This window comes from Carassius gibelio, chromosome A22 (assembly GCF_023724105.1).
Source record: "Carassius gibelio isolate Cgi1373 ecotype wild population from Czech Republic chromosome A22, carGib1.2-hapl.c, whole genome shotgun sequence".
In the NCBI taxonomy this organism is placed as follows: domain Eukaryota; kingdom Metazoa; phylum Chordata; class Actinopteri; order Cypriniformes; family Cyprinidae; genus Carassius; species Carassius gibelio.
The window spans coordinates 22,715,378-22,787,466 of record NC_068392.1 but is presented as its reverse complement, the minus strand read 5'-3'; the positions used below and the strand labels follow the sequence as shown (position 1 = coordinate 22,787,466).

General features: G+C 39.2%; 1 protein-coding gene across 1 annotated transcript; it reads right to left on the bottom strand.

The window, feature by feature from the left end:
- Nucleotides 1-13,140: 13,140 nt before the first annotated feature.
- LOC127943010 (NLR family CARD domain-containing protein 3-like) lies at nucleotides 13,141-42,434 on the bottom strand. Its single transcript, XM_052539097.1, has 4 exons — nucleotides 42,381-42,434; nucleotides 18,912-19,034; nucleotides 15,985-16,032; nucleotides 13,141-14,972 (listed from the first exon to the last, which is right to left on the bottom strand). The coding sequence occupies exons 1-4, from the start codon at nucleotides 42,415-42,417 to the stop codon at nucleotides 13,141-13,143; spliced, it is 2,040 nt and encodes a 679-aa protein (XP_052395057.1). The 5' UTR covers nucleotides 42,418-42,434.
- Between the last annotated feature and the right edge of the window lie 29,655 nt (nucleotides 42,435-72,089).

Genomic DNA, 72,089 nt, shown 5'->3' with positions numbered 1-72,089 from the left:
ACATGTCCACACAAAGCCCGGAAAAACACCAAGATAACTACACGGGTGAGTGTTGAACAATTTTCTCTCCTTCCTACCAAATCATTGACTTTTCCAGTTCGACTATCTACTGAAAGTACTTCCATTGATTTAACAGCGCTAATCGATTCTGGAGCTGCCCTAAATCTCATCCACAAGGACATCATTAGCAAGTTCAACCTTCCCACGCAACCCTGTGTGCCATCCATCAAGATTAGTGCTGTTAACAACACCCTCATAGGAGATGGCATCAACCACCAAACACAACCACTACAACTCCGTGTTGGACTTTTCCATCAAGAGGCCATCTCATTCTATGTCATTGACTCCCCGCTTAGCCAGGAGCCCATGCAACTGGGTTTTTCAAGACTCACGGAAGAGGAGAGAAATCGACGACGTCAACTCAATCTGTGCTACTACTGTGGTGAAACAGGCCACCACAGCATAACATGTCCACACAAAGCCCGGAAAAACACCAAGATAACTACACGGGTGAGTGTTGAACAATTTTCTCTCCTTCCTACCAAATCATTGACTTTTCCAGTTCGACTATCTACTGAAAGTACTTCCATTGATTTAACAGCGCTAATCGATTCTGGAGCTGCCCTAAATCTCATCCACAAGGACATCATTAGCAAGTTCAACCTTCCCACGCAACCCTGTGTGCCATCCATCAAGATTAGTGCTGTTAACAACACCCTCATAGGAGATGGCATCAACCACCAAACACAACCACTACAACTCTGTGTTGGACTTTTCCATCAAGAGGCCATCTCATTCTATGTCATTGACTCCCCAAGATATGATATTATCCTTGGATACCCCTGGTTAGCTGTTCATGACCCAGTTTTTTCCTGGCATCATGGTGAGTTAACCCATTGGTCTGAATTCTGCCAAAACCAGTGTATGCACTCCACCATAATCAAGCCCTGTTTAACGACCACTATTGAAAGCCCAAACACCACTCAAAATACAAAAATTCCATCCTGTTACAAAGAATTCTCTGAAGTTTTCAGTAAAATCAAAGCCACACAGTTACCACCTCACCGACCATGGGACTGTGCTATTGATTTGTTGCCCAATGCCATGCCTCCTAAGAGCAAGGTTTACCCTTTGTCACGTAACGAGACTCAAGCCATGGAAGAATACATTGAAGAAGCCATGAACTCTGGATTTATCCGTCCCTCCACCTCTCCAGCGGCTGCAGGGTTTTTCTTTGTAGAAAAGAAAGATGGAGGCTTACGGCCATGCATAGACTACAGAGGGCTAAATAATGTAACTATCAAGTTCCGTTACCCCCTTCCACTGGTTCCATCTGCACTGGAACAACTACGTGAAGCAAGGGTTTACACGAAGCTGGACCTCAGAAGTGCGTACAACTTGATCCGCATTCGTGAAGGTGATGAATGGAAAACTGCCTTCCTCACCACTAGGGGGCACTATGAGTATTTGGTCATGCCGTATGGACTTGCTAATGCCCCAGCAGTCTTCCAATCTTTTATCAATGAAATATTCAGAGATCTCTTGAACCAATATGTGATAGCATACATAGATGACATACTGATTTACTCCAAGACAGAATCTGAACACATCCAACATGTCAAGACAGTACTCTCCCGCCTGCTGGATAATCAACTATACATCAAGGCAGAGAAATGTGAGTTTCATGTCAAGCAAACGTCCTTTCTTGGGTACAACATCAGTTACCAGGGTGTGGAGATGGATAACTCCAAGGTCAGAGCAGTCACCGACTGGCCACAACCCACTACAGTCAAGGAACTACAACGTTTCCTTGGTTTTGCAAACTTTTACCGGCGGTTCATTCGTAATTACAGTCTGATTGCATCCCCCCTAACATCACTGTTAAAAGGCAAACCATCCAAACTTAAATGGACTCAGGAAGCTATCCAGGCATTCACCAAACTCAAGTATAGTTTCACAACGGCCCCAATCCTCAAGCACCCTGATCCTAATCTACCTTTTGTGTTAGAAGTGGATGCATCTGATTGTGGAATTGGAGCCGTCCTTTCTCAACGTCATGGTCAGCCTGGCAAGCTCTACCCCTGTGCATTCTTCTCAAGGAAATTGACTTCTGCTGAGTGCAACTATGATGTAGGCAATAAAGAACTGTTGTCCATGAAAGCAGCTATTGAAGAATGGAGACACTGGCTTGAGGGAGCAGTCCACCCATTCCAAGTAATCACCGACCACAAAAACCTGGAATATATCAAGAGTGCCAAACGCCTGAATCCACGTCAAGCCCGTTGGTCTTTATTCTTCACCCGTTTCCAGTTTACAGTCACCTACAGACCTGGCAGCAAAAACAGTAAGGCTGATGCTCTATCTAGATGTCACGATCCTCCCGTAGACAATATCACACCTGAATCTATCCTCCCACCATCTGTTATCATTGCTCCAGTAACCTGGGACATTATGGAAGAGATCCAGCGGGCCCATCAACAAGAACCACCACCCGCAAATTGTCCCCTGAATAAGTGCTTTGTGCCTCAAGGTTTGCGTCTCCGAGTTATGCAATGGGTTCACACCACTTTGAGCTCAGGACATCCTGGAATTTCACGCACTCTCCATCTGCTACAGAACTCTTTCTGGTGGCCTTCAATGACCAAGGATGTGGTAACCTATGTCAAGTCCTGTCAAATCTGCGCTCAATCCAAGACACCCAAAGAACTACCCTCTGGCCTCCTTCAACCGTTACCCATTCCACAGCGTCCTTGGTCCCACTTGTCCATAGACTTTGTAACAGACCTGCCTCTCTCCACTGGTTTCACCACCATACTAGTAATCATTGATCGCTTCTCTAAAGCCTGCCGTCTGATCCCTCTCAAAAGTCTTCCCACTGCCATGGAAACGGCTCAAGCCCTATTTCACCATGTCTTCAGAGTTTATGGCTTACCTGAGGATATTGTGTCGGATAGAGGACCTCAGTTTACCTCTCAGGTTTGGAAAGCTTTTTGTAAACAACTTGACATCAACATAAGCCTTACATCAGGATACCATCCACAATCAAACGGCCAAGTGGAGAGGTTGAACCAGGAAATTGGCAGGTATCTCAGAACATATTGCAGCCGTGAACAGAACCGATGGGCAGAATTTCTTCCATGGGCTGAGTATGCCCAAAACTCCCTGACCCACTCCTCCACTGGCTTGACCCCTTTCCAATGCGTCTTGGGATACCAACCCCCCTTGTTTCCGTGGTCTGGTGAACCCTCAACAGTACCTGCAGTTGATGACTGGATCAGACGTAGTGAGAGGGTGTGGGACAGTGCTCATGTTCGTCTACAGAGAGCCGTCAGAACCCAAGAATTCCAGGCTAACAGACGACGTCGCCCACACCCTCCCTACCAACCAGGACAACGGGTCTGGCTTTCTACGAGAGACCTCAAACTGCGGCTACCTAGCAGAAAACTCAGCCCAAGGTATGTTGGACCTTTCAAAATAATAAAACAGATTAATGAGGTCACATACCAGCTTGAACTTCCCGTTAACTACCGTATCTCCCCATCCTTCCATGTCTCGCTCCTCAAACCGGTCCATCCGGATGCTGACTCCAATGCTGAGAACCAAGAGCCACCGCCACCACTGGACATAAATGGATCACCTGCATACAAGGTGAAGGAATTGCTGGACTCAAGACGCAGAGGGGGTCAGCTCCAATACCAAGCATTTTTCCATTGTCTGATTTGATTACACTGTGTTTGACTTTTTGCCTGTTTCTCTGGATTTTTGCCTTTGGATTGCCCCTTTTGCTTGTTTGCTGGTTGGATTGTTTTCTATGATTTTGACCCCTTTGCCTGTGACCTCGACTCTGATTTCTGCTTCACGATTTGGATGGTTGAACTGTTTTTTAAATAAACTTCTGCAAATGGATTCTAACACATCTTCGGCTTCACCGTCATTACATTTCCCCAGTGTAGTGTGTTCTATGAAGAGTCTTATACAGTATGAGCTGAAGGTTGGCGTTTTTACTCATGGAATAAATATTTTTACAAATTTGAGTCCAGAAGTCGGTATCAGGAGCAATCGAAAGGTCTTCTTTCAATTTGATTGTTGGTAAAGTTATGATTTTATTTGAATTAGCTATAATTTTGTATATTTTGGAAAGTAATTTTTTCGGGGAGGATATATTAATTAAATCTGCTAATGCGGTAGGAAGGTGAGTGTTGATAGTTCTGTTGTTGATTTTGGATAATACAGCTGATTTGAGTTGCAGATAATTCAAGAATTGATTACTCCCGATACCGTACTCCTGGACTAAGTAAGAAAATGAAACAAAGTTGTTAGACTGAAAAATGTGCTTTAAATGTGAGATACCCTTTTGTGCCCATTTATGAAAATTGAGTGTTTTTTTGTTGCTTGTGAAATCAGGGTTATTCCAGAGTGGGGTGAGTTCAGATGGGGCCTGATTGGAATTTGTGATGTGATGATATTTCCACCAGGCTGTCAGAGCAGAGGCTATTGTCAATGATTTGAAACATGGGTGGTGTTTAATGGACTGACTAAGAAATGGGATGTCTTATATGTGCAAATTTTCGCAGTGTGCTTGTTCTATGTCTAGCCATGTAGCCATGTCTGACTGAGTGGGGTGAGTCCATTTATATATGTATTGAAGTTGGTTTGCTAGTGAGTAATGGTATAAATGCGGTGCTTCTAATCCTCCTAAATATTTGGGTTTTTGTAAAGTGCTTAATTTTATCCGGGGTGGTTTATTTTTCCAGTAGAATTGGGTAATGATGGAGTCTAAAGATTTGAACCAATTGAGAGAAGGTTGGGTTGGGATCATTGAGAAAAAATAGTTTATTTTTGGAAGTACTGTCATTTTGAATATAGCTATTCTGCCCTGGATGGAGAGTGGTAAGTTGTGCCAGCGGTGAAGGTCGTCTTCTAATGTTTTCAGTAGCGGAGTAAAGTTGAGTCCAGTCAGCTCTGACAGCCTGAAGGAAACCTTAACGCCTAAATAAGCGATGTGGCCTGTGCATAGATGAATGGGTGATACCTGGGCTACAACATCCCATTTAGTTTGATGTAGTGGAAGAATTGAAGATTTATTCCAATTTATTGCATAATCTGATATTGTAGAGTATAGATCAATGGTTTTAGTTATTTCTTGCAGAGATGATTGAGGATTTTGCAAAAAGAGTAAAATGTCATCAGCATATAAACTAATCTTGTGTTGTGTTTGGGGTGTGTGGATTCCTCTGATGAGTGGGTTCTGACGGATGGCTGCTGCTAAGGGTTCAATGAAGATGGTGAATAAAGAAGGAGAGAGTGGGCATCCTTGCCTAGTCCCCCTGTGCAGTGTGAAGCTTTGTGATGTTAGTCCATTGGTTGTGACTGTGGCAGAAGGTGATGTGTATAGAATTTTAATCCAATTAATAAACGACTCACCAAAGCCAAATTTTGGTAATGTGGTGAATAAAAAGTTCCAATTGACTCTGTCAAAAGCTTTTTCTGCATCTAAAGTGACTATAATGGTATTTTCCTGTTGTAATGATGAACAATGGATTAAATCGTATAATCTGCGTGTGTTGTTGGATGCCTGCCTACCTTTTACAAAACCAGTCTGATCCGGGTGGATTATGAGCGGGATAATTTTTTCAATTCTATGTGCAAGAACTTTACTGATTATTTTAATGTCTACATTGATGAGAGATATAGGACGGTAGTTTGATGGAAGGGTTGGATCTTTATTTGGTTTAGGAATAAGTTAAATAGTGGTTCAAAGATTTTCATAATGTCTTCTCAATGATTAAAATCCAGACAGTTTTCTTCTAGAAAGACAAAAATGTGTGTGAGAGCATGTAGGCTCCCTCATCCCGGTTGATGGTATCCTTGGCCCGCTTCCTGATTTCAATTGCCTCCTTTATCCATCTTCTGTATCTGTTTGGTTCTGATCTGATGATGTGTCTGTTGTCCCAGTCCATAATGTGGTTATTTCGTTTGCAATGATCTGATATAGCTGATTTTAGTTGTTCCTGTTGCGCTTTTTCCTTTTGAGTTCTAGTTAGTCGTCCTGTTGTTTCTTTTTCACATTCTTTCTGATGTTCTTTCTTTCTTGTGTTGAATGACCTGCCTGTTTCTCCTACGTATGTTTTATTGCATGATTTGCATGGTATCTTGTATATGACATTACATTTTTTGTCTTGCTCTATTTTGTCCTTGGGGTGTACCAGTAACTGCCTTAACTTTGTGTATGGTTTTACTACTGTGTTTATGTTGTATTTTCTCATTGCCTGCTGTAATGGTTCTGTTATGCCTCTGATATATGGTAGGGTTACTATGTCCTTGTTTCCGGTTTCTGGTTTCGATTTGGGTTTTGTTTTTGATTTGGTTTGCTTGTTTGCAACTTGTTCTTTTCCTTTGTTTATGGCCCATATCGGATAATGGCAGCGTGCAAGTGCATGTCTGATATGTTTTTCCTCTTTCTGTCTGTCTTTTTCTTCCGTGATGAAACTAGTCCGTTCATAAAGTGTTCTCACTACTGATAATTTATGCGCCGTGGGATGTTCAGATGTCCAGAGTAGATATTGGTCAGTGTGTGTTGGTTTCCTGTAGACTGTTATTTTGATGCTGTCATCATCTCTGTGGTGGATCTTTAAATCTAAAAAAGCTATGGTCTTGTTGCATTCTTCCTCATGTGTGAATTTTATGTTTCCGGTGGGGTCAATACTGTTTAGGTGGTCAGTGAGTTCCTGTGTATGTCCGTTTTTTATTTTTTCCAGTATGTCGTCTACATAACGTTTCCAGAGGGTTGGTCTGCAGTGCGATGGTGCTGTGGCTATGGCAGTGGTTTCCAAGTCCTCCATGAAAAAACTACTCATTATGGCTGATAGTGGGTCCCCCATGGCGAATCCCTCTTTTTGTCTGAATATTGTCCCTCTATATTGGAAATATGTGGATTTTGTGACGAAGCTCAGTAGTTCAGTTATATCATCAACTGTGAGGTTTGTGCGTCTTTTAAGTGTCCTGTCTTTTCAGAGTCGTTCTTGTACGATGTGAAGTGTTACATCCACGGGGGTCTTTGTGAAAAGTGATATGACATCGTGTGAAATTAAAATTTCATCTGATTCTATTTTCATGTTGTTGAGTTCTTTCACTAGTTGTTTTGAGTTTTGACAGTGATGCTCTGTTAGGCCGAGGAGGGGTTTTATAATTTCCACTAATGCTTTTGATAGGTTGTAAGTGACCGAGCCGATACTGTCTACTATTGGGCGTAATGGGATGCCATTTTTGTGTATTTTTGGTGTTCCATAGATTCGTTTCATAATGTTTGCGGTGGGAATTAGATTGTCATATGCTTCCTTTGTTATTTTTTTGTTTTGTAGTAATGGTTTGAGAAGTGATTTTAATGTTCTTTTCTTTCCTTCAGTAGGGTCCTTCTTTAGTATTTCATATGTATTGTTGTCTTTTAGCATTGCTTCCATCTGTTTTTCATATTTGTCCGTGTCCATGACAACTGTTGTACATCCTTTGTCCGCTGGTATGATGGTGATAGTTTTATCCTTTTTGAGTGAGGTTATTGCTTTTCTTTCATCAATAGTGGCTGTGTTCATGTGCACTGGTAATCTTGAATTTTCTTTTATTTCCGTTATTGCTCTGATAAATAATGGAGATAAAATGGACCAGAAATGTTTATAGAACTCAGCAGTGAAGCCATCAGGTCCTGGTGCTTTATTGTTAGGTATTTGACTCAGGGCGATATGGAGTTCTTTTTCTATGATTGGATTATCCAGTGCGCAGATTTGTTCGGTGTTAAGTTTTGGGAGTTGAATATTATTGAAAAATAAATTAATATCATCTTGTCTTGTGTTATTATCCGATGAATAAAGTTTGGCATAGAAATTTCGAAATATTGTATTTATTTCTTGTGGAGAGTTGGTAGGCTTCCCTGCTGAGTCCTTAATAGTTGCAATTGTTACTTTTTCTCTGTTTCTTTTGATCTGATTGTCCAAATATTTACTAGATTTGTTGCTATGATGGTAGGTTTCTTGACGGAGTCTATGAATTAGAAATTGAGTTTTTTTATTTATGATTTCGTTTAGTAGGAATTTTTGTTTTCTAAATTCATTATAAACTACTTCTGTTTGGTTATTTGCATGTAATATTTCAAGTTCTTTTATTTTATTTTCTAGTCTGATTTCTTCTTGTTTTTCTATTTTATTTTTATGGACAGAGAATGAAATGATTTTACCTCGTAATACTGCTTTGCCTGTTTCCCAAAGTAATGAAGCTGATAACTTTGGTGAGTCATTTATTTCTAGGAAGGATGTCCACTCTCTTTTAAGATAACTATCGAACTCTGGGTCTTTAAGAATTGATATGTTAAAACGCCATCTACTGATGTATTTATGTAAATTAGCTGGATTCCATATGAATGTTACTGGAGCATGGTCACTGATGCTGATGGAGTGGATTTTGTGCTCAGAGATATTTGGTATAATTGAATTGCTAGTTAAGAAAAAGTCTATGCGGGAGTAGCTATGATGGACTGACGAGTAAAATGTATATTCATTGTCAGTTGGATGCTGTAGCCTCCAACCATCACCAAGGCCAAAATCTCTCATGGACTGTATTATTGTGTCAGTGGATTGCCAGTGTCTTTTATTACTTGCGGATCTGTCAAGTGATGGATCAATTACTGTTACAAACACGCCAGGTTCCACCTCCACACAATCACGGCGCACACCCTCACCTGAGCTCTAACCATCACCACCTGATCCTCATCACCTGTCATCCACCACAGCCCTACATAAACCACACACACACGCACCCAATCATTGTCCGGTCACGTTCGCGACAAGATCATTCATCTGCGCTAACTATAAGGACTAACTCCTCTTTACCTTCTCTCCAAGGATATACTCCGAAGACTACTCCTCCTTCATCTTCTCTCTAAGGATTGTTCCCGAAGACTCCTCCAAGCCCCTACAGTGCGTGTGTGTGTGTTCACCTCCATCCCGGCACGGATCCCAACACCCATCCATTCCTCACTACCTGCTCCTCTGCTTGTGTCTTTAAATAAACATCTACTTCATCTGTTATTCCTCTGTCTCAGAGTGATCCATAACAATTACGGTGTTAAAATTGCCTCCTATAATTACAGGGCCGTTTGAAAAATTTGAAATGGAAAAAAAAAAAGTGTGGAAAAAGGCAGGGTTATCTAAATTTGGGCCGTAGATGCTGGCGATTGTTTCCGGGTTATTGTTAATTGTTATGTTTATAATAATAAAGCAAAATAGTATGATGAACAAATTGAATTTTGTTGCTTATCAGGATGCATACTCCTCTTTGTTTTGAATTGTAAGTGGCTGAAAATGAGTGGGTGAATTGTGCTGATCTTAGGGTGTTTCGTTTTGAATCTGCAAGATGTGTTTCTTGTAGTAAACATATATCTGCCTGTAGATTATCCAAATAGTTGAGAACTGTATTTTTTTTTTTTGTTTGAGAGCTAACGCCAAGGATGTTCCAGGTTATGAATTTGAGTTGCATATTGAGCTAATATTACTATACTGACATACGTATATATGTAAATGAATAGTGCTGAACATAAAAACAGAACAGTAGGACATGATAGCACTAAAACATAAGCATTTACAGCAAATCACATAAAACAAAAAACGCAAAGGTTGAAAAAAAAAAATAGTAGATTTTAAAGCTTTGATTTTACTTTACATAAAGGGGGAATGGGAAAAACACAATCTCTAAGTCGATCCCTTGCTGAAGACACTATACTACACTACAAGTGACGCCGCTGATGTTTTGCTTATGGGCATTTGTTTCTTTTGTAGTTTGGGTTTCTTTTACAAACTGTGTTAATTTGTTGCTTTTTATCTATTTATTTTGCAGCTTTCTTGTTCACGTATATTGTCTGGTCTGTGCAATGCATTGTACTGGGTCAATGTAAAGTTTATAATCCTTCATTTACTGTCTTGATTTTTCTGGTGCCCTTCAGACACTGCTTCTTGTGCCAGCTGTATCTCGTGCCATTAGGAGGTCTGACATTAGAGTCACTATGTCCAGTGTTTATCAATCTTGTTTTTTTTATTCACTTATTTTTTTATTCATTTGTATTTCTTTTGTAATTTTTGGTTAATGTGTTTCTTATTCTTTTTTCCAGGAGCCATCGAGGACTCGGTGTGGATCAGGGGAGGCTAGCCACTTTCCTTTGGTGTGTGTGCTTCACAAGGTTCTATGTATGTTTTGTACAATCCCTTTACATGGTGTGAGCGTGGCGTTTTAATTTGGTGTGAATTTAGGTGGGTTCAGAAGATCTCCCAAGTTGCAGCCAGCCTGCCCTGCCCTGCTCACTGACTGGTTATGAGAGAGAGGTTTCAATGTACTGTATACTTAAATTCAGTACATTGAAACTTCTCTCTCTCTGCACATATTAAATGTGTGAGTCAATCAAGTTGTTTATTATACTGAGATGATTTATCTCTGATGGAATCTGCAGACTTTTTGGCACTGTATGCACATTTTCTTCTAGAAAAATCTGCAGAATTCTGTGGAAGGAATGTAAACCTTGTAAAGTGTGTAAAGCTTAGAATACTGTTATTGGTAGCTGTAAGTATCATAAAATAAGTATAAATATTTTATAGTTGCGTAGTGCATTGTGTGCAGTGAGTCATGCATTGAACTTCTGTAAGCAATATAATATTCTGCAAAATTGTGTGCATACTATACTGCCCGGGCCTGATACACTGATGGCAACTTACGCCTGTGTCACACTTACTCTGTCTGCAGTGTGTATGTGGTCAGTGTGTGTTACGTATGCAATACAGAAGCAGCACGGACTCATTGTGCTTTCACACAGGACGCATTTCTAGTCCGCTACTGATCGGCAGCTGTTTAGGCAACACAAACAACATTTGTCCATTCATTTTCTTTATTTAAAATCATGTAAAAAAATAAATAAATAAAAACCTTTTTCAGCATTGTGATAATCTTATCACGGTAGAGTAACAATCTTTCATAGACCTTTAGTTTAAACTCAATAAATATAAACGATTTGACCTCTAGGTTTGTATAAGTTGTTCAAGCAAGAGGCAACACATTTAAACATAACATTAAGGATACTTTTCTTGTTAGGCTATCACAAACATTTTAAATTAAAACTCACTGTGTACTTTCAGAAATGGTCGACTCTCTTGCCTTTTGCATTTAAATCTTTATTACAAGTAATCCTGTAATCACTGAATAATACCTGCACTGCATTTGTTAATTTTCATTATGTCATGGGCTCTGTATACAGAAATAAATTACGTAAAAAAGGCCAAATAATGATTAAGTATGTGTGACTTGCTGAAATAGACCTACATCAGAGAATTAATGAATGTAAGTTTTAAGCCTTTCCTAATTTGTGACATTAATGTGACTATAGTGCCAAAATGTATTAGAACAATGGTTTTTAATTCCAGTCTTTGCATCCCCCTGCTCTGCATATTTTGCTTGTCTCTCTTAATTAACACACCTGATTCAGATAATCAGCTCGTTAGAAGTAAGCTCTGTGATTAAACTGTGTTCCCATTGACATGCTCCCTACAGTGTTAATTGCTCCCTACTCCCTGAGCAGGGGAAATCTGTTGAAGTTTACTTCACTTCCGAACATTCACGGATTTGCGTTGCGAAACATCTCCACACACGGATAAGTGTGACATTATATATTATATGTGTTCCTGTAGCTCAATTGGTAGAGCTCTGCGTGATAAAGTGCAAGTTGGGGGTTTGTTTCCCCGGGAACACATGATTGGTTAAATATGTATATTCTGAATGCACTGTAAGTCACTTTGGATAAGTGTCTGATAAATGCATAAATTTAATTTAATATTAAATTTTTAATTTGTAATTAATTTTTTTTTTATTTAATTTTAATTTAATATACCTCTGTAAATAATATACAATTAAAATTCACGTGCTGCACTCTTCAATGGTTTTTGAATGGAACATATTGCTACGTTCACTTCAGAATCATGGCGGAAAATCCTGTGATGACTTGCGTTCAAATAGAACAAACATCTGAAGTTATAAGAGAGACATACAAAATGTGCAGAGCAGGGGGCACAAGGACTGAAATTGAGAACCTCTGAGTTAGAACTAGGCCTAGAACAATAAGCCACCTTTTCAATTGTTCTATTTTTTATGGCATAATGCACACCTCCTTAAATGTAATCTAAACATTCAAAGTTAATATCTTACTTTTTGGATGATTTGTAGTTTTTCAGGTAGCAGTATTAGCCTATACACGCAGTGGTAATAGGCATTTTGGTCATCCACCTACTGTAAATGATACAATCTAATCCTGTTTATGTGAAATAAACCACTCCTGAGCAGGTTTGACCTAATGGACCTGTTGCTATGACAGCAACATCAGGATGAGCTTTAAATAACTTAATCCTGGATCTTGTCAAAACTTCTTGTCAAAAAACAGCTTGTTGCTTCAACATATTCATAATTCTCATTACAGATTTGGGAAGATGTTTGGTGCATTTTAAAATCCATGTTTAACCATGTTGAGCCAAACTCGCAGTGTTTGCATGAGATGGAGTTTAATGAATACAGTGTCATGCTTCACTCGCATACTAAATGTGGCAGCATGTTGTTAATTATTTTATGGAAAACAATTTACCTCAGTATCTCCAGCTGACAGTTTGACTTCAGTCCATCAGAAAGCAGCTTCACTCCAGAATCCTGCAGGTCATTGTTACTCAGGTCCAGCTCTCTCAGATGTGAGTCTGAAGATTGGAGAGCTAAAGATATACTGTCACAGCATGTTTCATCAAGACCACAGCCATTAAATCTGCCAAAACAGAAGTGTGGCGAGTGGGGCGGGGCCGAGGGACGTGGGAACGAGGAGTGAGGCCGGTGGAATGATTGGGAAATCAGCGACACCTGCGACCCACCACTGGTCTCGAGTCCCATGTCCCTCTGCCCCGCCCCACTCGCCACAAGAAGGTTATGCTGATTTTCTGATGTTCAGTGTTTCTGCTATAACTCACTCTACCATTCATAATCAGGACAACAAGATATTTGACATAATATTATGACATTTGATTGTTTAGTAATGTAGAATAAAATATTTGATGAAACAGTGGTCAGTGAAATTACTCACAGGGCTTTTCTGCAGCATCTCATAGCTGGAATGAGTCTCTTGTAGTTTTCTTGTGATGATGTGAACCTCCTTGGGTTGAACTCATCCAGCTCCTTCTCTGACATCAGCAGTATATAGGTCAGCACTGAACACATTGAAGATGAGAGGTCTCTTCCTGGATGTGCATCTGAACTGAGGTATTTCTGGATTTCATCATACAATGAATGATCTTTGAGCTCAAGTAAGCAGTAGAACAGGTTGACTGAAGCTTCATCTGAGATATTTTTGTTTTGCACTTGTTTAATGTATTGAGTTGTTTGTGTGATGCTCTCTGTGGGGTCTTCAGTGTGTGTGATCAGACCTTGGAGCAGGTTTTGACTGGATTCCAGTGTAATACCCATCAGAAACCGCAGGAACAAGTCCAGATGTCCTCTCCGACTCTTCATGGCTTTATCAACAGCCTTCTGCATTAGCTCTTGCAATGTGACATTTTCCTTGGGCTTATCAAAGAAAAACCGAAGCTTCTGCAATGTGATATTTTTCTTGGGCTTATCAAAGAAAAACTGGAGCTCCTGCATGTTCTTCTCCAGGTAACAGATGAACACATGCACTGCAGCGAGGAACTCTTGAACACTCAGATGCACAAAGGAGAAGACTTTCTTGTAATGAAGTACATTTTCCTTCCTAAAGATCTCAGCGATCATTCCTGTGAACTCAGTGTCTTTACTCACAATAATACCACATGCTGTCAGATCTTTCTCATAAAACACAATGTTTTCCTCCTTCAGCTGTTCAAACGCTAGTTTGGCTAATTTTCTAATCACTTCTCTATTTGAACCTAAGTTCTTTGTAGATTCTCTTTCTTCTTGTTCATCATATTTCTGGCTCTTGGTGTTCATCTGTATCAGCAGGAAGTGGATGTACATTTCAGTGAGTGTTGTGCTGATGTTCTCTGTACTGTTCTTGATGAGAATGTCCTGAAGTACTGTGGCTGTGATCCAGCAGAACACAGGGATGTGGCACATGATGTAGAGACTACGAGATGTCTTAATGTGTGAGATGATTCTTTCAGCCAGACTCTTATTTGTGATTGTCTTTCTGAAGTACTCTTCCTTCTGTCTGTCAGTGAATCCTCGCACCTCTGTGAACAAACCCACATACTGAGGAGGAATCTGATTGGCTGCTGCTGGTCGTGATGTCACCCAGACCAGAGCTGATGGAAGCAGATTTCCTTTGACCAGACCTGTGAACAGCATATCTACTGATGATCTTTCCTCAACAATGGCTCTTGGTGATGTTCTAGTATTAAAATTCAAAGCCAGGCGACTCTCATCCAGTCCATCAAATATAAACACTAGTTTGCATTTCTCATATAAGTTGGTTTTCTCCAGGCCCTCCAGTTCAGGATAAAATTCCAGCAGAAGTTTGTGGAGACTGAAATCTTTATTGGTCATAAAGTTAATCTCTCTGAATGGAAGCAGGAACACACAGTGTATATCCTGATTGGCTTCTCCTTCTGCCCAGTCCAGGATGAACTTGTGCACAGAGACAGTTTTTCCAATGCCAGCGACTCCCTTGGTCAGCACAATCTTCTCCTTGTCTCTTAATAATGTAAATATATCATTGCATTGGATTGGTTTGTCCTGTGTTTGTTTGTTCTTGTTGAAAGCATCATCAATCTTCAGAATCTCATGTTCCTGATGAACCTCTTTCATATCTCCCTCTGTGATGAAGAGCTCTGTGTAAACAACCTGGAAATCTGCTTCTTCTTTGCCCTCAAAAATACGTTCTGCTTTCTTCTTTAGGTTGGATTTGTGAGTTTGCAAGAAGTTTTTCAGAATCAAATCTGCTGTTATAAAAAATGACTCAGTTAATAAAGCATGGGGAAATGTAAAAACTGATTTCTTTTTTAAGAAACATGACAAAGCTTTTTCATCTGCATGATCTTTTCAGAAGTCATTCAACATCCTTTAATTATAGTTTAAATATACAAAGATGACGTACAGCACATTGAATGGGAGAAAGTGCAATACACAATATGGTGGAAAAATAAAAAGATGTGGATAAAAGAGCAGAGGAAAGTCATTGTGTCACTGCAGTAAGAAGCTCAGGTTAGTATAGAAACAGTCAGCATCCTGAGACACTCTTAAGACTGTGTATGTGCAGTGACTGATCTAACCTGAGAAATAAGCTTCTTTAACACTATTTGAGCATAAGAAACAAATCTTATTAGACAGTTGTCAGATGTCATTTTTGATTTCAAATTGAATCATAAGCATGGTGAATAGCTTTTTAGAATTAGATATTCCTCTTTCAGAAAGATAAGCGTTGCACTCGCATGACTGGAATAGCTGAACGAGAAGCATTTAAAAGAAGACCGCAGAGTGAAATGACTTAACTTAAAGAGAATCCTTAATACAGTCCTGAGGTGGTCAATTTAATTCACAAAATGTTACATAAATATATTATTCTCATAGATTTAAGCTATCAAATCAAGTTATCCAGGCATGTGTTCTTTTTTCTATGCCTAATTTGTAAACTCAGTCCAGAGTAGAGGGCTTCAGTTTCTGTCTATATAAGGTTTACTGGTGTGGTCATTACTGGTCAGATGGTGGTTGGCTGATGTTTTTGGCTGTTGAGGAGGTCAATCTGGTGAGATCTGGTGACACTGTACATCAGCTCTCACATTTCACCTCTGTTCTACTATTAACAATGCTCCCAACTCTGATCTGTCCAGCATCATGGGCATCACCATTCCATGGCAGTGATTAGGTCATTGCCACTGATATTCTTACAATAACTATGATTTATTCATTGAAAATCGTGAAGAAAAATTTTTTTTTGAATATGACTGATAAGACCTTGTTTTTCGGTGTCTTTTTCTGCCGTCTCTGGGACTTTTTGTGGCTCTGTGAGAAGAGAGAAAAGTAACAGTGAGTAGAAAAGTTAAAAAGAACTAAATAAATGTGTGACAAAATATGAAGATACATGAAAGGAAATACTGTAAAGCATATCTGCCTATGAACTAGGGCTGTCGCAATATACCGGTATTGATGATAACCTTGATATTCAAATACACAATTATCGTTATTGTGTTAATTTAGTGTATGAGGATATACCGGTATTAGTGATAACCGCAATATTTAAAATGAACAGTTCTCTTATGATGACACCACATGTAAATACTTGGTAACAGTACCTGGTTGAGTGGCCAGGTGGCAGTATCGTGCCTTAACTCTGACACCTGTCACACAAGAAGACAACGCAGCACTCGCAGCTACTCTGAGGAGAGCTGTGTTCATCAGAGTAAGTTGTTATTATTTTACTAGTCATAGACTGGGAAATATTATATAACCTATTAACAGCGGTTTTCTGTGTTCATATACTTAAGTAAAGGGTGATTATTTTTATAAGTACCGCGTTTTCTTTACTCGTCTTATTTTTGTATTTGCAATCAATACAGCCTGTGCGTAGTAACACTTAATTTCTTTATTTGTACAAATCTATGAACAGTTACACGATTAAAACGGATCTTGAAAAACTGAGCGACCACATTGCTACATTAAACTCTGAAAAATGTTACGTTGGTCACAGTGCCATGCACTAAATACCTCATCTGTGGTCATTCTTCAATAAGGTTCATTAGTTAACATTAGTTGATTACATTAGTTAACATATATAAATAATAATAAACAATATTTCCACAGCATTTAAGAATCTTAGTTCATGTTAATTTCAGCAATTACTAATGCATTGTTAAAATCACAAGTTGAACGTGAACATTGAATAACTCTATTTTTATTAACATTAACAAAGATTAATAAATTGTGTAATAAATGTATTGTTCATTGTTCATTCATGTTCGTTAATACATTAATGTTAACAAATGGCATCTTATTGTAAAGTGTCACCATTAATATTTATTCATCATACTGTTGAACTTGACAGTATTTTCTCTCGTTATTTCATAAGAGCTTCAAAGAAGACGGAGAAAGCCAGAGTCTTGTGCCCTGCGTTTATCAGAATCAATATTATGCTCGTGGGAGAAAAAGAAAAACTCAATAAACAAAGTAAAAAATTATTTGACTTGATATCTTCTCCACCCCAAGGTTTCTATAGATATCACAATATATCAACATCGTGAATTCTTATGGCCACAATAACCGTGATATGAAAAATCGGATATCGTGACAGCCCTACTATGAACAATATTACATAAATTAACTGTATAAACTCTGGTCGCCCCTTGGATGATTTGCAGTGGGTACTAGTAATTTAAATGCAGAATGTAAATTCACAATAGTTTAAGAAGTAAAAAAAAAAAAAAGGATTGCAGATTGGCACCACCAGAAAAGCTACAGTTCCCCTCGCCCGTCCAAACAAAACAGGCATACGTCACGTGATGCTCTAGACTGGTTTGCATACGCATTTATAGTGTGTTCTTTCACATTTAGAATTATCACATTTTTCAAGATATGGGACAGAAAATCATATAGTTACGATCATAAAAAATGACGTTTTTCTCCAAAAGTCAGCATGATTACAAATGTGATATTGATTTTATACAACAGTTCAATAAACAAGAAGTTAATATCAAGAGACTTATGTTTTAGACAACATATTCCCTGTTTTTGGTCCATTTCTAAAACAAAAATCATTCCAAACAAAGCACTCTTTTGTGTCTCTGAGCAACATGATGGTGTTTTGTTCCTGAATTAATCAACTGTTTAAATGATTCGGTTCAATTGCAATGTCTCACTTATTAACAGTGACTCGCTGCCACCTATTGATGGTTTTAATTTCACATTTTAGGTACCTTTTCATTTTTTTAATTAATTCAAACACCACTTTTCAATGTTTTATCTTTAAAATATCAAAACATTACTTATTAATTTGTAACTGCAGGTTAAAGTACTCCATGTCTCTCAGAGCTGAATTAAACAGTGTGTAAAAACATCTAAATGGCTCTTCAGATGCAGCTTCTGTTTTCTCTGCATTGCAAACATCAATTTTGTTGATACTGATTGCATTTGCTTGGTAACAGCCCAAATGCAAGTATTTGACCTAAAAGATGGTGCATACTTAAAATAGTAAAAATAGCCGAAAGGTAAAAAAAAGCAAAAAAAAAAAATTAGAAGTCAGCTCTCAGCACAATTAGAAATAAGATATGAGCATAATAACACATTGAATTGTGCTCGGCTAAATATTGTTATCGATAAAATCCCAGAAATCACAGATATATATATATATATATATAGTTTTTTTTTACAATATTGCAAACCCTTATTTTATTATTCTTTATTTTTATGTGCCACCCCAAGATTTACTGTTGCCTCATCTGGCCACCCCTAATTAAATGTTCTGGGGGCACCACTGGTCACAGCTCTGTTATTCTCCTGAGTATATCATGAGTCACCATTCACTTCCATTATGTTCAGTCACCATACAGAATGCGTGTAAAGATTTGCACATAGCCTCCTGTGTATTTTTATAAGGAGTTATTTTTCAAGTGACGCATGTTTCTCGTCCTTTTTTTACTACCTGCTGCGTTATCATTTTTCTTTGTCCAAAGTTATATTGAAGGACTATTTGTCCTCATCTTTGTGAGTTGTCTTTAGTTTCAAGACAATAACAAGTAAGAGAAATCTAATTATTTATGATCTTTAATAGGAATAGTGTTCACAAAAGGATCTTTAATAGGAATAGTGTTCGGGGTTATTCCAAGTATGATCCTACTTTTCTGCTAGTAAGCAGTGTGTATCAGTGAGCACAAATATATTGACAGTACCGTGTCCTGCAGTGCTGCCGATGACGGTCACTGAGCCTGTAAAGATGTTTCCAGTGAGTACAGGAGCATTTACAGTTCCTCCTGTCTGAGCACTGACTCCAGTGTGAACACTGCTCTTCTGGACTGGAATACAAACAGAGATTCATTACATTTCCTAAATCAAAAGTCCCAGGTGAAAAAAAAAAGTATACTTGAATGCACAAAAAAAAAAAAACTTAAATACCAGCAAGTACATTTGTAGTTAACTCTGGGTTAATTTATTATTAATTTATTATTAATTTTCATTTATTTATTTACTTTTTTTTCTTGTGACAGAAGTTTTATTTTATTTTATTTTATTTTAAGTGAAATGTACCGGTTTAGACATGTCTGTTTCAAAAATTTGTTTTTGATTTATTGTTATTGGTTGAAAAAGTGACTTCAAGTAGGGCAACTGTGATTGGCCAGTGAGGATGTCAGTCAAAGGGGTGAGAGACGAGTTATGCGTAGGTGATGTTGTCGACATGATAACAGAAAATGCGTTACTTTATTTTGTGGGAAAGTGTTAACCAGCATATTATTCTATTGTGAAGTCGAAAGAAGTGAACGCAGCGCTATTCGAAAGAAATGCGTATTTTATGCTTGTTCGCCATTAAGAGAGAGAGCACACATACGTCTGCAAGATGTCTGTTAAAGATCTATTGATCTGGAAAGCATCTGCTATCTACAAACAGATGCTATCACGCAAACATCTGCTATCTACAGACGTCTTTCAGATGTCAGTTTTATATACATTCTAAATCATAAACATCTTAAAGACATCTAATAGACATCTATTTGACATCCAAAAGGAGAAGTCCAATAGACGTATTGCAGATGAGCAAACAGCATAAAAATGACATCTTGCAGATGTAAATGCACATATGAATAACATCTCCAGAACTGCTCTGAGAGTCACTTCATGAGCATTTGACTGTTTGATTTGAGTAAAACTAGCCTCATATCACATACACAGAACTGTGAAGGTATCCACAGCAACTCGTCAAAATAAAAGTCCGGTTTAATTTAATTTAAAGACAAGTATTTGCCAGAAATGTATAACTATTGTTCAGCAGAATGTACATACCCTACTACTGCTAAAAAGAAACAAACATAATTTTTTAAGGAATAATCACACAACATTTCTGTCATGTTTTGTTTTTTATAGTAAATCCCGTATATCAAAAAATACAGTTCGCTTAATTTTTTAATAATTAAAAGATAAATTAAATGAATAATTTATACCTTCATTTGATAACCAGAAAAATGTAAATACACAACAGAATTTCTGAGAGAGAAAAAAAAAACATTTCATAAGGCTTATTAAAAAATTAATAAATTAAGTTGTTTTATGCAATAAATAATTAGACATTCTAAAACACAGAATTAGGTAACAATTCCTAAGAAAAAATAAAACATTTCATAGGTCCCTAAACATGTAATTTTTGTTAAACTTGGAATAAATTGTTGTGAAAATGTATGTGTTATGATTTTAATTAATTAGACATGCTTTTTGATTAATACAATTAAATTTAACAATTAAAAAGAAGTTGAGATTAAAACACAAAAAAATGGAATCCAGAAAAATTTAAATGGAAAAAATGGAATTTGGGAAAAAATAAAACAGATTTCATAGGGCCCTACATATGTGTGTCGTTTATGTGCATGTATGTGCACTTAATATGTGTTTAGAACTTCACATGTTATTACTCAGCTAGCAACAGAGATACAGTAGTCAGCATTTGAAGTGGATCAAATTTGTCCTAAGACAAGAACAGGTATTGTTTTGGTTTGCGGACAACTTTGATGAATGGTTTTGATCCACTTCAAATGTTGACTGTATGTGTGTGTGTGTGTGTGTGTGTGTTTGTCTGTGTGTGAGAGAGAGATAGAGAGTGTGTGAGAGATGAGTGTAAGACTTCAGGGTAAGACTAAAAGCAGCCAAATGTATTAACAGGGTGGTCACCATTAACAAATGTGTGGCCACTCCTTTGGCCACCCCACTCAAAACGGCAGTTTTGTCAATTTTCTTCTTGACAAGAAATGCATTTATTTAGATGTGGATGCGGCGTATCTCTTTAGGCTATGACCACATCAAACGGGAGAATTTCAGACGCACTCTTGAACTTCACCTCAGCGCCAGGCACGAATCAGACGAACGCGGAAAAGCTACAGCAGCCAAAATGAGCTTCAGTAGAACAACTGTGAACTGCGGGTCTGATGAGATGTTGTTAGACTATTTGTCAGTAAAACACCCTTCCCTGTCCCATCAGCCGTTTTACTGTGCTCACACTCTTCAACAGTACGCAGATGTGGTGCACGCTCTGTATCACTTCAACATAAATAACCTGCACAAGAAACTTTGAGCATAGGCTACATACCTCGTTCTGTCGTTATGAACCACGTGGCCCAGTGGTTAGAGAGTATGACTCCTAATCCTAGGGTTGTAGGGTTGTGGGGTTGTGGGTTTGTGTGGGTGTGTGTGTGGGAGTGGGTGTGTGTGTGTGTGTGTGTGTGTGTGTGCATACACTTTGGATGGGTTAAATGCAGAGCACGAATTCTGAGTATGGGTCACCATACTTGGCCACATGTCACTTCACTTTAATGCGTGTAGTAAAATATATTCTGCAATTTGAGATTACCATATGTGACCCGTCACGGAAACCTGTGACACAAGTCGGCAGCACAACTTTCGAGCAAAATGAGAAAGAAGTGTTTTTTGTCAAAATTGGTGACTTTCGTTTTTTTGCAGAATCTGTTAGTTGAGATCACAAAGATGCCTCTCCGTGTTTGAGATAGCAGTATTGGTATATTTTAAAGTGTACATTTTGAGGTTGAAATCAGGTTGTTTGTCAGAGATTCTAGCACGCAGTAGGGGTGTGTCATTGTCTGTGTGTATTTCCATACTGGATAAGCCGGCTTTTGTTTCTTTTGTTATTGCCCCCGCCCTCCGAGGGAAGCGTGGCTACTTAGCATGCAGTGCTCTGGCCGGCTCTAGCTGATATCAAAATTCAATGAAGATGGACGGTGCAAAGATGATCGCAGACGAGCTGAACCGTGGCCATTACACCGAAATTGCTTTGAAGTACTTCTTCGACAATCCGAATGCTTATGAACAAGCGCTCACTGAAAGCGGCATAATAAGACTGTATAATATCCCTAATCTACAACTGAGCGAAGATGAAGACGAGGAAGAATGTATTGGACTGGCGTCAGATGAGTTGGACCATAAGATATCAGAGGCTATATCGATAGCAACATTTGATGGGGATAAAGACAGAGAAATGGGGAAAATCTGTAACATTTAGAGGCAAACATACACACAGTGCAAACTTCGCAGATGGTTACATCCACAAAGAAGACCTCGACAAAGAGAAAGTGTGCCCGAACAACTTATTTCATTGGAGGCATCGAGATCTGCAATAATACAATATCTACTTTTTGTTTACATAAACATTAAAATAATAACATTAAAAATGATGGCCACATTTTAAAGATTAAATATTTTTTTTATAAAGAGATAAAACTCACATATTTCAGCCTCTAAATCCTTTTTATAAAAGTCAAAAAATATAAATTACTGACATTTACAATGCACATTATCCTTTATTATTAATAGTATGCTGTCCGATTTTTCCCGTTGTGTCTGTCGTTGCTATGCATGCCTCATCCAGGAGTATGCAATGCTGGAGAGCAAGCATTTGGGAGTTTCTAGAAGCTGAATAAACAGTAAAGCTATGGTGCGCCCCTTTATTAAAATACCTGGAGGTGAGGAATAATACAAAAATTGTCATATTCACCCAGTATAACTTGATCTAATTTACAAATATCTTAATTACAGTTAAGTAGAAATGAATTGTACTCAGTTGTGTTTTAGACACTAAAACAGTCCAGTACATTAAAATCTTAGACATTTTTGATATATATTAATAATGAAGATTTCTGTACCACCCCAGACTGGTTGCTGGCCCCTCCCTGGACATCATGGCTCCGCCACTGTGTATTAAACATCATAAACACCTCTTTTTAGGCAAGAACCAGACATGGGTGTCATGTAGGGTAAATTATTTTTGTATTTTTTTAATGGGACATAATTTATGTTTAATGATATTAAAATTTAATAGTAAGGTCAGAAATTTATAATTATATAATGTTTCCTTTCGATGATTATTCAAACAGCTAATAAATTATATATAGAGAGTGACATTATCAATAACATCGATCTATCGTGAGTTTAAGCACTCTCAAGATTCAAGTTATTCTTATAGTTATTGTTTCGGCTGATTTTCTCAAAAAACAAATTACAATTATTGTTATAATTACTAAAGCTGTATAAACTGTGAAATCAATCTCACTTCAATCTCACAATCAATCACTTTGTACATACATCTGCTCTTTGTTGTTTATGATGAGGGAATTCAGTCAGCGAACACGCACACGCTCAACAAAACTGACGAGTTTCAGCAAGGACTCATCTGAATGCTTCTGTTTTGCCATTGCATTCCTAAACTCAACAGAATTGTGTGTGATTGATTAAAATGCGCAAAACTGTAAAAACGCCTAAAATAAAATTTGTCGCAACATGAGCAGATCCTAATTTAATGCCGCATTCAACAGTCTATTCACATTAATTTTGTTAGCAACAGATTAGATTATATTTGTTTGTGCAGAGGCATTTTTGGCCCAAGTCCCCATACGTGATCAGGGGAAGGCTAAGCCTTACACACGCTTCGCCTATGACTGAGATGTCTTCTAGAGATTATAAATGTAGCACTCTTTGCTCACATCCTGCCAAACCATGCACGAGCAGCCACTTGCTTTAGTTAGCGATCAGGGGTGGAATTTGGTCGTTTACTCTTGTAAAAAAATGTAATTTCTAGCCTTTTTCATCGCTGCACAAGTTAGCATTTCTGATGTACATTTTCGATTTTTTTAATAAAAACGCCCCAGATCTCAAGAAATTCTCATACCAAGCTTTACTATCGTAATCGCGGGTTTATTATTCGGATATTTTGTGTGTACAGAGGTGTTTCAGTGTTGTTTTGGCCAGATAACTACCAGGAAGTGTGCAGGAAGCATGTGACACGATGGGGCGGTGTCCAGATATGACACTCTAAGATTGACACTGGGAAGGCCCAATCAGAGTCTGAGTGACACACAGCACGAGCTGACAACATAGCAAACACATACACAGATCGCTGGGAGAGGCTGTTTATCATCAGATCGCGGAAATCCGTGGAAAATGAATAGAAATGACGATTCTGTCTGAAGAAATAAGAAGTAAACATCAGTAAATATATCCATATATCTCCGCAGATATGCATCTTTTGTCTATAAATCCTTATTGACGCTGTTCAGTGAGTCTATGTGAACACAAATAAACCGCTGCTGACGTGACTGAATATGAGTGAGTGGTGAATTTCTATTCAAAATGTGGCATAATACGGATTTATTATTTTGCACTCCTGACATAAATCACTAAATATCTGTCACTGCAAAAATGTTTTATCAAAATATTGGTCAAATATCGAAGCTAGAGTCTTTAAACTTTCAATTGATGCACAGTTTGTCCAGATGAAGTAAGACAGTGATGTTTAATGTGCTGTGAAAGTGAAACAATAATAAACTGGGGCCGTCGGCGATGTTTGCACATAAAGGGGTTAACCTGGCATACAGATAACATACTAATATGCTTTTAATATCCAAATCCGTTAAAGGATTTTTAGGCTGCATTAATTAGGTAAACTGGAACCGGAAACACTTCACATAACACCGTACTTTCTACATCATAAGAAGAATGGCATCTACGCTAATATTTGTCTGTTTCTGTCTTATTCCGAGGTCACCGTAGCCACCAGATCCAGTCTGTATCCAGATCAGAGGGTCACTGCAGTCACCCGGATCCAGTACGTATCCAGACCAGATGGTGGATCAGCACCTAGAAAGGACCTCTACTGCCCTGAAAGACAGCAGAGACCAGGACAACTAGAGCCCCAGATACAGATCCCCTGTAAAGACCTTGTCTCAGAGGACCACCAGGACAAGACCACAGGAAACAGATGATTCTTCTGCACAATCTGACTTTGCTGCAGCCTGGAATTTAACTACTGGTTTCGTCTGGTCAGAGGAGAACTGACCCCCAACTGAGCCTGGTTTCTCCCAAGGTTTTTTTTCTCCATTCTGTCACCGATGGAGTTTCGGTTCCTTGCCGCTGTCGCCTCTGGCTTGCTTAGTTGGGGTCACTTCATCTACAGCGATATCGTTGACTTGATTGCAAATAAATACACAGACACTATTTAAACTGAACAGAGATGACATAGCTGAATTCAATGATGAAATCGAGCGCAGCGTCAGTTCAGTCAGGCCACGGAGGCAAGGCTGTGAACAGCTGATGCGGTCAGCTGTCAAATCGCTCCAATCACCACATCTCTCCTATTAGACACGGGACATATATATACGTGCCACTACTGCTCGGTAAGTTTGCTCAACAACTCGCAAGGCTCAAACTGCTCACGAGAGCCTTTGCTCGCTCAGGAACTATCAGACGGCGAATCTATCTCCACATGAAGCGTCAAATCAGGTTTGGCAGGATTCCCACAGAGTATCTCACCAGATTTCAGTCGCAAACTTAAGCGAATTCGCCGTGTTGTTTGTCAAGCAACAGACTGAATTGATACAAGTAAGCTTGATATAGACTTATCGCACGCGATTCATCATCAGTGTGTACTAATACGACCGAATCACAACCTACACGAGATCTACTCCTCGCTGGAAGAAGCATATTCAACAAACCAAAGCATCCACGAACAACTGACCATTTCAACTTTAATTAATCTTTGGACGTCTTCACGAAGCTAAGCAAAGTTTTCTTATTTACAAACTAGTGCTATTTGGCGAACATGCTTCAGACATGGTTATTGAAAAGCTGTTGTTCAGTTTCGTTGTGAGGCATGCTATCACCACACCGGTAACACAGTTAAATATACCCACGAGCCTCGTTAATCTGTGGTCAATGCTGTCGATATTAACGGCTGCTGCTTCAGGGATGCTTCATCAAACTTCTCTGACAACTACAACACACTGGGTTTAATCCGCGATTTGCTGTTGCTCAACACAACGAAGTGCTCTATACTACATGTACAGATAGTAATTCTGCTCATATAAATGCTAAAACGTATCCGACAGGGTTTATGCTGTTGCCTAAATTAAAGTCTGATATAAAAAAAAATAAAATAAAAAAAGGGCTTCCTGCTTTACAGGTGCACGCTGATTTTCAGCTGTTTAAAGAGCACCCTTCACTAGTCCTATTTTCCGACTGCGGGCGATCCCGCCCCACTCCACACACTAAGAAGATATTTGTTTAAAGCTATCAAGATATGGGACTGCTTGCTCGTGAGGTTTTTATATTGTCCAAAATCACGTGCTAGTCCCGCCGTGCATCGGAGGGATTAATGCTTTTGCCGGCTCAACTGCGAGCCTCCGCTGACTGAGCGCGCACCTGATCAAACGCTTGGCTAACTCTTTGGCTCATACGCATCACATTCGCCGTCGTACAGGGTCATAGTACGGGTGTCGAATCCTCGAAAATGCTGAAAATTAATGCAGTGTTTTCAGGGTTAATTGTATAAGCGCTTGGATTCAATAATTGCCTGGAAATGCGCATATTTTAGTTAATATTTGCTCTTATGGGTAACCATGGTTCATTTTATAAGCAGCTCCGCTCGAGTCTGCACCTGTGGCTGTGGAGTGCTCTATTACGCAAAAAAAAAAAAAAAATATTCCCTGCTCAGTTAAACTACATTCTAAGGCCGGGTTCACACCGCAAGTTTCAGCAGAGCAGAAGCAGCGCGTTAGCAGCAAGTAGACAGAGCAGAAGCAGCGCGCGCCTATTTTGCTTTCACACCGGCAGCGGAGGCAGCGCGCAACTGAACAGCAGATTTTGGTCAGAGTGCTCTATAATGGGTACGTTCGCATTGCTTTATTTCCCATTTAAAATACATTTAAATAAAAAGACTAGGCAAGAAGCTTTTTTAATTAATAATTTAATTGTTACCTACTTTTGTTGGATCTTTGTTTTGCTGTCTTTGTTTTCCGTGCAGTAGTTGTTGAAAGAAGAAAGGCCATCGCGCTATATTTGTTATTAAGGAGACTAAAAAGACCCAGACTTTGGGTTCATCCCATTAACCGACGTAGGAGAGAACATGGTGCATATTACCATCTTGTCACTGGGTTTGTTTGCAATCAAATTTACCAAAAAACACCCTGAAAACCAATTTAATAAACGGTTTTAAATTATGTGTATTGTAAATGGTTCACAGCCTTGACTTCCTGCTCATCTTGAAATCAGAATTTAGTTGTTTATTATATATGCATGTATCACCTGCTTTTGTTATTTGTGTGCTTATGTGTAATTTAGAAATTGTAAATAAATGGTTCCAATTGAATCAATTTTGAATCAAATATTGAGTTTTTTGCTCGTGTGCCAGCGAAAGCTTCAAAAACACTATAAAATTAATTACCATCTGCAATAAGATGCAATAATCCCATGCTTTTTCCTTCTCCTGCAAGTCTTTATAAAGTACATTGTGTGGATCATAAAGAACTTGATATTTCTCAACTTCCACAATGAGACGAGTGTCGTCCATTATTGTCTTTCCAGGTGCACTCTGAAGACCACCGCCTGAGACACCACGTGCTGTTGTTTATGATTGTCAGCACGAAAGAATAGGACAACTACTAATAATAAATAAATCTCCAAGGCTAAGCTAGCAATATAAATTATTTAAAGTTGTTTTTGTATTTCGGCAAAAAAGTCTATTTTTGGATAGAACTGTAAGTACTTTAACAGATTTTGTAAAAATATATATATATATATATATATATATAAAAAATAAAATTATAATATAAAATAGAAAAATAGGTGGTTTTAAATATCATACATTTTTTATGTAATTTGCTAAGAACACAGTAGATATCATTAATGCAAATTTTGGGCAAATTTTCGTTTAAGTACATGTGTATTTTGGCCATGATCATGATCATTTTGGCCATGGTCACTTTATCTTCTATACATATTTTTTTATATTAATTTCCTTTTCGTAACATACTCTAGTTCTTGTTAAAACACCCTAGATGTGCTTTTGTGTGCAGTTAGAGCACTTTTTGTGTGAAATCATATTTATTTTGTCCATCAAATGTGTACTTTCACTTTAACTGAGCGTCAGCAGCGCTGCAAAAATAGACCCAGCGCCGAAACGATCGCGGCACTGCTGCTTCTGCTCTGCTTCTGCAACGCTCTGCCGCGCAGCTTCTGCGTGCGGTGTGAACGCTCTCATCTGTTAACATAGGCACCGAAAAAAATACGCGCTGCTTCTGCTCTGCTGCAGCTTGCGGTGTGAACCCGGCCTAAGACTGCAATGCATACAATCATATGCAGGGTTCCCCAGCATCAGGGAGGTATTATTGCCATTTAATAATCACACACGGTGTTGAATGCTACAGTCGTGTCAGATCATGTCACTGGACTGGACTCTCTCGAACATCGTCATCACAACAGCGGAATAATGTAAACAAGAATTAATTTGTGGCTAGTCCGCGAAATGCAGTGGAATCGTCAGTCATCAATTAGGGAAATGTGCAAGTCTGTAAATTAAATCCCGAATGGATTAACCATCTGTCATGCTACAAATCACATATCGAAGGACGTATGAACATGATGTGTCATTCTCCCACAAACATTAATCGTTATTGGGACAAGATCTAAGGGCATCATTATTGGAAGGACATCTATACAAACCGCGACAATGACCATCCTCCGAAACTGTCACGGATACGAACCCCGTGAGTCCCTCCAGTGGCCAGCAGAGGGCACCATCACCCGAATACTGACACTTACAGGCATCCAAACACTCACGTACACTGATACTGACTACATTACCCAATAGCCCAGTACCTTGGACTGATCACCGGCCAGGTGTTCCTATCAGAGACTGCCATATAAGCCAGACCTTTGCATCACCTCATTGCGAGGTCTTGTTACTGCCACGGCTAACTTTTCTGATCGTTTTACCCTGTCTTGTTTTCCCAGTTGCCAACCTTTGTTGTTTATCGATCTATGAACCTTTGCTGCCTACCTTTGAACCCTGATTGTTATACGGACTGTGATACTTGCTTGTTACCCTGACCCACTGCTTGGTATTGACTACGATTCTGATATTCCTGTTACACTGTGTTTGCTGATCCTGACCCTTCGCCTGTACTACTACGAGTATTCTAATAAAAGCTTGCAAATGGATCCCAAGTCGAGTCATTCACCGTTACAGAAGACCTCGCCAGGACAAGATCCAGCAGCATATGAACATCTCTGCACCAACCTGGCAGCTCAGGCAAGTCAGATCGCTGCTAATCAGCAACAGTTAAATCGTCTTACCGCCGTCACGGAGGAATTGGTGAAAGCTATTTAGAATCTCCAAAGTCCTGTTGTCACAACACCCGCGCCACCAGCGGCCGCCATTACACATGCGGTTCCCACGCCCTCTCAGATTAACCCACGACTGGCGTTTCCTGAGAAATTCGACGGTGACCCTAATAAATGTAAAGGCTTCTTACTTCAATGTTCGCTGTTTGTGGAACAACAACCCATGCTCTATTCCACTGACAACGGTAAGATTGCCTTTGCTTGCTCTTTGTTAACCGGAAGGGCTCTTGACTGGATTACCGCTGTATGGCGCACGGATGGGTCATCTTTCTCCTCCTTCAACGATTTCCTCACACGCTTCCGTGAGGTTTTCGATCATCCCAAGGAGGGAAAGAGCGCTGGTGAACGCTTGCTAGAGCTCTCTCAAGGGAAATCTTCAGCTGCTGAATATGCTATGAACTTCTGCACACTGGCAGCACAAACGACCTGGGTGAGTGACACCTTAAAAGTTCTGTTTCGGAAAGGTTTAAGTCATGAATTACAAGCTGAACTGGCATGTCGAGTTGAAGGGAAAAGTTTGAACGATTTCATCGAACTGACAATAGCAATTGACAATCTGCAACGTTCACGTAATCCCCGTTCTCGTGTCAGCACTGCCATTAAAGCAGCTCAGTCTGTTGAAGACCCTGAACCTATGCAAGTTAATTCCTATCATCTCTCATCTGAAGAAAAGAATCGTCGCTTGGCAAATCGTCTATGTCTGTATTGTGGATCCCCAGGTCATCAACGAGCCAGCTGTCCTTCACGTCCCTCATCTGTCTCGTCCAAATTGGTGAGTGAATCCTTACACTCTCTCCATCCTGTAAACTGTGTGATTGTACCCCTGAAACTAACCATTAACAATGTTCAAGTGACCACATTTGCTTTACTGGATTCTGGAGCGGCTGGGAACTTCATGTCAGCTGAGTTTGCAAGAACAAACAAAGTATCATTAATACCCTGTGCTAACTCTCTGTCTGTAGCTACCATAGATGGTCGTCCCCTGGGAACTGGTATCATCACTCATCTTACTCAAAGTCTATCCATGACAACCGGTTTACTGCAACAGGAGGTCATTCAGTTCTACGTTCTGCCCACGTCTAATACACCCATAATTCTGGGACTACCATGGCTGAGACTGCACGACTGCACGATCCACTAGTATCAGCCAAACAAAATGTCTATCTACCATTTCTCCTCTCCCAGTGCACTCGTTGGTGATTAATGAGGAGTCATCCGAGGTTCCCAATCTACCAGCGGAATATCACGATCTCAAGGCAGCATTCAGCAAAACCCAAGCAAACACATTACCACCTCATCGACCCCATGACTGTGCTGTTGATCTCCTACCAGGTCACAATCCACCCAAAGGTCGTGTGTTTCCACTGTCACTCCCAGAATCCGAAGCCATGACTAAATACATCAAGAAAGAGTTGGAAAAAGGCTTCATACATCCTTCCACTTCCCCTGCATCCGCTGGTTTCTTCTTCGTCAAGAAGAAAGATGGCAGTCTGAGAACCTGCATTGATTACCGTGGTCTCAACGAGATCACGGTGAAGTACCGTTATCCCCTTCCCCTGGTTCCAGCTGCATTAGAACAACTTTGCACTGCCCAATACTACACCAAACTTGACTTACGCTGTGCTTACAACCTGATTCGCATCAGAGAGGGTGACGAATGGAAGATGGCCTTTTCTACAACCAACGGGCACTATGAATACTGGGTTATGCCGTTTGGACTGGTCAATAGTCCGTCCATCTTCCAGGCTTTCATTAATGATGTCTTCAGGGACATGCTGAACAAGTTTGTTGTGGTCTACATTGACGATATCCTTATCTACTCCAATACCCTACAGGATCATATTCAACACGTCAGAACTGTGCTACAGCGCCTCATCGAACATCAACTGTACGCCAAAGCCGAGAAGTGTGAGTTTCACACTACATCCACTACCTTCCTGGGTTATGTCATCAGTCCGGGGGGAGTTGCCATGGATGACAGTAAGGTCTCTGCTGTACTCAAGTGGCCAGAGCCTCAGACTCTCAAGGAGCTACAACGGTTCCTGGGGTTTGCCAATTTCTACAGACGCTTCATCAGAAATTTCAGTACAGTCGTCAGTCCTCTCACTTCTATGATCAAAAAAGGTACACATCGTCTCACCTGGTCCGAGGCCCCCCGTCAAGCCTTTAAGGAATTAAAGGAACGCTTTGTCACCGCTCCTATCCTGCATCACCCTGACCCTTCTCTCCCCTTCTTAGTCGAAGTTGACGCATCCAATACTGGCATTGGGGCCGTTCTCTCACAGCGCCCAGGCCCTCAGGAGAAACTTCATCCCTGTGCTTTCTACTCCCGCAAGCTCAACCCGGCGGAGAGGAATTATGATGTGTGAGACAGAGAACTGTTAGCCATGAAAGCAGCGTTTGAAGAGTGGAGACATTGGCTCGAAGGGGCTATTCATCCTTTCACCGTCTTTACGGATCATAAAAATCTGGAATACCTACGCTCTGCCAAAAGACTCAACCCACGCCAAGCCAGATGGTCCTTGTTCTTCTCCCGGTTTCAGTTCAATGTCACATATCGCCCAGGTTCCAAGAATACTAAAGCTGATGCTTTGTCACGTATCCATGATGATGACCCCTCCATCTCAACCCCCGAACGCATCTTGCCCTTCCATGTGGTGGTTGCTCCCATCCAGTGGGATATAATGACTCTAATAGAACAACACAATTCACAAGAAGCACCACCAGCCGCCTGTCCACCGGATAAAACCTACTTACCTGCCCCCTACCGTGATCAAGTCCTGGATCATATCCACTGTCTTCCTGCCTCTGGTCACCCCGGCATCACAGCCACACTCCATCTCCTCAAGAACCGCTTCTGGTGGGAAACAATCAACCCCGACACTATTAAATTCATTCAGAACTGTCAGACGTGTAACATGCACAAAACCCCTCGTCAACTACCAGCTGGACTCCTTCAACCTCTTCCTATCCCTCAACGACCCTGGTCACACCTTGCCATAGACTTCATCACAGACTTACCCCTATCCCAGGGTAACACGGTCATACTCACAATCATCGATCGATTCTCCAAAGCATGTCGCCTCATTCCTCTACCCAAACTCCCCACTGCTCTTCAGACCGCCGAACTCCTGTGTAATTGGGTGTTTAGGTTTTACGGCATACCTGACGACATCGTTTCGGATAGAGGCCCTCAATTCACCTCTCGTTTATGGAAGGATTTCTTTCAAGCTCTAGGGGTCAACGTAAGTCTCAAGTCTGGTTATCACCCCTAGGCCAACGGTCAAGTGGAACGCCTCAACCAGGAGCTCACTCGGTTCCTCCGCTCCTACTGCAGCTCCCATCAAGAGGACTGGTCTCGTTTTCTCCTATGGGCCGAATATGCACAGAACTCCCTGATCAAGCCTTCCACTGGGATCACCCCCTTCAAATGCATTCTAGGGTAGCAACCACCCATGTTTCCCTGGTCAGGTGAACCCACCAATGTTCCCGCTGTAACTGATTGGCTTCAACGAAGCGAGGACACATGGAATCAAGCCCACGTACACCTACAACAAGCTGTACGGCGCCTGAAGGAACAGGCCGACCGTCGTCGACGCCCTGGACACACTTTCCAACCTGGTCAATGGGTCTGGCTGTCCACCAGAGACCTTCGGATGAAATTGCCATGCCGAAAGTTAAGTCCAAGGTACGTGGGTCCATTCAAAATCACACAACAAATCACACCTGTTTCATTCCGCCTTGCTTTGCCTAACACATATCGTATTTCTCCCACTTTCCACATGTCATTGCTCAAGCCCGCTGCTGCCCCTGAGGAGGAGGGCGAGGGGAGGTCCCGTGAGCAGACTCCCCAACCGGTTCAGGTGGAGAGCGAGGAGACCTATCAGGTGCGAGAGCTGCTTGATTCGAGACGTCGGGGACGAGTCCTCCAATACTTGGTTGACTGGGAGGGGTACGGTCCAGAGGAACGTTCCTGGGTCAATGCCGAGGACATTCTTGACCCCAACTTAACCACAGATTTTCATAGAGAACATCCAGAGAAAACGGCCCCTCGACCTCGAGGTAGACCCCGACGTCGTCCTCCACCTCACGCCAGGAGGCGTTCGCAGGGAGGGGGCTCTGTCACGGATACGAACCCCGTGAGTCCCTCCAGTGGCCAGCAGAGGGCACCATCACCCAAATACTGACACTTACAGGCATCCAAACACTCACGTACACTGATACTGACTACATTACCCAATAGCCCCGTACCTTGGACTGATCACCGGCCAGGTGTTCCCTATCAGAGACTGCCATATAAGCCAGACCTTTGCATTACCTCATTGCGAGGTCTTGTTACTGCCACGGCTAACTTTTCTGAGCGTTTTACCCTGTCTTGTTTTCCCAGTTGCCAACCTTTGTTGTTTATCGATCTATGAACCTTTGCTGCCTACCTTTGAACCCTGATTGTTATACGGACTGTGATACTTGCTTGTTACCCCGACCTACTGCTTGGTATTGACTACGATTCTGATATTCCTGTTACACTGTGTTTGCTGATCCTGACCCTTCGCCTGTACTACTACGAGTGTTCTAATAAAAGCTTGCAAATGGATCCCAAGTCGAGTCATTCACCGTTACAGAAACCATCGGGAATCATTAGGGAGAATTACTGGCTGCATCCGATCTTGAGCAGCTGACTCGATGAGCATCAGGTGTGTTCGACTCACTAGCACCATGCAAACCAATCGCAAATCTGACGAAGCAGTGCATACCGGTTGAATTGTCCGACTAAGACTGCGCCGAAGCACATGACCTGTGCCATCAAGTATCACGAGAGTGTTCGAGAGCAGCCGGCTGATTCAGCCTGCACTTCTCCAGAGTGACAGCTGGAGCGCCGATGACAATACAGCTGTTCACGATTGGCCAGACTCCCCACATGACTACGTTCACGTATGTTTCGGGGTTACTCAACATTTCAGTCCAAAAAAAATGGCCACAATTCTGCGATTTGAAGGTAAGAGCGTTCATGTAGTCAGCTGTTGTATTGAGTCACGTCATCCCCCCCAAAAAAATAAAAAAATAATAAAATAAAAATAAAAAAAATAATATCAAGTGACCTTATTCTTGGAATATATGATATATGGCACCGTATTAAGTAGTGTTGAGTATTTGTGCTCACAAAATATTCTGACAATCTGCATTTTATAATTCATAGTGATAAGTATGTGATTATAGACATGTCTGTTTCTCCTTATGAACCATTTTTGGACAGGCTTCTGAAGCAGAGTTATGTTTTTAGCTGATCTACAGATAAATATAAGAGCGTTGGTTATAACCAGTGGATATTTTGTACTACGTACATTTACTAATAATAAAATACGACACTGACCGCAAGGGAAAAAGGAGAATGAGGAGAATGAGGAGGAGGAGGAGGATGAGAAGAATGAGGAGGAGGATGAGAAGAATGAGGAGGAGGATGAGAAGGAGATGAAGAATGAAGAGGGGGATGAGGAGGAGAAAATGAAGAATGAGGAGGATAATAAGGATAAGTAAGAGGATGAGGAGATGGAAAATGAGGAGGATAATAAGGATGAGGAGGAGGACAAGAAGAAGGAAATGGGGAAGCAGAAGAATGAGGAGAAGAAGGAGATGGAGGATGAAAAGAATGAGGAGGCGAATTAGAAGGAATGGAGAATGAGAAGAACGAGGAAGGAACTGCTGCTTAGAGAAAACCATCACTGCTATATAAAAAAAAAAAGGGGGCTGCTGTGTTGTTAATGGAGATGGAGAAGGCAAAGTTGAATGAGAAGGAGATTATAAAATATATAAATTATAAAGGAAAAGGGGCTGCTGTTTTCTCCTGCTGGGAGATTACCCCTTGCCGCGATACCTGAGGGGGCCGCTGTTATCCCTCAAGCGAGGGACGAACTCCCCCTCAGAAGAAAGGGACCTGCTGTTCTCTTCAGCTGGAGAGAACACCCTTTGCTGCTATGGCTGCAGGGGACTGCTGTTCATCCTACAGCAGAGAATGAACACCCCTGCTACTTAAATGGAGATGGAGAAGTTGAATGTGGAGGAGAAAAAAAATTAAAAAAATAATAATAATTCTTATAAATTCAAAGGGGCTGCTGTTTTCTCTCCCGGGAGATTACCCCTTGCCGCGATACCTGAGGGGGCCGCTGTTATCCCTCAAGCGAGGGACGAACTCCCCCTCAGAAGAAAGGGACCTGCTGTTCTCTCCAGCTGGAGAGAACACCCTTTACTGCTATGGCTGCAGGGGACTGCTGTTCATCCTACAGCAGAGAATGAACACCCCTGCTACTTGAAATAAGAGGGGACTTGCTATTCTCTCCCTCGCTTTAGACATGAGAACACACCTCTCCTACCATAGGCTGCTTAAGGACATCTCTATAACATTATCTTTCTCTTTTGCAGGAAGGAAACAAGGAAACGCTACTCTCCTACCACTCATACCAAGCTCAGGGACATGCTGCTCGTTTACGGTTCTCCCGCTGGAGAAAATACCCTCGCTGCTATTACCAGCTACCTTAATTATAGAGAGGCCCGCTATTTTCTGCCTCATCAGAAGGGAGATACCCCTTCGCTAGCCAGTAGATTACATTAAGGATATCTCAATAACACTGTCTTTCTCTTTGCAGGACTGGAACAAGGTTGGTTTTGGGGGTTCTTCTTCAGGCAGTAATACTCTCATTATGTTTTGGGGGTTAATGTTAAAGCTCTTGTATGTTCAATTATTCTGGGAGCAAGAACCCCCATAAGGAACCATACCGCCAAAGATAAATTGTGTTCAATAAACTCAAGTAAACTTGCCAAAGTGGTTCCTGTCTGAAATAGAGCGCAGCGTCAGTTCAGTCTTAATTATTATGTATTTCTAAATTCATGGTTCCGGGGGGTTAATGTAAAAGCTCTTGTATGTTCAATTATTCTGGGAGCAAGAACCCCCGTAAGGAACCATACCGCCAAAGATAAATTGTGTTCAATAAACTCAAGTAAACTTGCCAAAGTGGCTCCTGTCTGAACTGCCTTTAACTATCATTTTGCATTATTGAGACACTGTTTTCCAAATGAATGTTGTTCAGTGCTTTGACGCAATGTATTTTGTTTAAAGCACTATATAAATAAAGGTGATTGATTGATTGATTTTGAAATTGTCAGATTTTACTTTAACAAGGGCCTGTTACATTAAGTATTTCGTATGTGTTTTTGTCTTGTATTTGTGCATCTATGACTGATCTGTGTTTATCTTGCTGCAAAATCAATTGGCCTATGGGGACAAATAAAGTATAAAGTTTAAGTCTAAAGTCTAAGGGCAGTTCTTTCAGGTTAAGGGGTCCCTGTAATGCAAATTACTTGTTACAATTCACTATTGCTGCGTTTCCACCGCAGGAAATTTACCTAGGAACTAGGGACTTTGGCCTGGTGCTCGGTGTGTTTCCACCGCAGGAACCAGCAACTAAATAAAGTTCAGGGTAAAAAATGCCCCTCAGAAAGTCCCTGCTGGCGAGGTGGTACTTTTTCAAAGTTTCGGAACTTTCGGGGCGGGTCTTGCCGCTAAATATCCTGATTGGTTGAGTTCACGCAGCATTGTTATTTCAACTACCATTTACTCTGATCATTTTCAAAATATTACTGTTATTGTGCCATGAAATTTAATTTTAAATGTATTTCAGGCGAGAATGTAGTTGTTTAAAACTCAAATCTGTGGTTTGTTTATAAAGACAGAGCCTATTTAAAAATGTGTTTCTCTGATCTCAGAGACTGTCAGCTCCACACGATCAGCAGGAGCTCAGTGCTTGTGTATCCGCTGACAGAAGCCTCTCCTCGGCTAGACCTTCTGATATGTGCTGTATCACACTGGCATAAAGTTTGCTTGACATTGGACGTTCGAGAGTCTCAAATTTAGGGACCGTCTCTAAAGTTAAATGCGATATTGGTATACACTTTTCTAACGTCAGTAGCATTTGAGGGGAATGACTTACAGTCATAAAAACAACTGTAATTGTCCATCTAGGTGTCCGCTATAATGCACAATTGAATCTTATGTAAATTATGCTACTTTTTCCACATGGGCTCAAAGGCAAATTTGAAGCTCAATAGCATTTGAGGAGAAAGACTTGCAGTCTTAAAACAATTGTAATGTGTTCATTCAGGTGTCAGCTACAATGCACACCTTATACATTTTTAATATATATTAAAATAAATTATAAATCATTTAGGTAAAAATGAGGCCCGTGTATCACTTTTTCTATTCGTTTTTTTTTTCAGGTTCCCTTTGGAAAATTACCCATGGTTTTAACTAGGGCTGTCGCGATATACCGGTATTGATGATAACCTTGATATTCAAATACACAATTATCGTTATTGTGTTAATTTAGTGTATGAGGATATACCGGTATTAGTGATAACCGCAATATTTAAAATGAACAGTTCTCTTATGATGACACCACATGTAAATACTTGGTAACAGTACCTGGTTGAGTGGCCAGGTGGCAGTATCGTGCCTTAACTCTGACACCTGTCACACAAGAAGACAATGCAGCACTCGCAGCTACTCTGAGGAGAGCTGTGTTCATCAGAGTAAGTTGTTATTATTTTACTAGTCATAGACTGGGAAATATTATATAACCTATTAACAGCGGTTTTCTGTGTTCATATACTTAAGTAAAGGGTGATTATTTTTATAAGTACCGCGTTTTCTTTACTCGTCTTATTTTTGTATTTGCAATCAATACAGCCTGTGCGTAGTAACACTTAATTTCTTTATTTGTACAAATCTATGAACAGTTACACGATTAAAACGGATCTGTAAACTCTGTAAAATGTTAAGTTGGTCACAGTACCATGCACTAAATACCTCATCTGTGGTCATTCTTCAATAAGGTTAATTAGTTAACATTAGTTAATTACATTAGTTAACATATATAACATAAATAATAATGAACAATATTTCCACAGCATTTATTAATTTTAGTTCATGTTAATTTCAGCATTTACTAATGCATTGTTGAAATCACAAGTTGTGTTTGAAAACATTAATGTACTATGAACATGAACATTAAATAACTAGATTTTTATTAACATTAACAAAGATTAATACATTGTGTAATAAATGTATTGTTTATTGTTCATTCATGTTTGTTAATACATGAATGTTAACAAATGGCATCTTATTTGTAAAGTGTTACCATTAATATTTATTCATCATACTGTTGAACTTGACAGTATTTTCTCTCTTGTTATTTCATAAGAGCTTCAAAGAAGACGGAGAAAGCAAGAGTCTTGTGCCCTGCGTTTATCAGTATCAATATTATGCTTGTTGGGTGAAAAAGAAAAACTCAATAAACAAAGTAAAAAATAATTTGACTGATATCTTCTCCACCCCAAGGTTTCTATAGATATCACAATATATCAACATCGTGAATTCTTATGGCCACAATAACCGTGATATGAAAAATCGAATATCGTGACAGCCCTAGTTTTAAATATCAATAACACCACAAATCATTGTTCTTGTAGCCATGGTAACTGCAAATTAACCATGGTTTTGTTACTTCAAATAATAATTTACAAAGTATTAATATACTGTAATATTTTGTTGTTGTTGTTGCTATAAAAACAGACCTAAGCCATCAATAGCCTTTAAAATGACTTGCATTATAAAAAAACAATGAGGCAATAAAGATTGGTTAATAATAGCATCGTTAAAATACATAATTTAGGCAAATACAAAATAAACAATTTATGTACATTATTACAAATGCCTGCAAAGGGAGCCAAATGGCATGTAATTGTTGCTGTTACTCTTACAGGATGATCAAATCCTTGTTTAGGTTACAGACCAAACATTTATTTCAAATATTCACTTCTTTCATTTTTTGGCCACCTTGTTGCTATAGATGACACAGCCTCTATAATTTCTTCAACAAAAGACGTTAATATCACAACCCTTACAAAATTGATTACCGAGAGCTGAACAACATGACTATTAAGAATACCTATCCTTTATCACTCATGTCTTCAGCTTTCGAGAGGTTGCAGGGAGCATCCATATTCACAAAATTGGATTTACGCAATGCTTATCATTTGGTCCGCATCAGGAAGGGGGGTGAATGGAAAACCGCCTTTAATACCCCTAGAGGGCACTTTGAGCACTTGGTGATGCCGTTCGGGCTCTCCAACTCGCCCGGGGTTTTCCAAGCCAAGCACTCGTGAATGACGTGTTGAGAGATATTGTAGATCAGTTTATATATGTTTACCTGAATGACATACTGATTTTTTCTTCATCTCTCCAGGAACACGTTCAACATGTCAGACGAGTGCTCCAGAGGTTACTGGAGAATGGGCTTTTTGTCAAGGCGGAGAAATGCGTATTCCATGAACAGTCTGTTCCCTTCCTAGGGTATATCGTCTCGTCCGAGGGAATATGTATGGACCCTGACAAGGTTAAGGCTGTGATAGATTGGCCATCTCCAGATTCCCGTAAAGCTTTACAGTGGTTTCTGGGGTTCGCCAATTTCTATCGACGTTTCATACGTAATTTCAGCCAACTAGCCTCACCTCTGACAGCCTTGACCTCTCCCAGTACTCCGTTCAGGTGGTCGGACGCAGCTGAGGCTGCGTTCACTAACATCAAGAACCACTTCTTTTCGGCTCCCATCCTTGTGGCCCCTGATCCCACACAGCAGTTCGTGGTGGAGGTCGATGCATCAGAGGTGGGGGCAGGAGCAGTGTTGTCCCAACGTGCTGCTTCGGACGATAAGGTACATCCTTGAGCGTTTTTCTCACATCGACTATCTCCTGCCAAACATAATTATGACATTGGCAATAGAGAGTTGTTGGCAGTCAAATTAGCATTAGAGGAATGGCGTCACTGGTTGGTGGGTTCAGGGGTTCCCTCTATTGCTCGGTCCGATCATAAGAACTTAGAATACATTAGAACTGCCAAAAGACTCAATTCCAGGCAGGCTCGGTGGGCCATTTTGAATTTACCCTATCGTACCGCCCGGGTTCCAAAAATGTCAAACCCGAATCTTTATCACGTCTTTTTGATCCCTACGCCCGTCCGGTGACTCCCGAGTGTATTTTGCCTGAGAAATTAGTGGTCTCAGCACTCGTATGGGAGGTCGAGTCAAAGGTCAAGACGGCCTTAGAAGGGGTCAAAGCCTGCCGTCTACGTCGTGGGTCAAAAAGTGTGGCTTTCTACCAGTAACATTCCTCTGCGATCCGTATCTAATAAGATAGCTCCCAAATTTATGGGCCCGTTCACTATCACCAAAATCATTAGTCCGGTGACAGTCCGCCTCAAACTACCTCCCGCGTACAAGAGGATACACCCCGCCTTTCATGTGTCCAAAATTAAACCCGTGTTTTATGCACGTATTAATCTGCCTACTCCGGTTCCCCCGCCGCCGCGTCTTGTAGATGGGGAACCGACATATTCGATTAATCGTATTCTGGACTCGAGACGGAGGGGACGAGGATTCCAGTATCTGGTGGACTGGTAAGGTTATGGTTCGGAGGAGAGGAGTTGGGTACCTGCTAGGGACATATTGGATCACTCCCTTATTGATGACTACAATCAGCAGGTAGGCCCTTCTGGGAACTCCAGGAGGAGTTCTTAGAGGGGGGGGGGGGGGGTACTGTCACTGTTGGTAAACCGTGATCTCGGGGTGTTTGCACATTGTTTTGAAATCTGTGTGTTTCGCGTCTGCACCGATTAGCTTGTGGGCGTCTCCGTTAATTGTCATCAGCAAGAGCTGCCACTCAATACTCATCCACTATATATTGGCTTGTCTCACGTCTTGTGTTTGTGAGATCGTTGTTACTTGTTTGATGTGGTTACCCTGTTCGTCTGGCTTTAGTGTTGTACGCGTTTGGATGTCTGTGTTTTCCCTTAAACCTCATCCACTCTCTGCACGTTCACTCAGCAACGGACGCTTACCATTGGCTCTATTCCCCGCAGTTCCTGTGCCATCCTCTCCTGCTGCCTACACGCCGTCATCATCCGGATTACTCACCTTCTCTCCGCCATTATCAGGATTCCTCACCTCCTCACCACCACCACGGAGTGTCGTCTGCTCAGCATCTTTGTTTGTTTGTGTATTTGTAGTCATCTCATCACATTAAAATTGTTAACTCGCATCTGCTTCCAGACTTTCCTTAATCCACCGTCACAGGTACTGCATATCAAGAACTGTTTATCTGATCATTTAGCTGCGCACAAATTAATCATATTTGGAACAGTTCTTTTGTTAAACACTACCAGTCAAAATGCTTTTTAAAGAAATCTCTTCTGCTCACCAAGCCTGCATTTATTTGTTCCAAAGTACAGCAAAAACAGTCAAATTCTGAAATATTTCTACCATTTAAAATAACTGTTTTCCAAGCTTTTGAATGGTATTGTGTATAATGTTACAAAAACATTTTATTTCAGATAAATGCCGATCTTTGGCTCTTTATATTCATCAAAGAATAATAAATTCAACTGTGTTTAGCATTGATAATAATCAGCAGTAAATCATCATATTATTCTGATTTCTGAAGATCATGTGACACTGAAGACTGGAGGAATGATGTATGAAAATACAGCGGAACATCACAGAAATAAATTACAGTTTGGCTTCTGACGTCACATTCGGATGTGGGCGGGGTTGTGTTGGGGATGGGCGTGGTTTCTTACTCTGTGTTGTCAGATCATTGGGGGTTTTGTTTGTTTGTTTGTCTTTTAACAGAGGAAATATGTTTAAAGCACATATTCAGTGGTCAAAAGTTTATATTCATGGTGTCCCAAAATAACACAGTTGAGTACACTTAGATGTTTTCAAGATTATCTTAAGAAGTACTAAAAAATTATTTTAAGTATATGAAGTTCAAAATTAGTGTTGAAAATAGTACACTTCCATAATGTAAGTATACTTAAAGTATTTTTCACCTGTGAATTTTAACATTACTGGTGGTCTGTTCTTCATTACCTTGGTTGTGTTTCAGCTGTTCCTCACCAGATGCCATCGTCCTTCACAGACACAAAAATAGATAATGAACAATTTGAAAAAAAAAACAAGTAAATAAAATATAGCACCAATTATAAAATATTAATAGTTATTAAACAGCTCTCTGTGGAGGTCTTATTCACTATATTTAAAGAAACAAGTAATATTGGGTTTTTTGTATTACCAATTTGTAATTTAATTAATTATTAACGGGAGTTCATCACTAATGCTTGATCATCTCATTAACTTTAAAGGTCCTTGCACACTGGCTACATTTACATGCAACCAAATAATCTGTTTGTATACAGATTGATAGCTTACTTGGACTAAAAAGCCTTCATGTAAACACTTTCTTGTACACCAACGACTGCACCTCTAAAGACCCCTCTGTCAAGCTCCTGAAGTTTGCAGATGACACTACAGTCATCGGCCTCATTCAGGACGGTGACAAGTCTGCTTACAGACAAGAGGTTGAGCAGCTGGCTGTCTGGTGCACTCTCAACAACCTGGAGCTGAACACGCTCAAAACAGTGGAGATGATCGTGAACTTCAGGAGAAACCCCACTGCTCTCCCCAACTCACCATCATGAACAGCACTGTGACTGCAGTGGAGTCATTCAGGTTCCTGGGCACCACTATCTCCCAGGACCTGAAGTGAGAAATTCACATTGACTCCATTGTGAAAAAGGCCCAGCAGAGGTTGTACTTCCTTCGCCATCTGAGGAAGTTTAACCTGCCACAGGAGCTGCTGAAACAGTTCTACTCCACCATCATTGAGTCTGTACTGTGCACTTCAGATCGGTTTGGACTAAAAAAAATTAATTTATAGCCATTTTACTAATGGGAATACAACAAATTTATTTTGTTTTGCATTCAAGCTACCGTAAAATTTATAGAGAAAAGTTCTTCTGGAATGCAACAAAAGTATTTTCAAAGCTGTTTTTAAAGCATTTGCTGCATTAATAAATAAAAAAGCCAATAAATAATTCACATATCAGACAAAATAGTATAAGCTCTTTTGGGAGAAGGGGAAAACGGGATATAGACTACTAAGCTTTTTACCCCAGAGTTGTTATTCACTATTTAATGTTATTATTAAATAGGTCTATCTGGGCCTATTATAACATTGCATTCAGTTAGAGAGCAAAGCAATGACAACATAACCGTTACATTACTGATTGTAAATAAATGCACAGATACTATTTAACTAAACAGAGATGACATAACTGAATTCAATGATGAACTGCCTTTAACTATCATTTTGCATTATTGACACACTGTTTTTCCTAATTAATGTTGTTCAGTTGCTTTGACGCAATGTATTTTGTTTAAAGAGCTTTATAAATAAAGGTGACTTGATGTGTAAGCATCCAGTTCTTTATACAATTGCATTCAGTAATACATTCAGTATTTGGGGAAATTGGCATATTTTTACTCAAAAATAATACATTTATAATATATTGCTTGTGTGTTTTAAATATATTCATAATTAATTAGTAATGTACTCATAATACAAAAAAATACACTGTTTCAAATCACAGCCTACACCCTCATTCACTATTCCCTACATGAGTTTACTAATATAGTCCACCTAACAGAGAGAATGAAAACTAATGAGTGAATTCAGACACTAATCAACAGCTGCTGTTAACGAGCAGAATTCTTGATGTGTCTGTCTAAATTACAACAGTTTTTAAAAAAAATTTAAATGAGTGACGTGTTCATGTTTCGCGTGTAAAAAAAACAGTATTTTTCACATAATTCACCTATCTGTTTACCGCTGTTTTCACTGTCATAAAAACGGGCTGATGACTTCATTGTTCTATAAAGTCCCTCCTTCAGAAATACGTAATGAGTTCTGATTGGGCCAGCGGTTCCTGTGTTGTGATTCAACAGCAGCTGAGCGCACACTGCCCTCCTGGAAACGCGCGATTGGACTAGTTTTGAGAAGCAAGTGTGGAGATGTACTTATAATCACAGGAGTGTTTTTACTAACGAGATGCGCATGAAAATCGCATTCGTTTTTTTGCACAGCCCTAACATCTAGTTAAAAAAGCTAAACAGCGTTGCCCTTTGTGTAATAAGTTAAAGAAACGCACCAACTTAATTAAAAACACATATCGGTTATGGTCCATAAACAACGCCTTCTCCAGACAAAGAGGGAACTGCTCCATCTTTCAAGAATAATCTTTGTGTGAATCTGGCATTAAACTGATTGAGTTTGAGGAAGCTGTCTTCAGCAAAATGTGCTGCACATAGTTTTACATGTGGATTATAATTTTCGGGAACCCGGTTAAACATAAATTGTAACCAATCATCTCCAAAACAGTGCCCTGGGAAACCAAAACAAAGATGATTGGACTCCGAGATGAAAATAACAGCGTTTCAACGACATGGCGACAAACACAAACACAGCTCTTCCTCTTCTTCACGCCACCTGTTTGTGAATTCATGTGGGCGGAGGTTAGTCAAAAAACTGTTTTAGTCACGTCATTACTGCAGGAACTAGAGGGATGTAGTCCAAACGGGTCGTTCAGGGAGGCTTCCGACAAGATGGTGCCGAGAACACACGCATAATAATTTTCTCTGTAAAGGCATTGGCCATTACTCCTTCAAAATGTGTAAATAGACGGATTATTAGTTTGTTTAAGTGCTTATCAGTAGTAATGCTTAAATTCTTTAAGTGAAATACAACTTAAAAACTTTAAAAGAAAAAACTAATTTGTATCTGTAGAACCGACATTGCTAATGATACAAAGCTAAATGAGTGACGTAAATACAAAGCAAAAGAGAGATCCTCAGAAACTTTTGGACCACTCATACCCTGCGGTATCTAACAAGATGAGAGGTTCTTCAAAAGAACTTGACTTTGGTGGATCGTGAAAACCTCTCCCCGAAACGCCGTCAAATAGCCCAGCATCAAAGAAATCTAAAGGTGATCTCTCGTTACTTAAGCTACAAGAGAACATCATTACTGTCCTCAACAAGAGAGCTGACTCCCTTGAATAAATTATTAAAACTAATTCTAACACCATTGAAGAGTTCAAATCATCCCTCCTTTTTGTCAAAGCTGAAATTGTGGATTTGCAAAAATCTAAAATCGAACTAACAGCCAAAATTACTGAGCAAGCAAGAGCTGTATCTCAGTTGGAAAACAGAATAATTGATGCAGAGCGCTACAAACGGAGGTGGTTTTTACGATTATACCGAGTTTCAGAGGCAGAAAATGAAAACGTAAAGGCCGGGGTGACAGAGATATGCAAGGGAGTGGCACCGGAACTCGTGACAAAGATGAGTGAAGCGGTGGATGTAGCTCATAGATTGGGCAGGCCGGTGTCGGGTCGAGCGAGGGCTGTTATCATCCTTTTTGCGCTGCGCTGGGTGAGAGACTCCATCTGGAAGAGTGCAAAAAACAGCGACTATCTTAAAGAACGCAAACTACATTTTGGAGAAGACCTGACAAAAGAAGAAAAAGCGTCCCGTGCATTGCTTTGGCCTTACGTACAAAAAGCACGCAATGAGGGAAAAAAGGCTTATTTCGTCGGAGCCAAAGCATACGTTGACGGCAGAGAAGTCGTTCCAGAAAAAAATGGATACTACCTGAGTCCTGTTCACTTAAAGAAAACTTAAGGATGACTGTTGTGAAGATAAGCACTTTTATTTGCGATTTAGTATACAATTGCTATATGGCTGTTTGCCTCTACTTTCGGATTTAGAAGGAGAAAAGCAGAGCTTTTTTTTCTCTCTCTCTCTCTAAAAGTACTTTTTTATTATTTGATTGAATTCACCGTTTTATTTTGGTGTTCAAGTTAGGTTCTATTAATGCCAGAGGTCTGAGGAACTTGGTTAAAAGAAAAGCTCAAAAGAACTCGAAAGTGATTTAATTTTCATTCAAGAAACTCATTCGTGCCCTGAGGATTTAAATTTTTGGAAAAACCAATGGGGAGGTGAGATGTGGTTGGCTCACGGTTCCAGTCACTCGGGTGGAGTGGCAATTTTGGCACATACTTTCCATAGAAAATGTGTTTGGAGCAAAGCAGACTCTGAAGGTCATTGGTTAATATTACTGATTGATATGAATGACTGTAAATTCATTATTGTTAATGTTTATGGGTATTGTTCAAAAGATGCAAACACTTTGTTATTAGGTGAAATTCAAAATTATGTAAATTCTACCATGAGAAGCAACCCTAATGCAAAATTAATTATAGGTTGTGACTTTAATTTGGTCATGAATAGTTCCATAGATCGATTTCCTCCTAGAGCAAACAGTCTAGTGACCTCTTACGTTTAAGTTATAGTCTTGATTTAATTTATATTTGGAGGGTAAAAAACCCTTGAACTAAGCAATTTACTTGGAGCAACAAAAATTTCTCACTACAATCCCGCACTGACCTTTGGTTGGTTTCTTCAGACTTAGAGCAGTTTATAATAGATACATCTATATTGCCTGCTGCTCTAACAGACCATAAAGTTATTAGACTTAAAATTTCATTATCAGGACGTAAGGATAATAGAATTAGTGGAGGATACTGGAAACTCAATAGTTCGTTACTAAATTATGATGACTTGAAATCCATCATAGAAAGACTTATTCATAAGCATTGGAACTCTGCAATTAATAGTGGTATGTTTGGTAAACAATGGGAACTTTTAAAATTTGAAATAGGATGTGCTGTTAGGTCTTATGGTAAAAGATTAGCTATCAAAAGGAAGGCAGATTTACTTGATATTTCAGCTGCACTTAATAATTTAATAGAGAAAGGCACCTTCACTTTAGAAGATCAGGTCTCTTTAAATAAACTCCAAAATAAACTTGACAAAATATATGAAGAAAAAGCCAAGGAAGCTTTTATCAGGTCAAGAAAACTGTGGTTAGAAATGGGAGAAAAAAATAGTAAATACTTCTTTAATCTTGAAAAAAGAAAAGTTGAGGACAATACGGTTAGGAAAATGAAAATTTATGGTGTTGTTTGTGAGGATAATAATATAATTTCATCTCATATTACAGATTTTTTTTGTAATTTATACAAAAGTGACTCCAGTGTCGTTGACCTTTTTCTATTCTAAATTCTGTTACTTTAGAGAGATCTGTTAGTGACTTTAATTCCATATGTTCTAAAAAAAATATCATTGGAAGAAGTTAAAGAAGCCATTAATAACTTAAAAAACAATAAATCACCGGGGAGTGATGGGTTGTCTTCAGAATTATATAAAACTTTTCGTGACCATTTATCTACATTTTTACTCGCAGTTTATGAAGAATCATTTGTCAATATATGCCTTCCACCGTCAATGAGAGACGGTGTTATTAGTTTAATACTAAAATGTCATAAAGATACTCTTTTGATTGATAATTGGCGACCAATCACATTATTAAATAATGACTAAAATTTTGGCTTCTATTTTGGCAATACTTCTTAAATATGGCCTGGATGACTTAATTGATGAGTGCCAATCTGGATTTATAAAGGGCCGTCACATACTGTATCAAATAATATAAGATTAGTTCTTGATTTGATTGATTATCGTGATTTAGTTTCAGATCCATCTCTAATTATGTTTTTAGATTTCCAAAAAGCCTTCAATACTGTTAGCCACAACTTCATTTTTAGTGTGTTACATTACTTTGATTTTAATAATTATTTTATTAATGCAGTTAAAACTTTGTATGTAAGAGGAAATAGTTGTGTTAAACTTATATCTGGAACAACACCAAAATTTTCGATCTACAGAGGAATAAGACAGGGGTGTCCAGTCTCCCCCTTTCTCTTTCTGTTAGTTACTCAAAATTTGTATTTAATGGTAAACCAAAATAATGTGTTTAAAGGTATTAGAATCAATGATAAAGAAATAAAAATCTCCCAATATGCAGATGATACCACGCTTTTCTTAAAAGATCAATCAGAGGTTCGTAAAGCAATGGAGATCATAAAAGATTTTTCTCAAGTGTCTGGCCTATGTCTTAATATTTCAAAATGTGAGATATTGTCATTACAAAATATTGATAAAACAGCAATTTGTGGAATTCAGCTTAAAGATGTAATTTATTATTTGGGTGTAACAATATCTTTAAATTCAAACATCAGAACTAAATCTCAATCCTATTAAAGACATGATTTGAAAGAAGTTTAATTCTTGGCTAGCAAGAGATTTGTCTCTCACTGGTCGAGTCTTATTGTCAAAGGCAGAGGGTCTATCAAGAGTTTCCTTTCTCTTCTCTGTAATGGATTGTCCTAAGTCATCATTTTTCTTTTTGGACAAATTATTATATAATTTCATATGGAAAAACAAATCTCACAAAGTTAAAAAGGAGGTTCTAAGAAATAAAATTAGTGATAGAGGTCTTGAAGTTGTTGACTTCACCCTCTTTAACCATGTATTAAAAGTAAATTGGTTGAAAAGATTCATTAAAAAAAGTGAATCTATATGGAACACATTTCCTAATTTTATTTAAGAAAATTGGAGGCATTGAATTTTTGTTACAGTGCCCCTTCTCACTTGGTAAATTACCCATTAAATTAGCTAAATTTCACCAACAGGCTTTCATGTCGTGGTTACTGGTTTACAAACACAATTTTTCACCTCACCGTTGTTTTATTTGGAATAATCAGAATATTGTTTAAGGAAATAAATCATTATTTTTTGAGAGATGGGGCCCTATTTTAACGATCTGGAACGCAAGTGTCAAAGCGCAAAGCGCAAGTAAGTTTGTGGGCGGGTCTCGGCGCTGTTGCTATTTTCCCGGCGGGATAAATGGCTCTTGCGCCCGGCGCAAATCTAAAATGGGTTGGTCTGAAGTAGCTTCATTATTCATAGGTGTGGTTTGGGCGTTACGTGAAATAAACCAATCAGAACTTCATCCAACATTCCCTTTAAAAGCAGGTGCGCAAGTTCCATTATGGATTGCTATTATTATGGCGTATTTACCAGGCGCACGCCAGGAGCGGTTCACAGCCGAGGAGACTGATGTTCTTGTAAGAGCAGTGAAAGACAGAGAAGATGTGTTGTATTGGGATGGGAGAAACCCACCCAAAATAGCGTCGGTTAAACAGGCGTGGGAGGAAATAGCCACAATTGTTTCATCGATTTTTTTTCCTGGTTCTTGACGGACAAACCAATTTGTCAGATGTCCTTATATACATATATGACCTCAAACAGGTCTGATCCTTAATTACTACAATTAGCCTGAATAATTTGTAAGCTAGATTTATGCCTATTTTTTCACATCTTCGTGGCACACCACAATGATTTCCGTCATGTCAAGTGTTAATATTTTTTTAGTGTAACAATTTATGATTTGCAAAAATAACTGTTGCATCTGTGTAGATTACATGAGCAAAGTGTATGCGCGTTGTGCACGCTATACATTATGGTCAAGCATGCGCCCTTAAAATAGCATAATGAACAACGCGCAACGCGCCACTGACTTTAGACTAGGTTTTTTCTGGTCAGTGGCGCAATTGTTTAATGGAACAGCAAAATAGCACCAGGGATTGTTTGCGCCGGAACACGCCTCCTTTTTTGCACTGAACCGCCCAGGCAGCGCAAGTTCATTCACTAGTTTAGCGACGTGCTTCTGTGGAGGGAAAAGCGCGCTTTGCGCAGGTGCAAAATAGGAATGACACATGCGTCGGTGTACAAAGTCAATTGCGCTGGGTGCAAGATAGGGCCCATGGTATTTAAATAACATATACACTGTTACTCAGTTTATTGATGATAATGGTCAGCTATATTCCTTTTCACAATTTTACAGGAAATTAGATTTTGGGGCTTCATTAACAGAATATAACACTGTATTTAATGCCATTCCTAGTGGTATAAAAACTCTATTGAAAGGAGAGCAAAACTTTAATCCTGTTTCTATTTATACCCCATATAAATAGAAAATCATATCAACAGAAAATCTATTCCAGCATCTTCTTTTAAATGGATGGTATTATACAATGTTAATTGGAGTGCCGCTTGGTCTCTTCCACAAAAATATTTATTAACAAACAAAATAAAAGCAGTCACATTTAAAATATCACATAGATGCTATCCTTGTAATAGTGTACTCAATAAGTATATGCAAAATATTGAAAAATAAATGTACTTTCTGAGATTTAGAAGAGATCATTGTACATCTTTTCTGTGAATGTGTTTGTGTTAAATCATTTTGGAATGCGTTATGTACCTCTGTACCTATCTCTCAGATAAAACAAATGCTAGAATTTCTATCAATACTTTTGATATTATTTTATTATAACTCTAACTTTTGTTTTCAATATATCGTTAATCTTTTTATTGTACTTGGATTTTTTTTTTTATTCATAAGTGTAAATTTTTGGGTAAGAACCCAATACTGTCAATTTTTCTGGTTGACTATAATTCTTACATTTTATCTTTGATGGGCATAAAAAAAACAAAAAGTCATTCAAAAGTCAAAAAATGCTTTATTTAACCTTGTATAATTTCCCCCCTCTGGTTTATGTTATTTATATGTTCTTTGATTTATGTATTAATTTATTTTATTTATTATCTTGTATTGTATTTTTTTTTTGTGGTTTTTGTTTTTCGTTGGTATTTGTCACCTATTGTTTTGAGGTTATTGTGTTTGAAGGCATGTTACTAAGTGTTTGAGCATTAATTTAAAAAAAAAACGGGTCGTTCAATATAGGCGTATCCTGTTAAATAAAATATCTCGCTTGGCATTGAACTTTGAGCTTTAGAATTTTACAGATATTATTTATACTCTAACAACAACATTACACACTTACTAAAGTTTAAAACATGGGATCACGAAGAACGGGACCTTTAAGTCTTTCCTAACTAATGTCTCAGCGGTGTTCCTTTAAAAGAATGGACACAGGATTGGATCAGAAATAAGAGAATGTTTGTTCTTATCATTCTATAAACAACAATACCAGATTTTTTTTTTTTTGCTATAACAAGTTCCAAAGACACATTGTTACAACAGGCAAAAAACAAAAACAACTTAGTGTTGAAACATCACGGTTCAAGAGCCCAACTAAAGTTAACACTGATCTCCATCACAGTAGTGAAAAAACACCTAAACCTATTTAACTCTCAATAAGATCATCTTCTGTAGACATCTTACAGAAATAAAGTCAGTCTGGTTAGTAATGTGAATCTGGTGAAGCTGTTTTAATAGTTGTTTAATCAGATCTTGAGAGATTTGATGTCTTCTTTTATTTCAGTTGATTTCATCTAAGGCTGTGGCTGAAGTCAGTTGTAGTTCTTGTGTTTCTCTTTCCTTCAGTGATTCTAATAGCAGGTGTTCATCACTAATGCTCAATCATCAGTTAATCACAGAATTATCTCATTAACTTCACTGATTCAGTGTTACTCGAACACTCTGTAGTGTGCACACACTAGATGCGTTCAACTTCATGCAGCGCCACGCAAACCGATCGCAATCTGACTTGAAGCAGTGCATGCCGGTTAGAATGTTGTCCGACTTGAGAATGTGCAGATGCCACATGACTGTCACGTGTGTCATCAAAGTACCACGAGAGTGTTTCGAGAGCAGCCGGCTGACTCAGCTGACGCAATTTCTCCAGAGTGACTGCAGGAGCGCTGATGACGACACAGCTGTTTCACGATTGGCCAGAATTACCACATGACAATGATCACATGTGTTTCGAGTTAGACAAACCTTTTCAGTTCCAATTATGGCCACAAATCTGTTTTAGAGCGGTAGAATCTTTTTTTTTTTTTACTGTAGTCGCACTGTTGTATTGAGTCCCTTATCATAAAACACTGATAAAAGCATATATGCCCCACTGTATTAGTATTTAAATAGTATATGTTTATGTTGAACTTTATTCTTTAAAATATGGCGCTGCTTATATCGAAAATATAAGCAGTATGTAAAAACAATTTCTGTTCTCACTAAAACGTTTTGAAACGTCTGTGTATTTTTAAAATATTGGATTTAATTCACTTCATCTGTGCTAAAGTATGCAAACACCACGTGAGTGTCACTAACTGGAGCAGAAGATGCAAAAAAAGTGTTTTTCTACAATTTGTTGCCATTATGTCAAGGAAAAAACAGCAATATAATGTAAAATGTAAAAGTCAGATTTACCAAATAAAAAAAAGCTAATTTGACTAAAATATTTGTTATGCAAAAAAGTTACGCAAAGTCATACTCTGATAAAGAAAGTAAATACTGAACTCAACTGTATTAATGTGTTTTTGCACAAGAGAGATCTGTTAATGTAGTTTTGTTGTTCACCATTGTGCTGTAAAGTAGAGTCTGTGCTTCAGTCAATGATGAGCCACAAGCACTGATGTTCTGCGGCTTTATATAAAGACAGTAAATGTGGAGTCACTGATACAGTGGTGATCTCTGTGTTAAGTATTTTAGCACATAACACATGTGTGCTATAGCTGAGTATGAGCTGCAGTGGTTTGAGTAAAAGTCATGCTTTTAGTTACTTTACTAATACACATTAAGTGTTTGCAGTTTTATATTAAGAAATATTCTTTTTCAGTGGACTCAAATGAAATAAATTCATAGTACTAACATCATATGAATGCTAGTTTTCAAACTCAAACAGTTTGAAGCAGTGGGAGTGGAGTTAATTTAGATAGTAAATATATGGTACAATATTGTAAAAAAACATTAACAGTGGTAAATTAATGGTTAAGAGCTGTAAATTAACAGTAAAAAATTTTTACAGTATGTACTTTTACTTGTACTTAAGTAAAAATTAAGCAAAAGAATCTACTTTGTTACTTTTAAATTACAGTTCGTTACTGAGTACGCTTACAATAAAGATATCCGATCGTGAAGGGGCCTATAAAGGCCCTGATATCTGGACCGGGAAACGCGCAGCTGCAGGTGAAGAGCTGATTTGTATGTAATTCATGGACTCAGAGCTTGGAGAAACAAACTACATGGTAGTGTTATCATAAATATCTATAATTTGTTGCCGATACTGAAATATCTGACACGGTTCCATTATTCATTTTCCACCATATCTGAATATACACCAATACAAGCTGAGTTTGACAATCATCCATCTCCTGTCAATTACAGTCTGAATGTCAGGTATTGGTAAGGGAGGAACTCAGGTGCAGACAGGGATTCTCAAACAAAGGGTTTATTACAAAAAGGGGAAAACAAAACCCACGAGGGGGAAAACACGGAGCAAGGTAAAGACTAAATAACTAAAACAGGACTGGACTAACAAGATAAACAAGGACTCTAAATACTAGCTATAAACAAACACTCACGGTAATACAAACACTTCTTAAGGAACAATCACAGAGTGGAACAATCACAATCACAGGTACAATGAACCGACCCAAGACAGAGCACACTAGGAGATCTAAATAGGGGTACTAATCAAGACACGACAGGTGTTACAGATAGGACAATCACGACACGACTAGGATAACAAGGGGGCGGGGCAAGGGAACGAGACAACACAAGCACATGGCCCAAAGACAAGGCCATGCGCTTGTACACAAAACATGGGTCTGTCATGATCCTGCCTCAAGACTAGGAAAAATCAAGGACACGAGGGCAGAATCATGACAGAACCCCTCCCTTAAGGAGCGGCTTCTAGACGCTCCTCAAGGGAACATCAAACACGGGACACGACTGACATGACAGACTGGGACACAGACACAAACCAACAGGACATGACAAATAATAACAATGGCAAACATGAATACACAACGGCAGGGTTAGGGTGACAAATCAAAAAGAACAAACAGGGAAGGGGAGGGGGCGGGACCACAAAGTTCATGGGGGACAGACCAGGGCGGGTGGGGGGGGTAGGAATCTTAGGAGGGTAGGACGAAGGCTGACGACGGGGGGTACGGGCAGGTCTGGGTGGTGAGGGGCGGGGAGGGGTCTCGGGACTACTGACGGGGGACATGACAGGAGCAGACAAGGGACGCGGGGCAACAACATCTACTGGACACGGGGCAACACTCACGGGACACGGGGAGACGACATCTACGGGACACGGGGAGACGACATCTACGGGACACGGGGCCACATCAACGGGACACATGACTACATCAACGGGACACATGACTACATCAACGGGACACGGGGCCACATCAACAGGACACGGGGCCACATCAACAGGACACGGGGAGACAACGGCTGGACACTTAGGACTTCTGGGGACAGGGTCAGGGGACAAAACAGGACTGACGGGGACTTCTAGGATTTGGACAAGACGGGACAAATAATCAGAAAAGGCTTTAGCAGCCAGGACAATTGGCATCTCCTTACGAGATGAGACAGACTGTACAAGAGTCTTTGCTGCAGAGTCGGCCGCGGCTCTCTCCTCCGCTCTCACGACTGCAGACTTGAATACGGCTTTCTGTTTTGCCGGCTCGGGCACGCCAGCGCTCTTCGCTGCTGGCTCGGGCACGCTCACCGCTGCTGGCTCGGGCACGCTCACCGCTGCTGGCTCGGGCACGCCAGCTCTCGACGCTGCTGGCACGGGCACGCCAGCTCTCGACGCTGCTGGCACGGGCACGCCAGCTCTCGACGCTGCTGGCACGGGCACGCCAGCTCTCGACGCTGCTGGCACGGGCACGCCAGCTCTCGACGCTGCTGGCACGGGCACGCCAGCTCTCGACGCTGCTGGCACGGGCACGCCAGCTCTCGACGCTGCTGGCACGGGCACGCCAGCTCTCGACGCTGCTGGCACGGGCACGCCAGCTCTCAACGCTGCTGGCATGGGCATCCAGCATTGCCTCCTGTCTGCTGAGTTCCATTGTGGTCGGTTCATTCTGTCAGGTATTGGTAAGGGAGGAACTCAGGTGCAGACAGGGATTCTCAAACAAAGGGTTTATTACAAAAAGGGGAAAACAAAACCCACGAGGGGGAAAACACGGAGCAAGGTAAAGACTAAATAACTAAAACAGGACTGGACTAACAAGATAAACAAGGACTCTAAATACTAGCTATAAACAAACACTCACGGTAATACAAACACTTCTTAAGGAACAATCACAGAGTGGAACAATCACAATCACAGGTACAATGAACCGACCCAAGACAGAGCACACTAGGAGATCTAAATAGGGGTACTAATCAAGACACGACAGGTGTTACAGATAGGACAATCACGACACGACTAGGATAACAAGGGGGCGGGGCAAGGGAACGAGACAACACAAGCACATGGCCCAAAGACAAGGCCATGCGCTTGTACACAAAACATGGGTCTGTCATGATCCTGCCTCAAGACTAGGAAAAATCAAGGACACGAGGGCAGAATCATGACACTGAATGTCTCTGCAGGATTGCAGGTATTCCACATAATTTTAATAATTCCCTCGCAAATGTGCCGAGCACTTTATTGTAATAGGAGAACACTCTCATGTAATCACAGAAAACTGGATGCGAGCTCTCAAATAGGCCTAATTTATACAAATGAACTGCTTGTGTGCAGACTGTGTGCAATACGGTTAAGTTTGAAATCTAATTTGAAATCAAGCTTACTTGTGCTGTAAGCTTTTGTAACAAAGTCAACTTTTTTTAAAGACACAAATACACAGAATGAGCATATTTTTAAGACCGAGATTTTTGTTATGATAATTGATCAATATTTATAAGTGAATAAAAGCTAAAATAATAAAATCTGTCCATCATATAAAGTGAATGTGTCAAAGCTTGAAATAATGAGTGCCTTGAAAAAATGGATGGACAAAAAATTTATTTAAATATTAAAATATCTATATGGCAATATACAGTATGTTGTAATTTTGCCAATGGTATTGAAAATGATTGAACATCCTGAAATCAAAAATAACCCTACTTGCTTTTTTAGTGGACAGTACTAGTCTTGTGACACTGGAAAAGAAATGTCTGCCGTCGCTGCCGGCTCTGGAATGGCTTTCTGGCTCTGATGAAGTCAGTTTGTCCACTTTTGGGAGAATCCTCTTGTAAAGTCATGACGGACAAAGCCTCTACTCATTTCACTTAAGAATACTATTTCAGCAGCCATTTATTAACTAGGAGTTTTCTGTATATATATTTCTGTAACTCTGATGTGTTACACTCACAGATAACTGAAGTGGATAAGTGAATGATGTAGAAATTTAGCCAGTTTCATTTCAATAGAGTCTGAGTTCATTATACAGAAACAGTATTACATCAAAACTGTTGAGTGAAAGTTTCTCTCTCAAAGAGTGAAGAGAGCATGATAAAATAAATGATTATTCTTCTGGATCTATCTGCTGCTTTTGACACTGTCAATCATCAGATCCTCCTGTCTGCCCTCTCATCACTGAGCATCACAGGGATTTCACTTCGCTGCTTTGAATCAGATCTTACTGTAGGTCTTTCAGGGTGTCCTGGGGAGGAGACATATGCAAAGCACATCAACTGGTCACTGGGATTCCTCAGCATGATTTCACCATCCAGCTAGGTTCTTCTACTATTACCCCATCAACTTTGGTCAGAAATCTTGGTGTAACCTTTGATGATCAGTTGACCCTCAAAGTATATTGCTAAGACTGCTTGATCTTGCACATTTGCACTGCACAACATCAGAAAGATCAGGCCCTCTCTAATGGAGCATGCTGCACATCGCAGAGAGGCACAAAATCACTTTCCAGAACATTCTCCTTCACCATTCCTGGCTGGTGGAATGATCTTCCCACCCCTATCCTGAATGCTGAATCCCGGACAATCTTCAAGAGACAGCTGAAAACTCACCTCTTTCGACACTACTTCTTTCTAGTTTATACTTGTTTGGAACAATGCCTTAAATTGTAAACAGTATTGCTCAAATGGTATTATGAGCACTTCCTGTGTCTGTTTGCCTCTTAAGAAGAATCACTTTATGTATCCCCCAATTGTAAGTCGCTTTGGATAAAAGTGTCTGCAAAATGACTAAATGTAAATATAATGTAAATGTAAATATATTTTGAGAATCTCAGACTCACTAATGAACAGTAAAATGAGAAACAGATTTCACGGCATGTGAACAACAATATCAGAATCTGCAGCTTTCTGTGATTCACTGACAAAGACACACTTGATCATCTGTTTGATCACCACATGAAGAGCTTTAAATAAAACCATCAAAATAGCTTCAGTGAAGCATTAAAAAAGAAGGAACTGATCAATGACACATCTTAAGAAAACACTTAAACAACGAAAGAAAGATGAAACCCTCAACTCAGATTATACATGTAGATCTTTCAGCTTCCTCTAGTGTTGTGTTGAACAGCAGCTCTGAAATCTCTTTCACTTCTAACAGAATGAGAGGAATAACAGTCAGTCATCTAAACCCTCATCTGACTTGTTATTCAGTCAATTAAAATGAAGGGTTTTTTCTCAGGAAATACTTCTGAACATAGAAATAGTTTTACAAGTTTGTGAACCTGCTTTGAACGTAAAGGATATTTATAGTGCATTGTAATGTTTGATGGGACAGTGATGGGCTTCCACATTAAATGGTGAATTTGTAAAATAAATAAAAATGATAGCTTTATTATTTAATCTTTATTATGTGTGAGTTAGAATTCATCCATGTAAACAGAGTATTTTTCAATTGTTTAGTAGGGTTGGTGTGTGTCAAAAAAAAAAAAACTGGCTCAGTTTGTGTAGTAATGCTGACTGAAAGATCATTGTATTTATAAAGCACATTTACACACAGCACAGCTGATCAATGAATGTGCTGAACAAGATAAATTACGACACAAGCAAAAATAACATAAAACAATATAAAATAAATACTGTACACACCAGAGAACAAAGACTGGTTTAAGTGTAGATTTACGTCATGAGAGAAGCTGCGAAGCGGATGTAAAGTGTTGTGTAATTTTTATCTGACTAAGGTAATATACATACAATCTCTAAGTACATCTGCAAAGGTAAGTTAACCAATTGTTCTTACCTTTGATGTCTTCTCTGTTGCAATAGAGTTCTGCATTTCCTCCCACCAGAACCAGATCAGCTCAGTTGAGTCTTTGCCTCTGCAGAGCTTCGTAATACAGGATCAGGAACAAACTAAAATAATAACTTTACTCATAATAAATTACTCAGAGAATTGTTTAAAAGATTTAAACGCATCACCATTGTACATGGTTTCGCTTTATTTTAAACAATAACTCATAAGCAAAATAATAACAAAAAGTAAAAGCGTAAGTCTTCACCCTGAGATGCGGAAGGGGATGTGTCCAGACCATAACATTATATAATCTATATATAACAATACGTCCTTTCTTCCGGATGCCTTTTTTTGGTGAAAAACATTAACACATCCGCATGCACACACTCACAGTCAGGTTGCTATGGATACAGGAAGTATGACATTTCCTTTTTTGACAACCCCTCTTCAGCACACATACATTAAGTAATTGCTGCTTTATTTTCTCTCAATTAAAGCAAATTAATCTTTCTCTAAGCTGTTACAAAGTCATAAGGTGAAGGCTAATTAAGTAGCTATTCCTAAACTGCACAGCATGCTCCTCCCTGTTTTGATCAGATAAAACACATTACAATACAATTTTTTAGAAAGAAGGTCCATCTTGCACCGTCGTTGCAAGATGCACGTCCTTGCACAATCACCATTCTATTAGCAAAAAGCAAGTATACGTGTCAGTTAAACTGTTGAGCAAATGTTAACATCATACATTTCTTATTACTGCCTTTTATTTGGAGCCAGAATGGTGCCTTTAAAATTTGGCATCACAAATTAAAATTGTCATTGAAAACAAAGTCAGAACTGAAAAAGTAAACATTGGCATTGAAAACAGTTGTATTGGCATTGAAACAAGTATTGGCACTGAAAACATAAAATAATTAAAATCTTACAATCTTATTCTTTTATTGTATTGGGATTTATTTGTATTTTTCAATGACAATCTTCAGTTTTTTTCAATGTCACTGATTTTCAGTTTCAACTTTCTGTCACTGTTTTGGCGTGGAGAGGGGTCTGAGGGGAGGGGTAAGAAGAGCGTAGTTTACATATAATTTGCATATAGGCATACTGAAGAAGTAGGCCTACTTCACTTTACTGGAACCCATTGTCAGCTCTGAAGCCTCTGGCATGGTGGTGTGACAAAATTATCAAATTTACCGGGAACTTCCAAGCAACAAGTAAGTCTGTTATTTCTCTGCCATTTACATATTTATTCATGTGCAACCTGGCCAGTTTGGTTTGGTTCTAACTTGGGGTTGTGTTGGCGCAGTGGATAAGACACACGCCTTTGTCGTGGAAGACCCGGGTTTGAATCCACTGTGAGACACCAATGTGTCCCTGAGCAAGACACTTAACCCCTAGTTGCTCCAGAGGCGTGCGACCTCTGACATATATAGCAATTGTAAGTCGCTTTGCATAATATTGTCAGCTAAATGAATAAATGTAAATGTAACTTAACCTGTGGTTAATGTTGGGTCAAAAATAAACACCGGTCAAGGACCATATGCACCGAACAAGGCTAAATGTCCGGTTTGGCAAAAAAATAAATTAATGTTAGGTGTCTGTCGGTATGTACTTGTTGCCGCTAATTATAGACGTGTTATCAATCCGGAAGTCGGCCATGTTGGAGGCACTGAACATAAACAATGCCACTGAATGGACTCGCAAATTTGGCTGAGTATTACTGCTGTAAAATGGTCGAGTTTTGGTCTTTACTAGTCGGTCGCATAGGTTAAAAACATTTTGAGTTCTGTCAAAAGTTAAAGGGGGGGTGAAATGCTATTTCGTGCATACTGAGTTTTTTTACACTGTTAAAGAGTTGGATTCCCATGCTAAACATGGACAAAGTTTCAAAAATTAAGTTGTACGTTTGAAGGAGTATTTCTGTTCCAAAAATACTCCTTCCGGTTTGTCACAAGTTTCGGAAAGTTTTTTTCGAGTATGGCTCTGTGTGACGTTAGATGGAGCGGAATTTCATTTAGTTTTGACTGTAGTGGACCGGTTCTCGAAGGCGGCACATTTCATTCCCTTGCCCAAATTACCGACAGCCAAGGAGACAGCGGTCACTGTTTTAGATCACGTTTTTCGGCTTCATGGCCTCCCGGTAGACATGGTTTCGGACAGGGGATCTCAGTTTATATCCAAATTTTGGTAAGAGTTTTGCAAATTGTTAGGAGCATCAGTTAGCTTGTCTTCTGTTTATCATCCCCAAAGCAACGGACAATCTGAGCGAGCCAACCAAGATTTAGAGAGGACGTTGTGATGTTTGGTCTCCAAGAATCCTTCTTCCTGGAGTCAACAACTCTCTATGGTGGAGTACGCCAACAATTCGTTGCCAGTGTCAGCTACGGGCCTCTCTCCATTTCAGTGTAGTGTAGGGTACCAGCCATCAGCGTTTCCCAGTCTGGAATCTGGTCCCCTCTGCTCACGCGTTTGTTCAGAGGTGTCACCGCACCTGGACCAGAGCCCGCTCCGGGTGAGGGAGCGCACTAAGGTCAAGGCCGATCGCCACCTGTCAAAGCCTCCCGTCTACGTCGTGGGTCAAAAAGTGTGGCTTTCTACCAGTAACATTCCTCTGTGATCCGTTTCTAATAAATTAGCTCCCAAATTTATCGGCCCCTTCACTATCACCAAAATCATTAGTCCGGTGACAGTCCGCCTCAAACTACTTTCTGCGTACAGGAGGATACACCCCGCCTTTCATGTGTCCAAAATTAAACCCGTGTTTTATGCACATATTAATCCGCCTACTCCGGTTCCCCCGCCGCCGCGTCTTGTAGATGGGGAACCGACATATTCGGTTAATCGTATTCTGGACTCGAGACGGAGGGGGCGAGGATTCCAGTTTCTGTCAATGTGATCTAAACTCATCCTTTCTAATCACCCTACTACTTGCCTGCTTGATCCTATTCCAGATGTACCTGTACTCACTCACATCATCAACACATCCCTCCACACTGGTGTTTTTCCCTCATCATTTAGACAGGCTCGTATAACTCCACTACTTAGGAAACCCACCCTCAAACCATCTCTTTTAGAGAACTACACACCAGTTTCCCGTTCTTCCTTTCATTGCAAAAACACTTGAGCGAGCTGTGTTCAACCAAGTCTCTACATTTCTCACACACAACAATCTCCTTGACAGCAACCAATCTGGCTTCAGAAGTGGACATTCAGCTTAGACAGCCTTGCTCTCAGTTGTTTAAGCTCTAAGATTGGCAAGATCAGAATCCAAATCTTCAGTACTTATCCTGCTTGATCTGTCCGCTGTTTTTGACACGGTTAACCACCAGATCCTCCTATGAACCCTACTGGCAAAAGGCATCTCAGGAACCAAACTTCAATGGTTTGAGTCTTACCTATCTGATAGGTCCTTCAAAGTAACTTGGAGAGGTGAGGTGTCCAAGTCACAACATCTAACTACTGGGGTGCCTCAGGGCTCAGTTCTTGGACCACTTCTCTTCTCTGTGTACATGGCATCATTAGGTTCTGTATTCAAAAACATGGCTTTTCATACCACTGCTATGCTGATGACACTCAACTCTACCTCTCATTCCATCCTGATGATCCGATGGTAGCTATTCTCATCTCAGCTTGTCTAACTGACATTTCTTCCTGGATGATGGACCATCACCTTCAACTCAACCTTGCCAAGACAGGACTGCTTGTGATTCCAACAAGCCCATTGTTTCATCACTCTATCAAAACAGATAGAAGCCTTGGAGTTATGATTGATAATCAGCTGACTTTCTCAGACCACATTGCTAATACTGTCCAATCCTGCTTTATTCAACATCAAGAAGATCAGACCCTTTCTTTCTGAACATGCTGCACAACTCTTGTTCTGTCCAGGCTGGACTATTCCAATGCCCTCTTAGCAGGTCTTCCAGCCGGTTCTATCAAACCTTTACAATTAATCCAGAACGTGGCAGCAAGATTAATTTTTAATGAGCCAAAAAGAATACACGTCACACCTCTGTTTATCATTTTGCACTGGCTTCCAATAGCTGCTCGCATAAAATTCAAGGCATTGATGTTTGCCTACAAAACTACCACTGGCTCTGCACCCATTTACCTAAATTTGTTACTTCAGACTTATGTGCCCTCTAGAAGCTTGCGTTCTGCAAGTGAACGTCACTTGATTGTGCCATCCCAAAAAAGCACAAAGTCACTTTTACGGACTTTTAAATTAAATGTTCCCTCCTGGTGGAATGACCTCCCCAACTCAATCCGAGCAGATGAGTCCTTAGCCATCTTAAAGAATCGTCTTAAAACCCATCACTTACATCTTTATTTACAACTTTAAAACTCAGTATTCTAATTCTATTCTTAAAAATGAAAAAATCTAACTACCTTTCTAATCTTTTTGGTGATTCTTTTTGGTGATTCTATTTTATTTTCATTTATTATGCAATTGTGTGTGTGTGTATGTGTGTGTGTGTGTAAAGACCTCTAACACTAGCTCGCTCTATTCTTTTTTTATTCTATCTGTTTTCTTTTTATTTATTATATTATTTAAAAGCCCTTGCTACGTGTACTGTGTTAGGCTAAGTGAAACTTGTTATAGCACTTATATATCATTGCTCTTTTTGTTGTTTTTGATTGCTTCAAATTCATTAAAAAAAATTCACTTACAAAATCGTCTTCATTTGTAAGTTGCTTTAGATAAAAGCGTCTGCTAAATGAATAAATTTAAATGTAGAGTTAAAAAAAAAACTAGAGTTAAAAAAAAAATCAATAGGACTAATAAAAGCCTAAATTAATCAATAGACCAAAAAAATGGTTACTAAACCACTTTTAGTAACCATTTTTTTGGTCTATTGATTAATTTAGGCTTTATTAGTCCTATTGATTTTTTTTTTACTCTAGTAAAATCATGGTGCAATAAATGCAATAAAAGTTTAAAACTACATCTTTTCAAATTAAAAAAAGTCTACCAAAAACATACTAATTAGTGCTGTCAATCGATTAAAAAAAAATTAACTAATTAATCGCACAATTTCGCGATTAATCGCAATTAAAAGACTGAAACTTTTTGGATATGTAAATGTAAAATGTAAATAATTAATGTAAACTCAAGACAAAGAAACTATTTAAATTCAAAATATGATTGTTTATTGGAATTTTTGTTTAACTTGTAACACAGATTTTCTCATGTAAACAACATACCTGCAATAAACCATCAATATCATCCAAATTAACTGTTGGCTTGAAAGCCATATTTATTACAGAAATAAAAACACAGGCATGTAAGTGCCATTTGAATTTCAAAACAATCAATGCCAATAAAAAACAAAAATGATTTCCATGTTGGACTGCAAAAAAATTCCAAAGTATAGTCATTGCCAGTGCTTTAAGTGGGCCGGTACGCACCAGTACTCAGTACCGCCACTTCCAAATATAGCTCTTGAGCGTACCGCCACCTCTCCGTGCGCCCAGAACGTGCTTGTAGTGTACCGGTACGCTCATTTGGACATCTGTTTTAATAGAGGTTTTAATATTTTACCTGCACTGCCGATTTTCAGAGCGCCCTTCACAATGCAAGCTTCCTAATTCATCCCACCCAGAGCAGAAACTACATTACCCATTCACCCTTAAGTTATACAAGTGAATAGCGCATGTGTCGCTTTCCCACTGTTAAGTGTCAACAACTCAACGTGGCCGGAGAAGGTGTGTGAAACTCGTTATGAGTGTACACCACACTCGGTTCGGTTAAAAATCAAATACAGTTAACAACAACACTTAATATGTTTTCTTGGCTTCAGACTCTGAATACTGCAAGAACAAGACCAGAATCAGATGATTCGCTGACTGACACCTCACCAAATTTGATTCCTATCACTGCAGGTCAGACTCAACCTAATGAAGTAATGCAGCTCTTTCAGGAAGGGTGACCAGACGTCCCGAAAAATTCCCCTTTCCCCTTTTTGTTTTAAAGCTTGATGAAGAGAGCGCAAGTTGCTGCAGCTGAGGAGGACAGTGATGCACGCGTACAGCAGTTATTGACAGTTCGCGGCACTGTGTACAAAAAATACTCCGCTACACAATTATTTCGTTATTTTCGTTTAAGCTTATTAACGTAAGCGTTACAGAAAGGTCTGATTTACGCACTGTTACAACAGTCATTGTTTATTTTTTTTGTTTTTTTAAACAATGACATTTGAGTTCATGATTTTAATGTTGCTGTTTCTTGTGGCAGACTGAATGAAGAGTAATGTTTCTTGTGGCAGACTGAAGAGTAATCCGGCAGAGTTTTATACTGAAACTTTCCGTCTAAAAGTCCTTCCTTGGTCTTATCCATATTTCTTTGCACGTTGAACACACATAGGCCACAACCGGAAATAAAAAAAAACTGCAACCGCGTTAATTGCGTTATTTTTTTTTTTGCGCGTTAAATATTTCAAATTAATCGAATGCGTTAACGCGCTAATTTTGACAGCACTAATACTAATATATATATAATATATAAAACTTGTTATAGCACTTATATATCATCGCTCTTTTTGTTGTTTTTGATTGCTTCCACTGTCCTCGTTTGTAAGTCGCTTTGGATAAAAGCGTCTGCTAAACAAAAAAAATGTAAATGTACTATATACAGTATTAATACATTTGTAGCACATACTGTATGAAATTAGGATGTAGATGCTCATTATGCATATTATCTTGGGAATCAAATAGAAACAATGACCAATTTAGTAACAACAGATTAAGCTATAAAAATATAGAGTACAGTACATATACAACACTCTTCTTTAATGTATAATATGTAATGGAAATAGTTATTTTCACATGGGCTCCTACAGTGTAATATGCAGCACACAAGTGTTTGTGATGTCAGATGATCTCTACTGCCTTATACACCAGCTCAGGAACATCTTCTTAGCAATATAAAATATTCAAAAGAATTATAAAATAAGAAAAATCATTTCAGTTAGAGGGAGGAAAACACCTGGTACTGGGTAACTTACTGTATTACCAACACAAGGAAGACAGTTGTAATAAAAATGATTTTATTAATGAAATACTAATTCAATACTAACAATACAAATACTATACTTCTTTTCAATGAAACTGCTAAAGAGTATTGCAATGCTATGGATGGTAAAGATGGAGTACTGAAAATGAATGAAAATACAAGTTACTTAAGTTCAGCAGAATGTTCTGTGATATTTAATAGGTTGAAGACATGATGCCTAATTTAAACAACTAAATAACAATTACACAGCCAGTTAACAAGAACATACACTGACAATATACACTAAAAAGAGGTTTGGTTAGAAATGTTCCATGTAGTCATGTCACTGGTGATGGCAATATCTTTGACTGGTTAGGCCAAGGGCCTTGCTGCAGTGGAGAAGGAGTCAGAAGTGTCAATGCTCATGCATTACCAGTCAGTTACATGTCACAACTGGATGTCCTTAGTGTCACATAGTCACAGCCTACACCCTCTCCACATGCCATGCCTACTCGTTCACAATCACCAGAATTCTGAGCACCTGTCCATCATCACCAGGCTCTCATATAAGGACCATCACTTCCCCTCACTCCTCGTCTGATCTAGCATTGACCCACATGTACTTACCTGAACCCTCGCTACTATTGTTGTTCCCCTGGATACCCATTGTTCCTTCCTCGTCAGTTCCTCTGTACCGCCTTCCGATTCTGTCATCTACTTCCATCACAACCAGAGCTAAGTTCCAACCTTGTTCGTGTCAAGACCATTTATGCAGGTTTTCTACAGGATGAGATGTGTCTCCATAATTTTTTTTGAAAAAAAGCTGTAACGTTACATACCAGCCTCCTACAGTTTTGCAGCTCAAGACGCAGTAGTCCAGCGCATCGGCTACACATTTCCACGTTGTAACATTTAAAACAACATATCTACCGCAAATGTAAACACCTCCATCAACGCAACTGTCACGGTTCGTGAATGCACCATCTCCAGCTGTAGTCAGGTTACGTCAGGTTGATTGTTTCATGTGGGTGTGGTCGCTGATCACTGATCAGCGGCAGGTGCGGCTAGTTCCCACAGACTATTTAACACCCTGTCTTTCGTTTCCTGTTTGTCTGATCGTTGTTTGTAGATCCTGGTGTTTGATGTCGTGTTCGTGTTGTTCCTGCCTTGCCTTGTCGCCGTTCTGTTCGGATCCTGTCGTCACGCTTGGAATACACTCACCACTATTGGATTATCACCGCTGTCATCGTCGTTCAACGCACCCCACGTCTCAACTCACCAGTCTGTGCTGCCACCGTGGTTCCTGCGTTACTCTCCGACCTTTCATCATCATCATACTTCTGATAAACTTACTCGTACTTGCATTTGTCTCCTGTCCTCCATTAGCGCCGTTACAGCAACGTCATTCCCAAAGTGCTGCATGTACACACAAATCAGATCTGAACAGATATAGTGTGGGCATCATTATTTTAGATCAGATTCCAGTCGGATACAAAGATAATCATATTTGTAGCCATTAGTTAACTACGTCAACATTTAAGCCATTGTCGATGCTTCATTTACACATGTGCTGTAACTGTACCTCTCTCAACCACAAACGCCTTCTTTAATCACTTTTTTGCTCTCTTCTCTTTAACTTTTGACAGAACTCGAAATGTTTTTAACTTTTTTTCAGCAGCAATAATCAGGCAAATTCGCGAGTCCGTTCAGTGGCATTGTTTATGTTCAGTGCCTCCAACATGGCCAAATTCTGGATTGATAACGCGTCGTGAAAACCCTCTATACTTAGTGGCAACAAGTACACTAAGTAGACATTCAAAAGGCCATTTTTACTGCCGCACGTACCGCGGCGGCGGTATAAAGTGCATTTGCAGCTTTTGACCGCAGAGTGGCGCTTTAACCACAAGTTATCAAACAAGCGCATCAAAGCACATTTTCACAAATAGACGTCAGTTTTGCCTCGCTGATGTGATACATTTGACTGCTTCAGTCAAGGAAAATGAAAGAAAAACACTATAGTTTAAATATTTAATATATTTAATATTTAATATTCACAGATGAAAGTTTGGTACTTATGAAGTTATGTGCATTTCTTAGAATGAATTCAAGCAGGATAAATGTCAATCCTGTGCCTGAACCTGTGATTATATTTTCTCTAATCTACATGGTATTAAACCATATTTTAGATTTGACACATTTAAAAGGTGTGCAGTATTGTTTATATTATATTAATTATGCGTTATATTATTCAAAAGAAATAGTGGTTTACTTATGATGGGGAATTGTTTAATTTGGACTCCTCTGTGCATGTTCTTTGAGGTGGTGACCATAGACATCCATTATGTGAGTCACAGACAAGAACGGTTGGACCTAAAAATATCAAAATGGGAAATACTGAGGAAACAAAGAAACCTACATCTTGGATGTCCTTGAGGTAAGCTAAAACATCAAAATTTAATTTGAGAGTGAACTATCCTTTTAATGAAAAAAATAAAAATAAAATGCAGCTGCATTTAAATGCAGGTGTGTAAAATATGTGCAAGATTTGCACTGCACGTGTGATGGTAGATGTGCAGCATGTATTCTTATTTATTTTATCTTCATTACAAATCTTGTTTGGTTTCATTTTGGATAATTGCATGTACAAATTATTTTCGTTTTAATGCAAAATGTGAATATATGTGTAATATTCATATGCAAGTATTTGTGCAAAAATTATTAATTTGCATTAATGACAGGGTGCATTAATATTCAACATTCAACAATCTGTGAATGTTGCATTTCTCTGTCGGAGAGAGCCAGCACTGTGTATTACATCTTGCAGCAGACAAGAAAACATTTGCTCATTAATAAATAATAAAAATGTCTAATTTTTCACAATTATTAGGCTACTTCTGCATGTACTTTGTGGCAAACTTAATGCATGTGCTTGAGCGCAGAATATATTAAGATTTGATTATGTAAAATTTCTTACGGGGACAGACCATTTTTTAATCTATAACCAAAACAACAGTCCTATATAAACCGGTTCAGCACTTTTGAAAGCCTCATAAGACACTGTCCATATGAAAGAGCAATTCACACCTTTATCTCGACCCCCACAAGCCATGAATAACTATCCAAAACCCAACCCCCTGCAGCTGAACAGAACTTCGGTCTGTGTTTTGGCTCTGAGGAACGGTGTGTTACTGAAACATACCTGCACTCAGCAGCACTACTATTTGTAATCATAATTTTCTCACAGCCCATATTATTATTTTCACAAGACCGTAATGATAATAACAAATCATCAATTAATAATTCATCATTATTTTACGGAAATCATTGTTATTTGTGATCGTGGATGTTTGCAGGAGGCTTTAAGACCAAGCGGAGTCCTCTGTTCCCGCCTCACAGCGCGCGGGTCTCCGAGGCTTCACTGTCTGCGGTTTGACTTCACTGAATCAGATTGAGGTGAACTTATTGATCATGAGCCCAACATTTAGCAAGGCAGGAAAACATTCATTCTACCTGAAGGAAGACGTATATCATTGAGCTAATGCTGTTAAATAAAGAGAGAGAGAGAGAGAGAGAGAGAGAGAACCAGTCTAGGGCTATTAAACTTAGAGCTCATTATATTGAAATACAAATCCAAACACCAGAAATGTTATGCATTTTATGAAAAATGAAATGTTATGAAAAGTATGCATTTTATTTATTCACATGATGTATGGTTGTTGGTATTTATTAGTTAAAACCTATTTTTAAACTTGAATTTAAATACTATTAACCTAACTTTAAAATATCAAGGAATTTATAAGTACAAAAGGATAAAATGTCACAGGGCATGTTAAATAGTCTAAATTAACTTGCGTTAATAATATAATTAGAACTAACAATATAATGCGATTTTTTTAAATGAACAATTCCTGTATAAAATGGGACAGCAAACTTTATATCAAACATACACAGCTGAGCAACGCGCGAGGGGGATCTGAATGTGAAGTGAAGTGAATGTGATGAACGAAGTCATTTCCAGATGCAATGAAAAAAAAAAAAAAAAAACCCAGGCTCAGTTCTGAAGTATAAAATAATTATAATTACTGTTAACCCAAAGTAAGAAATTTTAACGGATTAATCGCCTATTTTCATTTGCTGGATGTTTTCTTTATTTATTTATTTTTAAACACGCTAAAAATAAATTAAGTTTGTCAGAGGAAAAAAGATGAGTCAGGTATAAGTTACATTATATTACATTATATTTTATTAATAATTATACTACATTATATTATATTAATAATTATATTAATTGATGAGGGATTCACATGTGATAAATGCAGGAGAATAGTTAGGCTGACCGAGAAGATTTCAGAATTAGAGAGACGCATCCAATGTTTAATTGAGGACAGTAAGAATGTTAGGGCTGTAGAAACTTGATGAAAGTGCTCTAGTTATTGGTGATTCTATTGTACGGAACGTGAATATAGAGACACCAGCCACCATAGTCAAATGTTTACCGGGAGCCAGAGCACCTGACATCTTGGCAAATTTAAAAGTGCTGGCTAATGCTAAACGTAAATACAGTAAGATTTTTATTCATGCTGGCGCTATTGATGTTCGACTTCGCCAGTCGGAGATCACTAAAAATAACTTTAAAGAGGTGTGTGAGCTTGCAAGCACGATGTCAGACACTGTACTATGCTCTGGCTTCCCTGCTTACCGTGGTGATGAGATGCATAGCAGATTGTCATCACTCAATGGCTGGATGTCTAAGTGGTGCCCACAGAATAACATAGGTTATATAGACAATTGGACGAGCTTTTGGGGCAGACCTGATTTGTTGAAAAGAGATGGTCTTCATCCCTCCTGGGGTGGTGCCACTCTTCTGTCTAGAAATATGGCAAATAGTCTTAGTGTTTATACTTGACTAACTGGGGCCCAGGTCAGGAAGCAGACAGACTGGCTAAACCGACCGTCTGCTAGCTGCCTCCCGTCACAGAGGTCAGCTAATTCTCAGCACATAGAGACTCTTTCACCTAGATATCACACTATAGAGACTGTGTCTGTTCCCCAAACTAGAAAATACAAAAAAAGGTCCAAACCAAGTTAAGATTAACAATTTAATTGAGGTTCAACAAATAAAAAAACAAATGCAATATGGATAAACAAATGATAAAGATTGGCTTATTGAATATCAGATCCATTTCTACGAAAACACTTTTTGTAAATAATATGATAACTGATCATAATATAGATGTGCTCTGTTTGACAGAAACTTGGCTAAAACCTGATGATTACATTATTTTAAATGAGTCCACCCCCCAAGATTACTGTTATAAACATGAGCCGCGTCTAAAAGGCAAAGGGGGAGGAGTTGCTTCAATTTATAATAACGTTTTCAGGATTTCTCAGAGGGCAGGCTTCAAGTATAACTCGTTTGAAGTAATGGTGCTTCATTTAACATTATCCAGAGAAACAAATGTTAATGATAAATCCCCTGTTATGTTTGTACTGGCTACTGTATACAGGCCACCAGGGCACCATACAGACTTTATTAAAGAGTTTGGTGATTTTACATCCGAGTTAGTTCTGGCTGCAGATAAAGTTTTAATAGTTGGTGATTTTAATATCCATGTCGATAATGAAAAAGATGCATTGGGATCAGCATTTATAGACATTCTGAACTCTATTGGTGTTAGACAACACGTTTCAGGACCTACTCATTGTCGAAATCATACTCTAGATTTAATACTGTCACATGGAATTGATGTTGATAGTGTTGAAATTATTCAGCCAAGTGATGATATCTCAGATCATTATTTAGTTCTGTGCAAACTTCATATAGCCAAAATTGTAAATTCTACTTCTTGTTACAAGTATCGAACAACCATCACTTCTACCACAAAAGACTGCTTTTTAAGTTATCTTCCTGATGTATCCGAATTCCTTAGCATATCCAAAACCTCAGAACAACTTGATGATGTAACAGAAACTATGGACTCTCTCTTTTCTAGCACTTTAAATACAGTTGCTCCTTTACGCTTAAGGAAGGTTAAGGAAAACAGTTTGACACCATGGTATAATGAGCATACTCGCACCCTAAAGAGAGCAGCCCGAAAAATGGAGCGCAGCTGGAGGAAAACAAAACTAGAGGAATTTCGTATTGCTTGGCGGGAAAGTAACATATCCTACAGAAAAGCATTAAAAACTGCTAGATCTGATTACTTTTCTTCTCTTTTAGAAGAAAACAAACATATCCCCAGGTATTTATTCAATACAGTGGCTAAATTAACGAAAAATAAAGCCTCAACAAGTGTTGACATTTCCCAACACCACAGCAGTAATGACTTTATGAACTACTTTACTTCTAAAATCGATACTATTAGAGATAAAATTGCAACCATTCAGCCGTCAGCTACAGTATCACATCAGACAGTGCACTATAGACCCCCTGAGGAACAGTTCCACTCATTTTCTACTATAGGAGAGGAAGAATTGTATAAACTTGTTAAATCATCTAAACCAACAACATGAACAACAACTAAAAGAGGTGCTTCCAGAAGTTATAGATCCTCTTCTGACTATTATTAATTCCTCATTGTCATTAGGATATGTCCCCAAAACCTTCAAACTGGCTGTTATTAAGCCTCTCATAAAAAAAAAAACACAACTTGACCCCAAAGAACTGGTTAATTATAGACCAATCTCGAATCTCCCTTTTCTGTCCAAGATACTAGAAAAGGTGGTATCCTCACAATTATATTCCTTCTTAGAGAAAAATGGTATATGTGAGGATTTCCAGTCAGGATTTAGACCGTATCATAGTACTGAGACTGCTCTCCATAG

What these genes read in the sequence shown, in the direction of transcription:
- LOC127943010 (XM_052539097.1), bottom strand. Translation starts at nt 42,417, where the DNA reads ATGGCATCTGGTGAGGAACAGCTGAAACACAACCAAG. An exon ending in ACAGCTGAAACACAACCAAG is followed by an intron (nt 19,035 to 42,380) that starts GTAATGAAGAAC and finishes TTTGTATTCCAG; the next exon opens with TCCAGAAGAGCAGTGTTCAC. An exon ending in CGGCAGCACTGCAGGACACG is followed by an intron (nt 16,033 to 18,911) that starts GTACTGTCAATA and finishes CTCTTCTCACAG; the next exon opens with AGCCACAAAAAGTCCCAGAG.